At 38.0% G+C, this 72,089-nt stretch overlaps 2 protein-coding genes across 2 annotated transcripts; both read right to left on the bottom strand.

The window, feature by feature from the left end:
- Positions 1 to 36,592: 36,592 nt before the first annotated feature.
- LOC139127000 (uncharacterized) lies at positions 36,593 to 41,613 on the bottom strand. Its single transcript, XM_070692926.1, has 4 exons — positions 41,417 to 41,613; positions 40,392 to 40,529; positions 39,489 to 39,668; positions 36,593 to 39,010 (listed from the first exon to the last, which is right to left on the bottom strand). The coding sequence occupies exons 1-4, from the start codon at positions 41,489 to 41,491 to the stop codon at positions 37,757 to 37,759; spliced, it is 1,647 nt and encodes a 548-aa protein (XP_070549027.1). The 5' UTR covers positions 41,492 to 41,613; the 3' UTR covers positions 36,593 to 37,756.
- Positions 41,614 to 41,667: 54 nt separating this feature from the next.
- LOC139126965 (uncharacterized) lies at positions 41,668 to 62,685 on the bottom strand. Its single transcript, XM_070692883.1, has 7 exons — positions 62,448 to 62,685; positions 60,762 to 60,862; positions 60,383 to 60,533; positions 59,780 to 60,010; positions 59,272 to 59,378; positions 44,670 to 44,762; positions 41,668 to 42,105 (listed from the first exon to the last, which is right to left on the bottom strand). Exons 2-7 carry the CDS (start codon positions 60,846 to 60,848, stop codon positions 41,668 to 41,670), a joined length of 1,107 nt encoding a protein of 368 aa, XP_070548984.1. The 5' UTR covers positions 60,849 to 60,862; positions 62,448 to 62,685.
- Between the last annotated feature and the right edge of the window lie 9,404 nt (positions 62,686 to 72,089).

Genomic DNA, 72,089 nt, shown 5'->3' with positions numbered 1-72,089 from the left:
CAAATTCGATCGCATTGTGAAACAAATCGACGTGCATCTGTATGGGGTTGGGTACTATTCTTGTGCAAAGTTTGAAAGAAATTGACCAGGGCATGTCTGAGATATCTGCGTGAACGGACGGACGGATGGACTGACATGACCAAATCTATAACTCCCCCAGGACTTCGTCCGTGGGCACTAAAAACAACGCAACAGTTATTACACTGCACAGCTACACCGGCGGTAGGTTCATATCCAGAGCCCCGTACGGTCTGCCGCCGTCGCTTGAAAACAATCTCATAAACCTGGCAACTGTGTATGGGCAGCTGGATACTTGACTTCCCGGAGAAGGCGAGCTGTCACGTTCAAGCTCAGGATTATTTGTCGATCAAATTTCAGTAAATTTACCTAATACCTAGATGAAATTTTGTCTATAGGCTGAAATTTCGCCGAAGTTTGACAAAATTGCATAGATTTTTCAGGTTCATATCCGACATTTTTGAGTTTAGAGTGCAGACAGAAATAAGTTTTGAGGCAACATGGCTGCGACCCCATGTTGACCCTAGCCCTGCGTACGATGCATGTTCTACAGCTAACACACAGCATCGTACGCAGGGCTAGCGAGAGAGTTGCCGACATCGACGGTTATTTACGAGAAGTGAATAAAAGACTGTCTTTTTGGAAGCGATCGAGTAGCTGAGGTAGGCTGGGATACGACTTGGGCCCAAGAACGCTGAATTTAGGCAGTAATTTGGCTTTTTACGTCAAGTCCCAAAATGGATTTGAAGTCACCGACCCTACGTACGGGTCACGGTCTTTGCAGGGCTGTGGTGAGCGGGCGATTAGCTGGCGGAACACACAGCATCGTACGCAGGGCTAGTTGACCCCAAGTGAAAATGTGTTCCCGATCAAATCTTCCTATATTTTTTTCAGAATTTTCGACAAAATCATTGCTTCTTAAATCTTTTGTAAAATATAAAATACTAAAATAAAACTGCGATGTGCCATGTCTCCAGATTTCTAAAATATCGTTCGTTGACCGTTCGACGGAATACTCATTTCGCAAACTTGTGACGCAGTTGAAATTCAATACTGACCGCCAAATAATCTTAATGAGACGAGATCATTCTAAACATCCTCCAAATTATCCAACCATTCGCGTTAGAGTTCAGCTCTCTTAGAGTATCATAACATTCTTCGGCCTTCGTTTAGATCGACCCTAAGCTCTCCCATTTAGGAAATAAATACACAAGCTACCTTGACAAAACTTCGTGCACCATCAAGGACCAAACGCACTACAAATCTGTCTTGACGTCATTATCTCCTTACATGGTAATCGGCATGCCGTATTTTTTAGCAAAGGAGACACAGAATACGTCGTAGTATTCAGTTTCAAAACGTATTACATTGTGTGATGTTGTCAAAAAAAGGTAATGTTACTGCAGTGGTATAAATTACAAAACACAAAAGTTCAAATCAGTTTATTTTGGACTGGCTTTACCCAACATTTCATATTGTTTCTTATGCCAGATTTGACCACGTGCTTACTGGCGACCCCTTTACATGCAAATTTTGTGTCAAATGGTGTGTTCTCCTGGAAAAACAAACGTACGATTTCTATATGAAGGAGGCGAAATTTGCCCTCAAAACTCGAAATCACTCCTTTGTGGGGTGTACCTAGCTATTTTGAACGAGCTTCTCGAATCTGCAGCTCTATTTCGAAATGATGGTCTGGTTTTCTCAGCTCAAGGATAAGTGTTCTCCATCGCTGTGGGCATTACTATTCTCAACTGGGGGTGACAGTTTCCAGTCGTAATGTTTTTCATAGTGTCCGGGATATAAAACCTTTCCGTTTTACACTTTTGCTTTGATTAACACTGGTCCATATCTTGTCAGCGATTAAACATTTTTCAAGTTTAAATGTTAAATTCTGGTCTCGAGCCCTCTTGTTCGACCAAACTGAAATTTCCCCTCCCACTTTGGCTCGTCCAGTGGGTGTAGCAAGGGTCGTGCCATCGCCTAGGAAACGGAGGGTGCATTAATTGTTGCATTTCGATGCACATTTTGATTATATTCAGAAGATTTTGTGGCAAAAACTCAGATAGAGAAGCATTAATATTCACATCTCACTTATTCAAGACTGGCTGAGAGCAGCACTTCCATTCAGTTAACATCATTACGCCATTATTTATGCCAAGAAAGATGAAGTCAAGACATTTTGCCCTCCCTGGTCTCAGCCAGAAATGGTTATACCTTACAGAGTTTTTTCCCACGGAATGAAAACAAATGTACTTGGGCTGAGGCCCAAGTACAATAATAATATTGGGTTCTTGTATAGCGCACATATCCACAAGTACATGTGCTCAAGGCTCAAAAAGCAAATTGACCTCAGTTAAGATATAAAAGGTGCAATCTGACGAGAAATGCCACCGAGAAAGAATAAAGTCACCTGACCTGTCAGACGTCAAGACAAAGAAGCAGATCACAATCACGCAAAAGTAAACTAACAAATAAAATCTTAGTCTAAAGGAAACCTTTTAATGAAATTGAAGTTAATCTAAGGTTACCGAAGAAAGGAGCTGCCTACAATATGTTTGTTTCTGCCTGTACTTTATACTAAAGAACATTTCCTTTAGTTTTTCAAAACCATTTCCCTAAATATACTCCATATTTTCACGATCTGTCTGACGGGGTAATAAGTTCTACCGAATTAGGGCTCTGGTCTGAGTCTTATTTTAAGATTTGGTTTCTATGTGATCGTTTCTTTGCGTTTTAATGCGTCTAAATGTTTCTAATTTCCCTTGCATTAACTTAGTTGTAAGATGAGGGCAGTCCTTATTTCCTATTACATATTCTCCCAGAAAAGCATTATGTAAGTCGTTTCTTATTTAACGATGCGAAAATTAAACGATTCTGGTCGGTTGCTGTCTCTCTTGTTCTGTAGCTAGACTAATTTATTCTAGGTATATCAGGCATTCAATCTCTATAAGTACTTTTAAAGCAAATATTATGCGTTTCTTTATTTATACATGTATTATATATTACTTTCATTCAATTCGGCTCATACTATTTTAAAAATAGTATTTTAGCTTAAGTTTGATTTTAAGGTTTGTTAATATTGTAGCTGTGATAGATGATTAAGATTGGTCGCAAATTGTTGTGCAGATAGTTTAGCTGGTTTTTCAGATGAATATCATGATCACTAGAAGGACACACTTGCCGAGGCAGAAACCTACCATTACAGACCATGGTACTACCAAATATTCCGGATACGTAGGAAAGATTGTTATGCTCATGTGTTCATTGAAATAGTAGTTAAGAGTACTTCATACTTGTGATTTCTGAAATAAATAAAAAGCGAGCAGCGCATTTGCCTCTTTTACTCTAAACAATTGCTACAAAGTCTTCATGATCTACAAGTTTAAACTTGTCCATTGGAACATAACATATATTTAATTTGAAACCAAATTAACTAATTGACAAATGAGTTAACGAATCTGATGACCGCCTTGCCGAGTGGCATTTATAATCAAAAATACATCTTTAATTTGTGCAACAATTTCAAGTGGATGATACTCGACAACATTAAACGATAAATATGCACACCAATGTTTTAGATATATAATCTTTGATCACCTGATACACTATTAACCTTCCGACAGCCTCAAGATGATTGGGAATGTCGACTTAGAGTAAAACGCCATGCCAGGAGTAACAGAAAGATACCTCAGCAAGAGAGCGAGGAGGATAATGAAGAACCGGATGTAAGCATTATATATTTCATGAAACGCTTATTTAAGGTAATGTTCGGGCATAAAAAATGGTTTTAATTCACACCAGTTTTTCCATGTACATATATCATGCAGTGGGTTTCCATTAATATATGTGTTACAGTCGACATTAGTCTTGAGTTGATCAGTATGTCTGTTTGTTGTCTGTCTTTCTGTCTTTCTGTCTGTCTGTCGGTCTGTTTGTCCATAGTTCTTCTTGTCTGTTGTCTATTGGTTCTGTTGGGTGTGTCTGTATATATGTATGTGTGTATGTATCGTATGTATGTATGTATGTATGTATGTATGTATGTATGTATGTAGGTAGGTAGGTAGGTATGTATGTAGGTGGTAGTGTAGGTAGGTAGGTAGGTATGTATGTATGTATGTATGTATGTATGTATTCATGTATGTATGTATGTATGTATGTATGTATGTATGAATAGTACGTATGTATGTATGTATGTATGTATGTATGTATGTAAGTCTGTATGTGTGTATGTATAAATGTGTGTGCACGTATGTATGAGTGTCTCATACACGATATGCCATATAGTTATTTTCCTGTTGATTAAAGAGTACTAATATCAATCTGTATTTTAACATCACTGTTACCTGAACAAATACCAGCTACGCGAACGAGTAAAAGACAGAATTTTTGTCTCGACCACTTGTTGGATGTGGGACTCTTACATTTGCAAACGGACGATCCCAAACCAAAAGAGGCGAAAATTAAGGGAACCTGTAAAGGGCCATGGAGCCTTCATTTAGAAATAAAATATAAGCTCTTTTTATAAAAGGCGACTTAAACTGGAAAATTAAAGCTCTAAATCCGGTAAAAACTGATCTTTGATCTTGATCACCTTGTGAAACGAGAGCATAGTTTCGTTGGTTTTAAGCCTTAGACGCATTTGAGCGGATGGGTGCAATAAGTCTTCATTTTAGGTATTGAGCCCTCAGCACCCATTGTTGCATTTGGCGCGCAAATTGCACATAAATTATTTTTCAGATAAATATCATGATCACTACAAGGACACACTTGCTGAGGCAGAAACCTACCATTACAGACCATGGTACTACCAAATATTCCGGATACGTAGGAAAGATTGTTATGCTCATGTGTTCATTGAAATAGTAGTTAAGAGTACTTCATACTTGTGATTTCTGAAAAAAATAAACAGCGAGAAGTGCATTTGCCTCTTTTACTCTCAATAATTTCTACAAAGTTTTCATGATCTACAAGTTTAAACTTGTCCATTGGAACATAACAAACATTAAATTTGAAACTAAATTAACTAATTGGAAAATGAGTTTACCAATCTGATAACCGTTGCCGAGTGGCATTTATAATCAAAGGTGCGTCTTTAATTTGTGCAACAATTTTAAGTGGATGATACTCGACAACATTAAACGCAAAATATGCACAGAATTTTTTTTTTATTTCTAATCCTTGATCGCCTGATACACTAATAACCTTCCGACAGCCTCAAGGTGATTGGGAATATCGACTTAGAGTAGAAGGCACTGCCAGGAATAATAGAAGTATACCTCAGCAAGAGAGCGAGGAGAATATTGGAGAAATGGATGTAAGCATTATATATTTTATGAAACGCTTATTTAAGGTAATATTCTGACATGAAAAATGGTTTTGACAACAGGTTTTCCATGGAAATATATCACGCAGTGGGTTTCCATCAATACATGTGTTACAGTCGACATCTGTCTTGAGTTGATCAGTCTGTCTGTCTGTCTGTCTGTCTGTATGTCTGTCTGTCTGTCTGTCTGTCTGTCCATAGTTCTTCTTGTCTGTTGTCTATTGGTTCTGTTGTGTGGTCTGTATATATGTATGTGTGTATGTAGTATGTATGTATGTATGTATGTATGTATGTATGTATGTATGTATGTATGTATGTGTATGTATGTATGTATGTATGTATGTATGTCTGTCTGTCTGTCTGTCTGTCTGTCTGTCTGTCTGTCTGTCTGTCTGTCTGTCTGTCTGTCTGTATGTATGTATGTATGTATGTATGTATGTATGTATGTATGTATGTATGTATGTATATATGTATGTATGTACGTACGTATGTATGTATGTATGTATGTATGTATGTATGTATGTATGTATGTATGTATGTATGTATGTATGTATATAGTGTATGTATGTATGTATGTATGTGCACGAATGTATTAGTGTCTCGTCACGATATGCCGTATGTCATTTTCCAGTTGTTTAAAGAGTACTAATACCAATCTGTATTTTGACATCACTGCAACTAGAACAAGTACCAGCTACGCGAACGAGTAATATACAGAATGTTTGTTCTCGACCACTAGTAGGATGTGGGACTATTACATTTGCAAAAGGACACTTCCACCCCTAAAAGGCGAAAATAAAGGAACTTGTAAAGGGCCATGGAGCCTTATTTACCAATTAAATATAAGCTCTATTTAGTAAAGGCGACTTAAATTGGAAAATGGAAGCTCCATATCCCGTAAAAACAGATGTTTTTATGACCACTTTGTGAGAAGAGAGCATAGTTTCAGTGATTTGAAGCCCCAGACCCATATGAGTGGATGGATGCAATAAGTCTTGATTTGACGTATTGAGTCCTCAGCACCCATTGTTGCATTTTCGCCCAAATTGCACAAAAAACTAACAATTTGCCCCCTTGCAGCATGCCTTGTTGTTTCTAACTAACATCCGGTGCTGAGAGGTATTCGAAAAATGCGCAGCAATAATGAATGGCTTAAATTAACCTTTTTGTAAATCTCAAAGACACAAATAATCGTGCATAACCTTGCTATGTGTGTGGTAAGGGGTTTGACAAAGCGGTTTCTTTCTGAGGAGGCTATGGTTACAAAAATGAGGTGTTGCAACAGTGGCAAAGAGATTACAGAGATCTTGGTAGGAACTAAAGTATATTTGAAAAGGAATACACCTTACTTGCGGAAATGGAATGGCCTTTTATGTAAGATTAGGCTCTTAGAGAGAACTGCCCACCAGATATTGGATATGCATTTAGAGAGTAGCAGCAAAGGGAGTGACCATCAGCAAAGGGGTAACCTACTTATCACTTAGAGGAACCACCCAGCAGGTCTTAAGCAACCATTGAGAGAGTAGCAGCAAAGGTGATACTCACTCATTTCTCAGAGGAACCACCAAGCAAGTGTTGAACAATCATCTAGGCAGTAGTATCAAAGGGGTTACCACTCACCAGGATTAACCTCCCAAAGCCCATGCCTCAACGACCTCTCCCAAATGAAAATGGTATTAATGCAGATGACCTCACCTACTTTCGTACACATTATATCATTAAGACTTACCTGTTGAGCTTGAGGGGGTGTTGCCCAAGCGCATTGTCTCCGATCTGACCCCAAGCTTTCTTTGATGTCGTATGATCCCCAGATAAGACTGAGACTCACCAAAGATATTGTGGACCATGGCAGCCTAAACTTCCAGTAAGCGATGAGGGTTCAACTTAGGCTTGACAAAACAGATGATTTCCCGGATTTCCAACAGTCCATGTTATGCCACAAGAAAGTGGTACTCTTAAGGCCAGTGAGATTGATGAGATGCAAGACGTGATCATCCTCCACCTCTTGGAAGTATTGGAAAAGTGGACACAGTGGGGCTTGGGCTGGGTGATTGCAGAGCCAGTGGGCTAGCCCTGGGGCCCTCCCTGACCAGATCAAACTGGGTATATATATATATATATATATATATATATATATATATATATATATATATATATATATATATATATATATATATATATATATATATATATATATATATATATATATATATATATATGAGGCCGTTCGGTCGTGCTGGTGCTTCTCACGCCTTAGAGCCCAGACTTTGCAACCTTGCACTGCTATTGGGTAACAAAAGACCTGGTCATGATCCTGCAGGACACATGCTTGGCCTTCTAGGAGAAGGCCCGCAGTATAACTATCACTACCTCTACTGGCTCCAAGCAAGCAATGAAACCCAGATGCACCTCGTGATACGCAAGAGCAAGGCCTTCCGCAACAGAGAAGGGAAAGAGAACCACTGGAACCTCTCCGTATCTCAGAAACCCTTAGCATTGTGAGACCCTGCATATATGTTTAGATCATTTTGAGCCTCACCGGGATAAGCCATGCAGCTATAAATGAAGTTGAAAGAGCGAATATTTAAATAATAACACATGAGAGCGAGAGCAAGATCACAATTATTGCCTGCCCAAGGGATGGTGGTCATGGCTCGGGCATCATCAGTATTTCGATCATGACCACCAGCCCGAGGGCAGGCAGTAAATCATGATCTTGCCCAAGCTCTCATGTGTTATATTGTTATTACACCGAACAAGCAAACATGCAAAGAAACAGAAAACACAAATACTTCGTCGAGTACAGTTCGCCTTCTGAGTCCGGACCTCAGCGTAAAATGTTGTCAGTGCCGAGTCTAGGGTTGCCGCTAAAGTTTGCCTATCTCCTCGGTGGCGTATCCAAATTTGTTGCTTGCATAGTCGCTGAACACAGAAATTGCATTCCTTGTTGCCATTTTCGTTCGTTTGCTGTTTACTTGCATCAAAATATCGTCTGACTGTGCCGGTGACAGCTCTGCATGACGTTTCGCAGCCATAAGTTGCCAACTGCAAAGTACAACAAGCGAACGACAATTTGTTTTGCGCAGAAAGGATGCGCAGTAAGTAAAATGACGTCATCCATGTAATATAAAATGCAGAGGGCATCATCAAGTCACAGAGGGCATCATCACATTTGCAGAGGGCATCATCACGTTCTTTTACATGTCACGTGAGTCGTGTTTAACCAATGGCAGTGCACGCTGAATGAGTGAGGTGTAATATTATTCTTTTTTACCTTAGGTGGAGCAAAAAATGTTACTAGAGCGCTATAAAAGTCAGGACAGCTCAAGTTTCGACAACCTTGCTTAGGGACAACAAGTTCTGCCACAGAAACCACTCGCCTTTAAACCCCCATCATCATTTAGCCCCTTTGGTCCTGATCCTTCCCATGCATCAAGGTTCCAAGGGTATTCCCGATGTCGCAGTCATACTCGTGGTACTAGCCTTGTTTCTCAAGAAGCGGCAGAGCAGTATTATCATTGTCGTCATCAGCAGTCAAAATGACTACAACAGCAACAGGGGAGATTGTAGTTGTGGCTCATCTTGATCGCATTTGATGTCAGTGAGCGAAAAATTCAGTGGTGACTACATGCCAGCATCTATTTATGGAGACAGAAACTTCTAGTTTGTTAGTTCAACCATGGCACCACACATCCGTATTAGATTTATACCCTTCCGAGACATATCTGGTAAGGTGAAGGGCAGAGTTGAGTGCAAGTGGACACTTTTTGGATCTGTCCTTACTTGCAGCCAGAGTTTTAGGGATGAGTATTGTTGCATTCACCAGGCCAAATTGCAGAAGGATGGTGGCAAGATGGCATGCATAGGTTGTGGGGTTGAAGTACCTCATAAGCTTTCTCTGTGTAGGGGATGCGGGTATAAAGGGGAAAAAACAAAGTCTGGTATAGGAACTGGAGCGAGATGCAAGGGAGAGAAAACAGCATATGAATACCTTGAAGAACGAGTTGCCCTTTTATATAGCCTATACAGTTCGGATATAGCCTATACAGTTCGGATATTATATATTGTATATATATATATATATATATATAGCACCTGCAATCGATCCATCTCTAACCATAGAGGAGCACGCATATCCCCCCGAGTTTTTATATATGAAAAAAATCACTGAGAGATATTCTACTGGTAAGGATATAATTACTACTAGAAGGTACTCACCCGACAACATATTGTTTGCAAATGACTTTACCAGAAAGCTCAAGGAAATTATCGGCTAGTATATATACTTTTGCACTTACTCGATGAACCTATCCTAAAATACAGTGTAAGCTGTTTCTCTCAGATCCCCCAACAAGAGAGGCTCCCGGTGTACGAGAGGGTTTTTGACAGGTAATACGAATATGAATATGCCTTTTGGGTTGGTGACGAACTTTTCTGTCCTGGTCAAGTAGACATCGAGCCCGTCAGTAGCGCCTTGAGATCACCCACAGGTGCTCATCACCCCTCAACTTCCGTCTTGACCACTGGGTCTTTCAGCATATTTTCTTCTGGGCTATCACTGTCTACTATTTTAAACAAGCTGGCTCATGAGGCGCCTTCTTTGTCCAATGGTACGTCCCCTTATTTTCTGGTTCATGAATATTAATTAGGTATAATGGCGCGCTCACTAATGGTGCAGCGAAAGCAAAACTGACTCCAATTATGTTAAGTGTATAAAAAATTTAAGTCTTGTAAGTATATTTACATTGATACTTTGAAGAGTTTGTTAACTGTATGTACTTTCCCCCTGATAAATCTGGCAATCTTCGATTCAGCACATTGCCAAATGTCACTATTTCTCACCTCTGCATTGGTTACTAGGCAAGCCCTAACTTCATAGGCAATCTCTCAAGTTCTGGTTGTTCAGAAGTGAATGTGATGGGCCTATTTGAATCTTCTGTCCGTAGAAGACGTGTCATTGACATAGGCGTTACCATCGGCCTAAATTGGATACATCAGCTACCTCCAATTGCCATGACAAATTTCATGAACTGCTTCTTTTATTGCAGAAGCCTTTAGGTCTCCATCACATTCGTACTTCATTATTTGCTCTTTCCATCAAGGACTTGAGAAGGTTGCATGTCTATGCATTGGGATTGTCTTTGACAGATCCGAACAAACAACCGTACAGACTGGTCAGTATTATTGCTGACATTGCACTATACAGACTATACAAGCCTGTTCGCGCTGAACCTATGACTGAGGATCATCGTCATTTCATACATCTTCCATTTACTAACAAATGAATTGATGCATTAATATCAGCAATATAATTCAAAACAAAAAGGTTACATCAACTATACCTGAATACTTTAAGAACCATATTCTGTCATATCAATACACCAAGACAATCTCCAATAAAATATTCAATTACAATAAGGCATTGCGGCACTTAAAAATTGATGAATTCCTTCAAACACCAGCATCCTGTGACTGCTCTACATCTCCCTTCAAATATACTCCAGTTGGCCATGTCATCACTGGTGATCTGAACTTGGTTGAACATCACCACCTTTGTAAGATATTATCTTGTGGACCAAAGTTCAGAGAACCTCGCAGGATCAACTGGAACCATAATTTAAAGATCATTATGGACTCTGTTGAAGAATATTAAAGGGAGGATGTAGACACACTGTCAGAATGGGTCAAATCTGTGAAGAAAATAGTGCTTGACCGTATTGGTCGACTTTGATCACATGTTTGCAGAAGACCCTATTCTGAATTTAAAGATCCTGATGCTGTATAGTGTTTGAATGATATTCATGACAAATATGTTGTCGTCGCTGCTGATAAAGCTGCCAATAACATTGCATTTATCTTTAAGAAGTATTATTTTGAATGTCTTATAGACGAACTTGGTGTAACTAAGACCTCCACCAACTCCACTTACAGACAATCAATGTTCAACAAATCTGACATTTTGGCAAATCGTAAGTCATTCATGGATAATTTTAATATTACGACAAAGGATGACCATAATAATTGCCTAGCTTATACTGGATACCAAAGCTCCACAAAACACCTTACAAAGCTAGGTTTATCGCAGGATCTTCAAAATGTTCAACAACAGAGTTATCGAAGATACTGACTTCTGTTCTTTGTACTGTTAACCGGAGACTTCAAGCATACTGTGATGTTGTCTTTTCTCGGAGTGGTATAAATCAAATGTGGATATTAAAAAATTCGAAGGAACTCTTGGAAAATTTGAAATTAAGATCTGTTTCAAAAATAACATCTATTAAAACTTTCGATTTTTCCACATTGTATACCACAATACCACAAGATAAATTGAAAGAACGCTTGAAAAACATCATCAACCAAGCATTTTTCTACAAAACGGTTCACGCCGTTACAAATATGTGGTATTAGGGTATAATTCTACATATTTTGTTAAAAATATTACTAACGCTAAAGTGTTTTATACCGAGAAAGACATTATCAGTATGCTTGATTTCCTCATTGACAACATATATTTGTTTTTGAATTTGGAGGACACATTTTCCAACAGTGTATAGGAATTCCCATGGGCACTAACTGTGCTCCCTTACTTGCCGACTTATTTCTGTTCTCATACGAGGCAGAATTTATCCAGAACCTTATCAAGCAGAAAAAGGTCTCTGTAGCTCGTACTTTCAACCTAACATTTAGATACATAGACGATGTTATTTCATTGAAAACTCTGAATCAGTAAATATCTCGCTATGATTTATCCTCCAGAATTGGAGATTAAAGAAACTACAGAAACGGCCTCTTCTGCTTCATATCTGGACATTTTACTTGAATTTGACTCTAATGGTCACCTTTCTACTAGGCTATATGACAAGAGAGATGATTTCAACTTTAGTATAATAATTTTCCACACCTCATCAGTAATATTCCACTCTCACCTGCTTATGGGGTATACATTTCCCAGCTTATTCGATATGCAAGAGCATGCAGTTCATATGGTGATTTTGTAGAGAGACATGGCCATCTCTCTTACAAACTGTTAAATCAAGGTTACACCAGAGCAAGACTTGCCTCTACATTCAAACGCTTTTTTGGCAGGTATCGCAAGCTGGTAGATAAATACAATATCTCTCTTCGACAAATGATCACTGATGGCATCGGTGACATGGGGCCTTAGTTAGTGACCACTACCTATCTGACTTACAGATTGATATATGGCGGGTGCCACATGTGGGGCAGGATGCGCTTACTATTTTCGAAACACCTGACATCACTTCTTGGTCTTTTGGCCAGAGGTCCATATATCTTTCTTTCATGAATTTGACTTTGTTTGTACCGTCTATTTACTGTCTGTTCTGTGCTGTTTTGTGTCTATGTTTACAACTATTGTCTTACAAATTTTGACCTAGTGTTATTAGATTATGGATTGGTATGATTGCGATTATTTTCATAGAAACAAACCACCTTTTCCAGAAAATCGTGTCTACTTGAAGTTTTATGTCCATGATTCAATACTTTAAACGTCATTATTAGTAATTTCTGAGTGTTAAACTATTAATTTCACTATTTATTATAACTCTTGTCGGAATTAAGCCAGGCTGAATCGCCGTATCCACCTTGCATGTCAACGAGTATTGCTACTTCATGACCACGATGGCAGTTTACAAATCGATTTTACCAACAGGAGAGAAGATTGTTGTTTTTATATCGTTATTGTCGAAATTCAAAATTCTGAAACCAACAATTGATTATAATTCCCAAATGAAATCAAGAGCACTTTAATATTACCGTTAGAAAAACCTGAAAGAATGTCCATATCTTGCTTTCGCTCGATTCGATAATGGCAACGCGTACGGACCATTAGCGTGTGTCGCCATGTGTCCCTTGGAAAATAAACTATGTTAATGGCAGCGATTATGGCTGTTGACACAAGTGAAGGGACTCTTTTTTTCCGGCCCATACCTAACACTCATATCGATGAACTGTTTGAAACATGCAGTTTGTTTGAGTTTGAGTTCAGCCTGTGGGTGCGGGGAATATACCTCTGGCACCAAGAGGGGTATGAAAAACTTAGAGATGAAAGTGTAAAACTCTTTTCATATCGCTGTTAAATATCATTCTTGAAATTTGTATATAAAGTATGCTATTTTTTCAATGTATGTATGTAATACTATGTATGTATGTATGTATGTATGTATGGATGGATGTACATACGTACGTATGTACGTATGTATGTATGTATGTATGTATGTATGTATGTATGTATGTATGTATGCATGCATGCATGCATGCATGCATGCATGCATGCATGTATGCATGCATGCATGCATGCATGCATGCATGCATGCATGCATGTATGTATGTATGTATGTATGTATGTAATACTATGTATGTAATACTATGTATGTATGTATGTATGTATGTATGTATGTATGTATGTATGTATGTATGTATGTATGTATGTATGTATGTATGTATCTATGTATGCATGTATGTATGTATGTATGTATGTATGTATGTATGTATGTATGTATGTATGTATGTATGTATGTATGTATGTATGTATGTATGTATGTATGTATGTATGTATTGTCTATTCCATTACAATATATAATTTGTCAAGAACATGCCATTGCCGTACATAATATTACTGTTGTGATTTAATTTGTAGGATGATCCACTGAATATATCACCATTGAGGTAAGCATTCATACATAACATCTACAAATTACGTGTATATCAATAGCTTAAGCAAACAGCATGCCACAAAAGATGAGAAAAAGTAATTATGACATTGGGCGATGGGCAGTAGAACCAAAAAGATCAAAGCAGATAGCTGGGGAGGAAGAAGACCATAAACTACTTGCAGGTCAGCGTATTTGGAGGGGGAAAGAAGAGAACAGTGCTTTACTATTAGTAAGGTCAGTTAGTAAGGTTGAAATCAGGCAAATGGAATCCTGAAAAAAGCCTGAGATCGAAGAGGAGAACAACCACATCAGAGAGAAACAAAAGAAATTAGAAATAGGGAAGGAAGCAGTTAAGGACACTCAGAGATAAACAGAGAAAAGTAAGTCAGTAAGCAGAAAGCGTCAGTCAGTAAGATAATTCACTCTCACTCTTTCTCTCTCTCTCTCAAATATATATATATATATATATATATATATATATTATATATATATATATATATATATATATATATATATATATATATATATATATATATAACGGTTCTGCAGTGTTTATATAATTATATATATATATAAATATATATATTATATATATATATATGTGTGTGTGTGTGTGTGTGTGTGTGTGTGTGTGTGTGTTTGTGTGTTTGTGTGTTACCTCTGACTGTTATTTGACTTTGCTCATCTTCACATCTTACAGATCTCATTGCGTAATCCTGTGACGACCTTCAAAAGAGCAGTCAAGTGAGTCCCACTAACACTGATTGTCTAACTGTACCTTTTAGTCTTCAACATGTCCGCCAACCAGAGAAAATTCTTGCAGCTACAGCTATACACCAACCGTCAGCAAAGCCTAACTGCCAAATAGCATTATTTGTATCTCAAAACCCAACAGCCAGCAAATAAGGGGCTGTTGGTCATTCTTATTAATTTTGCTTAGCCTAATCAGATTGAAAAGTACCTCTAATGTTCAGATAAATTCAAAGAAATAATTATGCCATCACTGCTACGAAAATCTGCGTCAAAATTTGAAGAAAGTGATAATAATCTCACCTGAAGCATCAATGTTTTGTACAGAAAAATAGGGGTATTAGCGAAACGTAAATACAATGCCATAAGAAATAGTCAGCTTTACTCAGTTTCCAGATTAAAACAACCCGAAAGAGTGTTATAATTGCATGCAGGTAGCAAAATACCAAGATTGCTACCGTATAATAAAGTCGTCAGTTATGTTCGCAAACTTGATATAGGTGACCTCCACCCTGTAATTAATAATGGAAAGGTTGTTGGCATGAAAAGGGATATAGAGCAGATGCTCTTAAAATTGCCAACCTGTATTAACAAAATGTAAACACCAACCTCATATTTTGAATTGGTATGGCAAGCCAGAGCGGAGTTTTCAAATTGTCATTGGTGCTAATGGGGCACCATTTGGTAAGTATCGCCAAGCAACCGCTTGGCTAATCAGCTTTGCGAATGTTGGTCACAGACTGGCCTGCCCTTCTCGAAGCTAACCTAAAGGAGGAAAACCCTCTATAAATAGAGTATGCTGGCACTTTAGTATGCTGGCTCCTTAGCAAAAGAACATAGTCAGCCTGCTAGTCCTCAAATTCGAAGGCAAGATCCTGCTCATTTTGTTGCAATATCACAGGATCGAGATGTACAGAGATCTTTAATGACATAAGAAAGACAGAAAGAATATGACCGTTTATGGCTTCTGAGTCCCAAACCAGATAAGGCTGAGAAGCAGAGCTGGCGATGCCAAATCGAAGAGAATGAGGACAATGCTTATATGGCGTTTATCAGAAATAGCATGAAATCAAGATCTGGCACCCACTCATGAGTGGCCATGGCGCTGCCATCCCCAGCCGCGCAACAGATAGTCTCTGAGGACGCCACTGATTAAGGATACTCACTGATGCATAAATTTTCATATGTAGTACGAAATGATCAAATACAAAAGCTTGGCCCAAAACGTCACTACTGGCTACTCTAACAGTGGCAAGAGCTTCTTGTACAAGCATGTCCACCATTTTTGCATGATTTCTTTCCCAGAAAGCAACTTTATCATTAATGAGAATGTCGAGGTCCGTCGCCGAAGTATGAAAGGGTTGTTCATCCTGTCCACAAAGGCGCAGGCCTAAGCCTGGCAAGTCAGCGAGACGAACATGTATCCAGACCTTGATAGCGTTATTTTGACAATCGAAGGGACTGTGACCGAAGTTTATGCCCAGCAAATCCCCAACCCCACCCCAGGCATTTCTGGAGAGAGGCCCCTGATACTTTGCAGAAGGTGTTGAATACCAGGACCTATTTCTTTGTGAGATCAATTTCCATAAGAACCCCAAGTTCTGCCTGTTCATGGACTAGAGAAACTTCATGCATGAAATGTTCCATGGCAACGGTCTGAAAGTGATGAACATGAAGGATTGGGTGCAGCTGGAAATCTGTTGAAAAAACAAAGGTATGGCTGCTTGTGAAAGTCTATGTGCAGGCCGACCAGCAGGTTTCATTGAAACAAAACCATCTCAGCTGTATCATTTTATAAGTAAAGACCTGCGCAGCTTGTTGCAGACAGAAGATGGATGGACGTTTGTTTGTTGGTTTAGCCGCCCTTCAATATGATTATAACAGGGCTCAACTATTGCAGCAAGACAGAGTACCTGATGAGCCTGCTCACGGCCCTATTGTCAGAAGTTTGAGTACATCGTTTTCTTGTACCCTACTTATTTGAAAAACAAAGCCTACGACAAGAGTTTCCTTTTCACAGACGATGACATCGTAACCCTCCTGGACTTCTGCACAGGTCTGAATGAGTGGCTAAATACTGCACACAAAGTATACACAAGAACACAGATGCTGATTGTCTTAGATTACTTTGCCATGTCAAAAGACGTGAAGAAGCAGAGCGATGAACTAATCAACTTGGGGTTCAGCGCCCAGCACAGCATTCTCAGTGTGTGGATCCTGACACTGAAATACACCAGCTAGCAATGTGTTTTCAGAAAAGATTGCGATGCTTTTCTACACTCCAAGCAACACAGAAAATGAGACTTTCATCAGAAATACGGGATTGAGCTGGACAAAAAAGAAGTGAAGCGACTGCTCTGCTGGCTGAAAAAGAAGGAACTCGGAAAGCCAGTCTTCTCGCTGAGGAATCCTTACAAGATCATTTTGGGCTGAAGATCCATGCTTGCAGCGGCTTCCTTTTTTGATACAGCAGAACCCTCTCCATTTGGTCATAAGAGATCTCGCTTTGGCACTGCTTGGCCTCAAGTGCTGCCTCTGCATGGCTCTAGGCCAGGCTTTAGGCCAGGCTTTAGCTAGGCCATGCTTCAGCTAGCTGGCAGAGTACGCTTACCCATTCCTGACACCTGGTACCACCACTATTTCGTGGTTCAAGATGACCTTTGTCATTTTCGATATATTCCTTGGACCTGGTAAATTTCATAGTTACCTTGAATGATAATGATTATTGGACCTGATTTGATGTCTATTAACAATTATAGACACAAGGTGCAAGGGAAATCATTGAATCCTGATCTGTAATCCCTAGCTTGATACTGCTTAGATTGTACCCTGCTTGAGTGGCATTGTGAGGGGGTTGCTAATATCATAGACCACTTTTTCACTGATCTCTTTGGTGTCCTTCGGGGACAATTTTCCGATAATCTTTTAGAAAGGTGCTGGTTTCTTCCCATAGCCCTGCAGTGGAGGTCAGCCTTGCTGCATAATTGTTCGCCTTATATACTGTATCGCAGGGGACCACGTACTCTTCGACATTGACAAAGTCCTCCCTCCTGTGGCTCTCTCTGCTTTTGTCCAAAATCATCTTTTTGAAACCAACTTGCAGTGCAAAGCTCATGTCGATGTTAAAGTCGATCTTCCATTATTTGGCCAGATTTCAGTACACTTTGCCTGTTGGCTATATCTTTCCGAAGATGATCTTGTCTGGCAGCCATTGCCCTTTGCTTAGGGTGTCGATGTTGTAGTTTTAATTTGCAGTTTTAATCTTTTTCTCTTTCCGAGTTTAAATGCGATAGGTGATGGTGTTGTTCTCTTTTGTAACATCGTACCAAGAGTTGTACAGCATGCAGTGCTGCAGCCGTGTGCTGATGAAGCCAGAAGTGCCGATAGCCGCCCAATTTTATCATACATGCTATGCCTGTATGTACATTCTCCTGTTTATAGGATACTACCGTAAAAATTATTTTAACATGTTGAAATATGAATCATATTTTCAGTGCAACCAGAACTACTTACAGCTACGCGTATACGTTTTTAAGTTCATATACTGCATACATAGAAAAGCTGAGCAAACACAATTTTTTCATTCCAAAATGTCATTTAAAATATTACAGTGAAAATTGTAATGTTATATATACTTTCTTTCAGTTTTTGGCACTGTATTTCAGTACAATCACAGTGTTCTTAAAAAGACTAACGGACGCATCTGAAATTTGTATGCATGACGGCCAGCATCTCAACACCTTTAATCATTCACAGTCTGGCCCATAGGGTCTTAAGGGGGCATTCGTTTTTTAGGGGAGGGGGGCGGGTCAATGGAACTTGAGCAACAAATGAAATTTAAAAAGCGACCCTCCTCCTCAAATCAAATTTCTAAAATTTGACCCCCCCCCCAAAGTCATGAATCGCCATCAGATTTGCTTCTTTAACCCTTCGCACCCTATGGCCCTGGGCTGAAAAATTTGGCCCTTCAAAGTGTTTGCAAGAAAGAGTTACCCACCCCAATTTTCATGCTCATAGGGTCTGGCGACCCTATGAGATGTCACAGTCCGTATCAATAATTTCCCGTTTGACCTTTGAACTTTTAAAGAATCCTTATTGAACTTTACAAATAATCACTGGGTGAAATGCCAATATCATATTGGTTATTCAGATCTACTCTTTCAAATATAATATTCTCGTCACTTACATTTATATCAATTGTCAAACCTTTTTAAAGCACAGATTTTAATAGCTAGTTTTGTATTGTAAAAAATATTCAAAGTTTCCTCACATACCAGAATGTATAGAGAATCAACATTTTTGGTAAAATTCCAAAATCAAATTTCTTGCACACATATGAACTTGTAATCGCCCTAGTTTAATCAAGTACACTGTAATGGCTGATGGCTGATGTGTGAAGCCACTTTCCCTTTATTACATTCGCCATGGCTTATTTTAAAACTAACGACTCGTTTGTTAATCTTCACACTAACAGCGAAAACACAACTCAGACACTAAACACACCAAAGCACATACAAGACGAGATGGCTGATGTGTGAAGCCACTTGCCCTTATTACATTACATAATCAAGAGTACATAAATACATAGATTTACCTAGTTTTGCATTGGAAAAATATATTCATAGTTTCTTCATAGACCTACATGTATAGTAAATCAACAACTCGGTGAAATTCCAAAATCTAATTTTTTGCACAAACATCCACTTGTTACCACCCTTGTCTGATCAAGTACGTTAATATCAATAATCAAGCGTACATAAATACACAGATTTAGCTAGTTTTGTATTGGAAAACAAATTATTCATAGCTACCTCATCGACAAGATAGTGAATCAACATTTCGGTCAAATTCCAAAATCAAATTTCTTGCTTATTCATACACAGGTAACTACCCTAGTCTGATCAAGTGTATTAATATCAATAATCAAGGGTCTACAAATACACAGATTTAGCTAGTTGTGTATTTAAAAGACGTTATTCTTTGCTTCTTATAGACTACTCATAGATTATGTATGGAGGACCAAGCAACATTTCAGTGAAATTCCAAAGTCAATTCTTTTTCCAAAACTCCATGCAAACCTCTGTAAAATTTGACCCCCTTCCAATCATTGATTGTAAATTTGTCCCCCCTAAAAGCGGTTTCGTAAAAGTCACCCCCCCCCTGATTTCCACCGACCCTCCCCCTCCCCGCAAAAAAGCGAATGCTTCCTAACATGTCTACACTGCTGCAGATGATGGTCCTGGTGGACTGCATCTTGACATAACTGCTATACAACAAGTATTTTGCTGGTGGTGAATTATATTGAGTATAGGCATAAATTAGCAATGAAAATCCGACTAGACCATTGATAAGACACAACAGAGAAGGCGCAAACACCATGGTTTACGACTCATACATAATAAACTGAACACAGAGTGACAAAACAAGGTCCTGATCCTGTTCCATTTACGTTTCTGATACAAAGCATAAGGTGCTCCACTGAGGAAAGTCAAATTTTCATATAGGTCGTTAAAAAAAGATTAGTTATATTGAGACAAGCCAGTAACTATAATGTACGACCAGATGATGTAAACATATAAATTCTTTGAAATTAATTTTTGTACATTAATATTGCAACAAAATGTGCATTACATTAAACGATTACGGAGTTACGTACTCAACCAAGTTTTCCTTGATTCTCTCACAAATTCCTCTAAGAAGATAAATGTTGCAATCGGTCGTCTTAAGGACGTGAATAATTCTTAGAGATAAACTGACTAGTACGAGTGCTGTATATACACAAGATAGATACAGTAGAGCTGCCCGCTCCATGCGCTGCACGGCCAGCCACGGCGATCACTGTCTTGGACAGTTGGGTGGTGCTGGCACGAGTTCTATTTTTACCCAATTGGTGATGGGCCACAGAACTTCTGCGAAGGGCTTAGGTTAGTTTTTCACGATACGAAAACTTAGTACATACCTTACTCACTTCAGCCAGTATTTTACATCTGAGGTCGTATTAAACTTAAACATCGCCGCCTTTAATAGTGTGAAACCTGTTTCAATATATTGATGTTCAATTACTTCGCTCTGAAAGTGAAGAGCAGCCCGTCATTGAAGAGGAATGGCAAAACAGTGCAATAATATCAGCAAGTGATACGGTTGCCATCACTACTCAGCAACCAACGTTCTATGAGTACAGCAAGGAGCAAGCAAGGTCGACTTCTATCGATCTCGTCCGCGGGAAAAAAGTCACAATCACAGTATGCATGTATGATAAATGGGTTATTACAAGGAGTTTGGTTGATATCGCGGCGAATTTGAGTGATGTGTCCGCATATTTACTCTTTGCTGCGCAAATTGTCAACATACGGACACATCTCTCGAATAGGATGCAATATCGACCAAACTTCGTCTACCTCTAAATATTTATTACATTCTAGCAAATATTGCACAACATTCAGCATGTCTTCTCATTATCAATGAAGAACATATTTTTCTCCTTCACACAGGAATAAAGGGCATCCGAATGTGTGCCCAAAACACGATTCGAATTAATTTTGGATAAATTGATAGTGAACTAATGTGGGTTAATGCTGCAAATGTAAGCGCATATGCTTTCCCTTTAAGCAATGCACTTGGTTTTATGAGTTATTTGTAATATTGCAAAAGTCAGCTACAGGATACCCAATATTTTTGGGAAATTTAAAAATTATAAAGATCCAAGTATCCAAAATCAGTTCCAATCGTGTTCCAATCCACTCGTTCATAATACACAGAAATTGAGAACATAGTTAATGACTCGTTCATGACGACTGGCTTACATAATTCAAGCCAGTTTGTCATTTTCAGAGGTGTAAGACCCTGTTGCACATCCGCGGGATCTCTGCTTGTCTTCTGACAGCTGACGAGCATCTCATCATTCTCTTTGCAAAACTGCTTTCCAGTTTTCGATTGACATCTTGACCATCTAAAACAGCTAAATGCCCTTCTCACTACTGGCCAAATTAATGTGAAACCTACTTTGCTTTGTCTTTTTAGACAATTATCACTTGTATAATATTATATATATATATATATATATATATATATATATATATATATATATATATATATATATATACTTGATACTAAGCAGAGCATTATATATATATATATATATTATATATATATATATATATATATATTGTTTCATTTATATTTTATCAACAGGACAGCCATTAAAATCGATGAAGAACAACATGTCGAAGAATGAGACACTGCAACTTGACTGACATGAATGAAACATCATATATCTGGATTCGCTCGTTCACTTACATAGAATTCAATATTGATACTCATGATAAGTTTGCTACGGGATATCATGTGTTACTGATTTTAGAATTTAAATACATATTTTTAAAATAGGTATTTGATTGATTCGTATAGTACTGAACATAATGACAGTTCAAATATTGTATTTTAATAATGTGCTAATCTCCTAAAATATTAAATCGGTTAACAAAAGTAGTAGTGATATAAGAAAAAATATTGACTATACAAGTCTTTGAATATATTATAAGAACATTTTTTTCTTCTGGGATGGACAGATTTCTTCGGTTGAAGGCAGGCATCAACTCTTCATAATAAAAGAACGACGACGACAACCACAACAACAACAATAACAATAACTACAGCTGAAAAAAAATAAAGTACTCCACTAATGTCGTATGCTTAAAAAGTCAAAATTGATGGCAGTGGTACAAGACACGGTGACCCTTGTCATGTTAATTTTTAGTGCCGTCACTTCTTCTTAACCAGCTAAGAAAACATAACAAATTAATGATATTATATTCTGTAGTTCGTTGTTAGAGCCTATGAGAGATATTTCTTAGAAAACAATCCTATGAGAGATATTTCTTAGAAAACAATCAATGTTACAAAGATGTTTATTCAAAATATTTGTATTAACATAAAAACATGTACTACTTACATACCTCTGAAATATTTGTCTTATTAGTTTGCACTGTAGTCCTAAACGACTTTATTTGTTCTTTAGTGTGTTTTACACCATTTCATATTCGATTACGATTTACCTGAAATGAGTGATCGGCGCAAATTGACATACGCCTGTTTTTTTCTTGAACAAATTACTTTCGATTACTGCCTGCTTAGCTTTATTTCAAACTGCGTAATTTAAGCAGCTCAATTAAATGTTTGGCCTGGGATTTATGTGACCTTCATCTTGACTTTTGAGGGGAGTCGTCGATAGTTCAAAAGTAAAATCAACGTTTATGGACACAAAAATAGGCGAAAATACACCGGACTGTTGAATAATGCCTCCTTCTTTTTTTCCTGTGGTTTTTTTCTATGTGCTTTATAAAAAGTTTACGTTTCCTCCTCCTATTTGTAAATTTTTAGTGTAAACGGCGTTGAGACTATTTCATTACAAAGCGCTATGAAATTAAGATTAATATATTTAGTCAGCGCAAAATGCATGAATGAATCAGCAAATGACATTATTAGCTGAGAAGTGTTTATACTTATTTTGACAAAATCATCACAAAAGCTAAACGTAATATAGTTTGTATATTGTAGGGGTACTTCAGGAGAGCTTAATTAAAAATGGTTATGTTTATGTTTTTTGTATCATTATACTTGATGAAAGAATAACCAAGTATATACAAAATTCAGGTGAAATACAATGTTAATAAATTAAGTTTACCTTAAATTTTAGGGCACATGGATAACAATTTAAAAAGCACATATCTTCAGTGATCTCCGCAAAATTGTGTTCTTCTGATACTGTATTAAGTGGATCGATCATCCTATAACTAAAATGGGTTATTTTTACGTATTTTGTATGTATTATGTAACTGTATACATTTATTAACAGGATATTTTACAGCAACAGTAGAACTAAAAATGAGGTTGAGTGAAAAGTCGTAGGCTGGCTTTTGCTGTTAATTTTGTTTTCAAAATGACTCGAGAAATTAATTATGTTATCAATTGCTTATTACCTGGTACCATCACTATTTTGTGGTTCAAGATGACCCCACTGCCTTTGTCATTCTTAATGTGTTCCTTGGACCTGGTAACTTTCTTAGTTACCTTGAATGATAACGATTATTGGACCTGATTTGATGTATATTCCCATACTTAAAATTTCCTTATTTGAATTGGATAAAAATGTCCACTCTTCTTTCATTAATGAGCTTTTGCATTATTATGGTTGCCCTATGATTAGTATGTTATTTGTGTAACAAAATCAATTATCATGGCGCCAAAAACTCCTGAAATACGAAGAAAATGAATCTATAAACGCGTTTTGAAATAAGAGAGATTAACATTGCTTTCGTCGTGGGAACGCACCGCAGAGTGATTTATGCCTTATTATATCATACCAGTATATTGATGGCGCAAATACAGCGATCTGATTGGTCGAGATGCGAAAATAACCGTTGTATATTGGCGATATACCGCGGCTGGCATACGCGCCAGCTCTCAGCTTGAGCAAAAATCCGTTTATGACATTCCAAGCCAGAATTTCAATATACTGTTATGATATAATAGCAGTAAATAACATCAAGCGACGGTATACCACTCGATTTTGACCAGTTCACTTCATATATGCACTCGCTATCGCTCGTGCATATATGTCCTGCACTGGTCAAAATCTTATGGTATACCATCGCCGGGTGTGCTTTATTGCTTACATAAATTACGTAATGCTTGGCAAAGATTACGTGAAAGACGTATTGATTTAACATGGCCGTCACACCATTAAATTGACTGAAAAGTATCGAATTTAGATCGTTTGGGACAATATTATGTAAATGCCAAATTCTGGAACTTCAATTTTGATTAAGACTAGTCGTACAATGTCGTTGGTCGCTGTCAAACTTCAATGATGATTTCTCGAGTCTGAATTCAATCTATAGCATATATGCGACGTTTACCATCGTGTGGCCCTTCCACTGCGGGAGGCATAATTGGTTTTGTTCAGTGTATGACGTCCTTTTATCACCTAAAGTATATCAACATCTGACAGAAAGAAAAGATAAATATTTGAAATTTTCAAAACTATATGGAATGAGAGCTCTAAAAATAAAACAAGCAACAAGCGGCAGCAGAAATAGTTCTCGGAAACGATATTCGAGAAAGATAAATAGTTCTCGGAAACGGTATACGAGAAAGATAACAATTTCATCATGTTTAAAAGAATGCGGAACAACAAGAGAAAGCTTGGTATCAAAACGTAATGAGAGCGCAAAATGTAATGAAGTATTTCCATTTGCTGTTCTCTTGGGCATATATGAATCACTCTTACGGACAACCTTGAAATATGAAGGAACGGTATGCAACGTCAATATAAAAAAGACTTGATGTAATTTTGTGACTGATAAATTATTACCCATATCTTACTCGGAATAAAAATCTGATACTGCACAGAAATCATCTGTCCTTTCTCGTGTTCTTTGTGTGTGTGTGGGGGGGGAGTGGGGGGTGTAAACGACGGGGGAACAGATTGAACTCACTTCAGGATACAACATGCATGCGAGCTATGCATCTAAATGGAAGCTTAAAGTTAGCATCGACAAAACTAAAGTCATGGTATTTAGAAAAGCAGGTCATTTAAGAAAATATGAAAATTGGTTTTATATCGAGGTTAAGCTTGACGTTGTCTCAAAGTTTAGTTACCTTGGTGTCATGTATTCTAGTAGTGGTCTTTGGGGTGTTGCCCAAAAAACAATATCAGAACGTGCCTTTAAAGCAACGTTTGCCTTAAAAAGAGCGTTAGCAAAGTTTACGTCCGTAAATCCGATCATTATGATGAAAGTATTCGATTGTAAAATTTTGCCTATACTTATGTACGGGAGTGAAATTTGGGGTTTTCACATTGCAGATTGTGTGGAAAAAGTCCATCGTAAATTTTGCAGATATGCGTTTAGTTTATCAATGTTATCTTTGCCAGTTTAGAGAAGCTGAAAACGGTCGTAAATGTTGGGCATTACAGGTAAAGCAATTATTATTTTCATATGGTTTTGGTTTTGTTTGGTTAAACCAAGGTGTTGAAGATGAGTATGCATTTATTAACATTCTAAATAAGAGAATATATGATGTTTATTTTCAGTCATGGAAGGCTGATATTATGAAATATTCTAAGTTGGATAAGTATACTGATTTTAAGATAAATTTCAAGTGTGAATCATATCTCTCAATTATTGAGGATAGAAACTTAAGAATTTCTCTTTGTAGATTGAGAACATCTTCACATCAGTTAAGAGTTGAATGTGATCTCAAACATCGAGTGCCGATACACGAGAGGCTATGTGTGTATTGTAATCTTTGCTCAGTAGAAGATGAGTTTCATTTTTCTTTAGTTTGTCCATATTATGATGATTTAAGCAAAAAAAAATACTTACCTCTCTATTTTTATAGAAATCATACATATCAGAAATTTGTTCAACTGATGCAAGAAGAAAATCGCAACACAGTGCAGTTTGCAGGATTTCTTTATTATGCGTTCAAACGTAGAGACCGATGTATTTTGGTTGACTGAAAATTTTAAGTCCAGATTGTAGTGATGTAGTGGGGATTCGTAAAGTAGATTAGGATACCCTCTGTGTTCTGACGCAAATGTATATGGCTTGATGTATTGTTGTTCTATAGGCCGGTGGCCAAAGTACATTGTGATTAAATAAATTATTATTATTATAATTCCCTCGACTAAAAAAGGTCAGAAAAACATTCTCTTTATTAGAACTGAGCCAAAATGAACCACATAAAAGTTGCCATTGGCATGGTCACCATTATTCCGGTTACCCGACTTCATCGATCATAAGCTCTGTTTAAAATTTAAAGTATAAGCCTACTAAAAATCTGCAACTGTCTCAGCTATTGATGGTTGACTGACTGGTTTTATGGTGGGCTTTCAAGGGAACGTTTTGCTTTTGATCAATTTCCATAAGATCGGTTACAGTGGCCAGTTGTCAAAATTCGTAATCCAAAAGAAGGGCTGTCTGAAAAAAAGGTTTATATTTTTCCTGTGGGACATTGTCACCAAAGCAACAGGCCTCAGTTGAACTTTACCATATACAACCCTGGACAACAGATACATAAACACATACGCAGATCTCTCTAATATCTGATCATCTTCAGTGCGCTCATTTATTATATACACTGATTAGTAATACAAACACTGGTAATGCAAATGAGATACCAATAATTGTCCAACGCCATCAAACCCACAGCTCATACATTATCCCTTACTTATTGCGATTTTGCATGTGAGCCAAAAAAAATGTAAACAAGTCTTCATTATGCAAGATACAATAAACCAGAAACACGTGACGTAGATCCGTCCATTGCTATATTAGATCGCAGAAAGTGAAGGAAAAGGTCCATTAGAATGCAACGTTTAAGCTACGGGTATAAGGAAAAATATTTTTATAAGCGTTTCTGAAAAGTAGGCAAGAGATACTAAAAACTACAAGATGTCTTCGTCTCAAAGTCTTTTTGGCGGTATTTTTCAGCTAGGAAAACTGCTGGCTTGGGTTGACGTATCCGCCATGCATTACAAAGCCAAAGATGGCAGGCAGGAGAATCACGTATGGCATGACAATGCCTTCTCGATATAATCAGTCGAATAAAGCAAGGGTTTACCAGACTTGTAGGAGATGAACTATCAATCACGTACCTGGACAGATTAAAGAGTTCATATAATTACGCTTTTATGAACTATCACAATATTGAAGGCAAGTGTTCATCTTTTGGTGCATCGACCCGGAGCGATGGTTTTTCTAAGTGAATCATAATCATACTGGTTCTAAAATATGTAAATACAGTTTATCTTTAAAAAAACGGACCACAACCGCTTGACCTGTCTAACCAGAAGATTGCAACTCCATGTGCCATATCTTAGACTTTGATACCGTATCTATCGGACAGGAGAATGTTAAGAAATGTTGTGGTGACATAGCTACTTTTTAATTCGTTGACAATGAAGACAGTTTGCCATCTTTTCAGTTTTTCCCTAATATGCAGTGTTTACACATGTTTATAATTCTATCTGACATCATTCATCCCTAACCAATCGAAGTCAAACGAACGCCTCTTCTTTCCAGCTATACAACACTGTGAACGGATATCTCATGGTGTCTGCGTATCCTTAGAGCGCATCGCTCACTATGACACTTATCAACCCACTGATACACTACATTATTATACATCTACCATCGAGAACAATAGAATTTTGCGTGCGCTAAAAAAGCCCTACAGAACGCCCGTTCCGTAACACGTACGGTTTCAAGGCGCCCCATCCCCTGCGGCTGTATCTGGACTCATTGGACGAGTGCCAGAACATGTCTCGTGAGCGCTCTGTACGTAATGTGTGTAGTGCACAGTGTGGGCTCCAGACAATGATGCCAGGCCACAGATAGCAAAGGTTATAGAGAGAAACAACAGTGAGCTCAACATCCACTGGTTAGTTGGCAGTTACAATGGTACTTGGAAGGAGGCCTATCATGGCATTGCAACCTACAGAACGCCATGGACGGACACTATTCCAGTTGAGTCGTGTATACTTTGGGATTTCACCCTTACAAAGAAGGGATGTCTGAAAAAAGCAACAGCTGATGAACTGAAGAAAAAGTACTCAGAACTTGATGCTTCCGGATGAGGGTTTTTTTAATTTAAACAGTTTTAATTTTGCATATTATTTGAACACACCTGATTTTAAATTGCTAATAAAGAGTGCAACAAAAATTTGTGAATAGCACAATAGATGAAAGGGCATTTTGGAACATTATTTCACTCAACAGCTGTAGTATCACTAGTGTGTATATTTTCACTAAGAACTGTGACTTTGTACATTCTATGACAGAACTTCATGACCTCTGCGCGCGCTCTGTGACGTACAGAAGTTATTTCCAAGAGTGAAGCGGCCATGTTCTGCGGCGGTATTTTCACGAGCGCAGCGAGTGAAAATACAGCAGAACAGGCCGCGTAACGAGTGAAAATAACTTCTGTACGTAACAGAGCTAGCAGAGGTCATGAAGTTCTGTTATTTTTGCATATGTCCTCTCAAATTTGACGAAAATGGAATAATCGGCCATGGCGTACGGATATTTGATACGGTGAAGAGGCATTGATGACGCAACTGTGAGACGCTCTCTGATTGGCCCAGCCACGCACAAAGTGAGGTCATGTTAGGTCAGTTCGTCAGTCCTTTGGTAAGCTTCGCTAGATCGCGCTGGCAAATACAACGAATATTTGATGGAAGCAAGTAAATTTTTGGTAAAATTGGAGGCTCCTGAATATATATCTGCGATTACTATTTTGTTTTTGAGAGAGCAGATTGGAAGGATATTTGAATTACGTGCCCAATTATTCAATAATCGCCGAGTTTCATCGATCGTAACATTGTAGGCAATGTTTACAAAAACAAAGCAGTTCCGGGTATTGCTCATTTGCATAATTTGCCGTGAAATAATTTCTTAAACATGGTTTTCTATGTAAACATTATTGCATGGACACGTGACCTGTTTAGAAACGGGTTGTCGTCCCCAAAATGCCATGAAACGTTTGCTGGTGGCAAAATGTTTCACAAAAACGTACAACTGGCTGAATCGAGTCCTCAGCACAATGAAAAGTTTCATATATCATAATTTTTTTTCGGATATGTCAAATATCAACAGGGACTATTTTATCTCATTTGCATAATTTGCCGTGAAAATACCAGTTTTATTTTACTGGCAACAGCTACGTAATCGGCAGTACATATGCAATAATAAGCATTACAAAACTGTTCAGTTAATTGTGGCAACAAGTTTTCAGTGTACACAGCAAAAAAAAATTCGCACCTGTAACAGGCCTGCACAGCTCCTGACACAACCCTGTGGCACAGGTCTGTGTCAGCAAAGACGTCCCATTGCTGTGCCAGGGGCTGAATTACAGGTCTGTGGCCAGTGCTATGAGAACATGACTTGCACAGTGCTGTACACACAGACCTGTGACAGGGTCTGAAATTTCTGCCTGTCACAGCACCTGTATTTCAGGACTGTACACAGTGCTGTGAACACAGGCCTGTGGCAGGGTCTGAATTTTTTCGAAGTTCACACAGTAATGCTTCTGTTCGCTTCTGTGATCAAAATTGACCCATCTTACAAAAATTAACACCCTGAAATCATGCGAATTTTCAGACCTGTATCAGGCCCTGTAAATTCAACACTGACACAGTGCTGTACAACAACCGGTCCAGATCTCCCTGAATGTCAAATGTTCCACCCCTTAGCTCTTTCCTTTTACAGTTGTTTTAACATGATTTCAGATCAAAGGTAACTGAAGCCAAAGTTCTTCTCAAAGTGTGGCCACAGAAAATTTTCAAATGTTGGTAAAGAACACACAATTAGGGTTTTTGACAACAAAATACTTTTGACTTGTAAGCCAAATATGGCTGCCGTCAGTGAGAACACATAATTATGCACTTGAATTTTATAGACCAAATCTGTTGCAAAGGAATGATAAAGTAAAATGTTAGATATAATATGACTTATTGACATGAATGCAAAACTGCCTTCAAAAGTTGGATGATATTCTGTAAAACGGAATACATTAGCTGTATTTGAGGATTATTTGACATAGCAGCCAATATTTCTAATTTGAGCTTCACTGAAACTGCTGTCAGAAAAGAAGACCTTTGTGCTCGGTGTCTGGTGTTATGCAGTCCACAGTACTAGAAATATCCCATGATTCATTCTGATTTGTACAATCAGAGATTCCCCAGCCAAGCCAGACGTAGCTCACATGTGTAGAGGCAACTGTAGACTACTAATGTAAATTTTGAAAACGTACTTTGTAGGATACTCTCATTGTCAATTAACATATGAAATTTTTTTGAAAATCATGCAAGTTTGAGAGAGGAGATTTCCAAGCAATTGCATAACCACCCATACAGAAAAGTTTGAAGTAAAATGGGGGTACTTGAAGCACCTGTTTAGTCAAACTAAAAGATATTGATTTTTTCTATTGATAGGACAAAGGAAATTTACATGTTAACTTTCAACAGAGACTGGCCACCTCAGTTAGTCATTTGCTTTTTCGTCCAAAGTGTGATATTTGCAGTACATACAGACTGTGATTTCTATGGCATTTAAATTTTGATTTTGCAATTTTCACTCTTATTCCTCAACGTACTTTACTCAGATAAATTTAAATAATTTTATGTACACTTTGTATCATTGTTAGTAGGTAAAACAGAAAAAGTTATTAGAATGGCAACCTTCATTGGTACAAATCATGGAGAATTGTGGGTACTATTTTGTACTGTGCTGTGTACGTCTTCCAGACCATTCACGTCTATAGTAGCTTCAGAGACAATTGTCTCTATTTTTTAAAGATTTGTTATTGATGAACCAAAGATTGCTGGGTAACCTCCCCCCTTCAATACTCCTTTCCATAAAAAAATTCAATTATCCACTCAGTGCCAAAATCAAACCTACTGGCTAGTGCTGTTATATTGTAACTCATTATTTAACAAATGTGTTTGTGTTTTATTTTACAGGTCAGACTCTGATGACTGCACATAAAATTTACTTCTACTTTGGTGGTAGTCAAACTAAATCAACTGGAAACCGTTGGTCAGATAGGGTTGAAACTTGTTGTGCACGTTCCTTTAGGTATTCTAAAGCAGATGTGTAAAATTTAGGATGAAATTTGCATGTTTCTATTTTTCAGGTAATTTTTTCAGTTTTTAGTCAAAAAAATTTTAACTCTGAAACCACTCATCTGATTGCTCTGAAAGTTGGTATACATGTTCCTCAGGATGACATCAGTCAAGTGTATACAAATTGAATTGACATTTTTATATTTGTAATTTTTGTTATTTTTGGTCAAAAAATCGTAAAAAAATATTTTCATTTTAAAGCCCCTGGACAGACGGCTTTTACATTTGGTGTACAGATGTCCAGGGATGACAATAGTAAGATATATGGAAATTGTCCTGAAATATACCAATTTGTATTTTTAAGACAATTTTGTCATATTTGGTAAAGAAAACTTGTTCTCAAAATTACTTGTCTGATAGCTTTGTAATTTGGTACAAAAGTCCCGAGGGATGTTATTAGATAAATTTTCTGCTCAAAGTGTTGGGAAACCCCCAAATAGTTATATTTTAGGTAATTTTCTTTTGTGACCTTAAATGACCTACACCAACCAAGGATTTGTTGTGAGACAGTTTCGAAGGCTGTGAACATAATTTTGTCTTGTTTAATATCAATTTGTAGTAAAATTTGATCCTGAAAACAGAGCTGAGGTAAATTTTTTCATTGCGAACCAATTTTTGCAACTTTTGCATGTAAGAACACTAAGAACTGATGAGAAATTTGGATCCAGGATAATTCCAGATGTCATAATCCCCCCACAGTGGAAGGAATTTCACTATCTGTAACTGATTTAAGTGCTGTTTACATTGAATAATAGCACTCATAGCATAATTAAAACATCCCCAAAGTTGTAAATATACTGCCAGCTGGTCTTATGTAAACATGGTCAACCAAGGGCTGGAACATTTGATATACAGGAGGGGTAGGGGATAGAAGATTGATGAGGTAGCATTCCTTTTTAAAAGATCCCTTTATATTTTTCCTACTCTTCTCCCCCCCTCTCCCACCTTTTCTTTTGTCAAGCTTGCTCTGGCTAATTTTTTCTTAACATTTGCTTATGTATGTAGGATCTGCTTGTCCTAATGCTATAGAAGTTGATATGCATGTTCCTAAAGATGACCTCCAGTACCTAAGTTGCAGTCCTTACTTGCTTTTGTCATTCTTATTTTTCTGGTTGATCTTTGGTATGTACCAGTTCTGATAAAATGTGAGCGACACCGTATAATTGCGGTATTTTTTAGTTTACTCATCAAATATGTGCATATGAAGCTTTCAAGGTACAGATATAGTAATTTCAACCCATCTTAAAATGAGAGTGACACACTGTTATTGTTAAATTTTAGACACGTAATTTTTGTGAATAATATTGACGGTATTTTTAAACTTCAGTAAATTTTTATGAATAAACATTTGAAATAATTGCTGTTAACAAATTACATGTTTGTGTCACTTCTGTTAATTACTTTGTATACTAACAATTTGATTGATGTTTATACTTTATTAACATTCTTCACAGTTCGTGAATATGAAGTGAACGTACAATTAGGAAAACCGCTTTTGCCTTCAGTTCCTTTTTTTCGGATGGGACATGGACAAAACATTTCCTGCTATGGAAGGGACATACCCATCCATGCAAGAAACTTCCTGAATGGGTGGGTGTGTCCCTTGCAAGAAATTTCTTGCATGGATAGGTGTGTCCTTTGCAAGAAATTTCTTGCATGGATGGATGTGTCCCTTGCTAGAAATTTCTTGCACAGGTGGGTGTGTCCCTTGCAAGAAATTTCTTGCATGAGTGGGTGTGCCCCTTGTAAGACATTTCGTGCATGGGTGGGTGTGTCCCTTGCTAGAAATTTCTTGCATGGGTGGGTGTGTCCCTGCAAGAAATTTCTTGCATGGATGGGTGTGTCCATTGCTAGCAATTTCTTGCACAGGTGGGTGTGTCCCTTGCAAGAAATGTCTTGCATGAGTGGGTGTGCCCCTTGTAAGACATTTCGTGCATGGGTGGGTGTGTCCCTTGCTAGAAATTTCTTGCATGGGTGGGTGTGTCCCTGCAAGAAATTTCTTGCATGGATGGGTGTGTCCTTGCAAGAAATTTCTTGCATGGGTGGGTGTGTCCCTTGTAAGAAATTTCGTGCATGGGTGGGTGTGTCCCTTGCTAGAAATTTCTTGCATGGGTGGGTGTGTCCCTTGCTAGAAATTTCTTGCATGGGTGGGTGTGTTCCCTGCAAGAAATTTCTTGCATAGATTGGTGTGTTCCTTGCAAGAAATTTCTTGCATGGGTGGGTGTGTCCCTTGTAAGAAATTTCGTACATGGGTGGGTGTGTCCCTTGCTAGAAATTTCTTGCATGGGTGGGTGTGTCCCTTGCTAGAAATTTCTTGCATGGGTGGGTGTGTTCCTTGCAAGAAATTTCTTGCATGGGTGGGTGTGTCCCTTGCAAGAAATTTCTTGCATGGGTGGGTGTGTCCCTTGCTAGAAATTTCTTGCATGGGTGGGTGTGTCCCTTGCTAGAAATTTCTTGCATGGGTGGGTGTGTCCCTGCAAGAAATTTCTTGCATAGATGGGTGTGTTCCTTGCAAGAAATTTCTTGCATGGGTGGGTGTGTCCCTGCAAGAAATTTCTTGCATAGATGGGTGTGTCCCTTGCTAGAAATTTCTTGCATGGGTGGGTGTGTCCCTTGCTAGAAAACTTGCATGGATGGGTGTGTCCCTTGCTAGAAATTTCTTGCATGGATAGGTGTGTCCCTTGCAGGAAATTTCTTGCATCGATAGGTGTGTCCCTTGTAAGAAATTTATTGCATGGGATAGGTGTGTCCTTTGCAAGAAATTTCTTGCGATTGACACACCCACCCATGCAAGAAATTTCTTGCAATTGACACACCCATCCATGCAAGAAATTTCTTGCAACGGACATGGCTCACAGTTGCAGGAAATTTCTTGCAAGGGTGGGTGTGTCCTTTGCAAGAAATTTCTTGCGATGGACACACCCATCCATGCAAAAAATTTCTTGCGATGGACACACCCACCCATGCAAGAAATTTCTTGCAATTGACACACCCATCCTTGCAAGAAATTTCCTGCAACTGACAAGTTGACATGGGTAAGAACCCAACAGATAGATATTTCACAAAGAATGAACTTGTGGCAATGAAATAATGACTGTAATTTGACTTGAAAAATAACGAAATGGCTTTTGCTTGCATATTTGCACATATTTCCATGGAAAATCATATTAAAGGATATATTATATATTAATTTAGTTATTTCCATAAAAATATCTTAAACTATCAAGAAAGTTCAACCACTTTTGATCAAATCAGAAATTCATGGTGAAATTATCAAGTACAGCAGAACTGAATTTTATAACCAGTTATTTAAGTGGAAATATTTGAAAAAAGTGTGGTTTTCGTTAATTGGGAAATTGTTTTCGTGCTGTTACACACACTATCCAGATCTTCTTGAAGCGCATCCGAGATAGCGTTCCACAATTGCGCTATAAATCGGAAGGAAAACTTGTTGACATTGCACGAAAACGGTCATTACTCTGACAATTTAATGTCCTAGTCACAAATGTAAGATGAATAATATAAATGTTATAACGAAAATACCACAAAGGATGCATTCGGATATTGGCGCCCCGCATCGCCCTCCGCGCCAATGTCCTCGTGCATCCTTCGCGGTATTTTCGTAATAACCTCATATTACTGTAACAGTAGTACAACGTAGTTTTAGCGATAATGTTTCGGAAATAGAGCCACGGCCTCTGTGCTCATCACTTGAACTCAACGTCATGTACTTTCTTTACAAATAATTCAACACAGTACCTAGCTACGCACCCACCCACACAGATATACACACACTTACGCTCGCGCCTGTTCTGTAAAGCCATATTATGGAGGGAGAAGGGTATGCTACGTCAATGCACTGACTACAGAGTATTAGAATCGACGACTATACGGAGTCAAGTTTGCTCAATGAATTGACGAGAGAGAGAAAACGAAAACAAAAACAAAAACAAAAACCAATCACTACATGTGTTACCACTGTTTTCTCACGGGAATTCTTGCGAGTAGAATACCAGAGACCAAGCAGAGAATAGACTTGGGGATTATTATAAAATGCTTTTAAATTATTTCTGTGATAAGTATTCTTAGAGAAGGGTTCGTAGGTGATAAACGGCCAATTTTCCGAAACAACCACTCGATTGTTATTGTTCCTAATTAACACATAATTGATGTAACTACGTCGCCGCTGACACCTGACGCCCCTGCCCCTTGTCTTTGGTTGTGATAGATCGAGGTTTTCCGTTACTTTTTGAGTTTTCTCCGTAACAAATTAAAGTTGTAATCTTGGACTCTATGTTATTCCATTATGCAGTGTTATGAATATTTCGTTGAAAATAAATGACAAGGCTCAACTCCGTCAAGTAAATATATGTTGTATAACGAGCACAGTACGTTAACTTTGCTATAGCGAACAATGTATAGAAAGGAAAAAACGATATTTTGAATGCAGTAACAAAAGTCTTCCTTAATTACATTTTGTGGAAAAGTTCGGTACACTCAAGAACACACCAGTATGTATTTCAATAGACAAGTACAATATAAATTCATTCATCGGTTATTCAGCCAGCTATAGAAAGCAAGACGTGTACACGTAGATTGCGCGGGTAGCATGGTCCATGGGATCTTACGAGCGTGATGATATTATCAATATTAGCGTTCTCGGTCACGCGATCAACATAGATTTGTAAACAAAAGCGCGTGCCATTGCAACTTTTGTTGCTACAAGAGTATAAAATTAACTTACTTCATCGCCGAACAACAGTAGACAAAAATGTATTTGAAAACAGGTACTTTCGAATGAAAAGCGTAAAAGGATTGCAAGGGTTCTAAGTATACTTTATAAGATCGTGCATAATACTTCTGCCTGCACTATGTGCCTGTAAATTCACAATAAGCGTCACACTTAGGTATCAATACTTGCGTCGACACTGACAAAAAAGAGATATAGCTAACTGATAATAAAATACTGATGTGTAAAGCAAGTAATTGAATAGTTTGGTACCACAATATTGAAGCCTGATCTATAGTACAGAAAACAAAATCTTGTGGCGTTTAAATCCCTGCCTTAGAAACAGAAAACAAGCTAAACATTGATAATAATTCACCAGTTACAAGTGTAACCCATATTCCTTCTGCCTGCACTTTGTCAACAAAGAAACCATGTAAATTCACAATAAGCGCCACACTCAGGTATCAACACTTGCGTCAACACTGACAAATAAGAGATATAGCAAATTGATAATAAAATACTGATGTGTAAAGCCAGTAATTGCTGACAAAGTTAAATTCAGAAAACGCTTTAGACGTGTTAATATGTAAGTATACCATGAATTTGTTATATTGTTTTAAATGTTGCAGTTTAGCAATCAAAAAAATGAATAGTTTGGTACGATAATATTGAAGCCTGATCGATTGTACAGTAAAAAAATCTTGTTGCATTAAAATCCCTGCCTTAGAAACAGAAAACAAGCTAAACATTGATATTAATTCACCATTTGCAAGTGTAACCTCGTTATCAACCAATTTTTTAAATGATTAATAAATAAACATACCAATCTAACTTTCTTCATCCCCGAACAACAGTCGACAAAAATGTATATGGAAACAGGTACTTCCAAATGAAAAGTTTAAAAGTAACTATTGTAAGGATTCTTAATATAGTTTATGGGATCGTGCATAATCCTTCTGCCTGCATCTTGTCAAAAAATATAAATATTCGAATAAGCGCCCTACTTACAAGTTCACCTAAACGAATGTTGCTGTCTTCCATACTTTTAGTATGATATACGCGCAAGCATTAACGTTGCTACACTTCTCCCTTTGTCTGCTGAAGTACCAGTTTAGATGCATCATACTTTCAGTACCTGAAGCTGCAGACACAACACTTGTCGGTTATAAGCAACACTTAAGATTAGTGTTACAAATCAGCACGACAATAACCCAAATTCAAACCCTCCACCCAAAGTGCTATTTCAATAGTTTCAAAATCTACGAATATATAATGACTAACTTGGCTTTACATAAATTCACATGATTTCAAATATATTAAAGTATAGAAGATATTGCCAAAATAAAGGAGTCGATGAACTTTCAAATTGAATCTGGAATCAGCATCAGCCTTCTGTCATTTCCAATAACCATGTCATTTGTTAAAATAACAAATCACTTAACCCAAGACAGATGGTTACTTTAGGATGTGAAGCGTAAGCAAGCTTAATGAATCATGGTAAAGTTTGTATGTCGTAATCGTAACTATCGACGTAGTTGATTAGAAACCATAGGGAGGGAATGGAGGAAAGCGTTACACTACATGTTTGGTGTTGGTTCACCAGATCCTGATGATCGATGACTTGTACACTGACTTTCGCACTGCCATAGAGAATCATATGCTGAATCTCGTGCGATATCAGAATTCCCAATGTCATTTTGGTATACTGTTCCATTATTGGATTGGAGGTGTTTTTGCTCAATTGCATCCGTGGAATATTCCAGTGCCTCTTCAGAGAAGACACGTCCCGCACAGGCGTGTGGTTTCCGTGTAGGCGATAGCGCTTTTTCGTGTTTGTTGAGACAAACACAAAAGGATGATCCGTTCATGGGTTGACAAGCATGAGATGGATGCAATATCTTGCGACTCGGTGCATCCATATCTTTTCTACATATACTTCCCTCGACGAGAATTTCATCCCGTTCTTCTTTAGGATTATCTGAACATGTGGAGGTACGCATCCTATCATTTGTGGCGTTTGGCAGATGATTGGTCAAGATGGACAAATTTGTGACAAAATCACCACTGCTTAGTTGAGGATCACGTTTCATATTCTCATTTACATCTATACCATGCTGTTCATCATGTTCATGGCTTACGTCCTGTAGATAGTCAATATCAAGCAATCTTGTCCTTGTCTCTTTAACTACTTCGGTTTTGACATGTTGGTGCATAGTACCTGCATGTGCATTTGAGTGGCTGTCGAGTTCACCCTGGCAATTCTGGTTTATGCCTTTTGCAGCAGCTTCACCCTCCATTTCGTTTGATGACGCTCCGTTTTCGCTCTCGAGTTGCAAAGGCTGCTGATTGCGCTCTTGATCATTGGAGTGGCAACAGCGGGCAATACTGTCAACAGTGTAGAAATGTTTATTACACATTTGGGAATGCACAGGTGGTCGTATTCCAGCATCCGCAGCTGCTATGCCCTCTGATTTGCAAAGACATGAAAAAGCTTCAAGCAGTTCAACCACATCGGTCCTATCTATACATGTGAACAACTCCTTCAGCTCTTCTAGGTAACGAAGACTAAAGCCTTTTCTAAAAGACTGCCATATGCTTAGTAATTGGTATGTTGGGCTACGGAACGGTAAGAGTTCCATCAGAAGTTGTCGGTCACAACAATTAAGAGATTTACCATTGACGGTCACTTTATCTGCCAGAAGTCGCCAGTCACGCCCGCACGGATTGCTCGGATCCATCAGCTGACATATAGCAACGCAGAGACCTTCGGGTATTGTTGGTAATTCACGCTGCTGTGTATCCACCTTTCTGGAAATTTGCACTGGCCTCGCCTACAAAAACAAGAAAATAGATTAGTATAAGAATACACCATGGCAACATAACAAGAGTTTTAAGTGGAAAATGTCAGACCAGAAAGATACATCTTGGACAAGAACAAGTAACTGAATACCCTAAATAGCAGAAATCGATGATGAAGGCAAATCAAGTTTAGCATGACGTCCAATATGCAGTCAGTATTTCATATCTTAAGCAAACACAAAGTAATCTCGCACAGCATAAAACATAACTTTGTTCATTTAGAAAGCGGAAAGTAGAGAACACTTGGGCCTATAGGAAACAATCCTTCAAATTCTCACCAAGCGCAAGTCTTTGGGAAGTTGGAGTTTTCATATATTGTTGAACATTTCTGTTAGAAAGTGCAGCACCTAATTAATTGACCACAGTATTTTGAATAGCAATTATAAAATAACGCAAACGTAACTCCTTGAGAAACATAGCTCCTAGGAAAAACATTTTGCTTGCGCCTACCGGTTGTTCTTGTTTTATCTTTCTAGATATTCGAAACGACGCATGGTCAGATTGATGTGACTTCGGTTGTGATACGTGCAAGTCCACGCGGACGCGTTCAGCTGCGTCATTGACTTTAGTCATAATGACATCTTCGTGGAATGGACCACAATTTGCGACAATCCGGCTCAATGTCATATTCTGAAGGAAGTCAAGCAATATGAGATCATGCAAACGATGAAAACATGCACAACACTCAATCATTTGTTTCAGGAAAAATAAACACATTCACATTTGTCCATATCTATGAAAAATTGTCCAGTCTATTACCACATAGCTGTCATTAGTACATTGACAAAGTGCATACCTGAAATATGAAAGATTTCACAAGTTTCACTTGAAGAGTTGAAATTTAGAAATTCCGCCAAGGGAAAGTATTGCCAATTTTTTCAATATCTTCAGCATCTTAGGCACTTGGAACAAACACATTACACAGTAATGTTGAAAGACCGTAATATGTCTTCAAAGTTAAATGCAAAATATATTCAGAGTTAACAGATAAACAAATACGGCTGCTGGCACTTGAAGGCCTGGATGTGCCCATGTATAAACATCTTTCGACTGTTTTCGTGATGCCCATCCACTTTCTTCCTTTCTACGTTATTACCATGCCATGCTTTTTCTAAACCTCATTCTTATGCCAGGAGAAGCGAAAGGCTGTTTCAAATTTCAACGCAGGAAGAAAGCCATTACATGGGTTACAAAGAGCTTGAGCTTGTAATTAATATTGAATCAAATGAATGATATACTGCATTTCTCAAAATCTTTACATGATATCTTTGAAGGCTGACGTTGTGTATGCAATAATATGATCACAGTGTTAGGCGAATGTGAGTGAAGGTACAATAGAAAAGAGATGCATACCAATACTTCTATGGGAACCTCCCAGTTACGGTCACACTGCAAGTGCACTTCAACATCACCGCCCGACGTATCAACGACGAACGGATTTGGGGGACAAACTTCTGTTCCTCCCAACCGGGTTTCATTATCAAGTACTTCCTACAGAAGAAAATCCCCCAAAAGAACATGTCTCAATATTCTACCTGAATTATTACCAAATCATGTAATATGTTTCCGTCTTTTTTACATTAGGCAATTGAACTATACAGAGTCTGACATTTGAAAAAATAATTTTGCGAATGACTCTCACTGCACAATCTAAAAATGATGGTCGAGTTGTGAACGAATTCTGCAACAATGACTGTGTAACCCTCGGCGTAAAGGAAGAGTGGAATAGTTGACGATTTAAGCATATTTATTTGGAGACATTGAAATGGAATAATTGCAATGAATATAGTTTTTGATGTGATAAAAACAGACATAGGATGCTCTGACAGTATAGAGAAGCAAAGAATAGTCATACAGTGCATATTCGGAAAGGATGACAGAAGTTCCCAAAGTATATATATATATCACATATTCCGCACAACAATCACAGCTACTTTTAGTGATTTCTAAAGAAATGTTATATTCTTTGTCATGATTTTGACAAAGAAATATTTACAGTGCAGAGTACAAACATTTTAGAACACTTCAAATTGTATGTCAAACCATACATAAGCAGCACAAATTTGAGCAGAAATCAAACTTGTCAAGCTACCATCGGAGCGTATGCATAGATACGGACATAGATACATACATAGATACATACATAGATACATAGATACATACATACATACATACATACATACATACATACATACATACATACATACATACATACATACATACATGCATACATGCATGCATGCATGCATGCATGCATGTGGTGTACATGAGTACTTACATATGCATGTAAACACGGTATTATGTTTGTATAAAACAAGTTTAGTTTGACAAACACTGGAGACATGCCATATGTAAATACCGCAGTTAGAGATATTTACCTGTTGACAATCAGGATGAAGGAGCCACACTCGTAAAGTGATCTCTACGTCATCTTGCAGGTCGGCAAAAATCATGAGTTTTGTATGCTTTGCTGACACTCTCCCTTCCTTCACAGTATAGTTAGTAAAGTGGTTCACAAGCAAAATACAGCGACCATCAGTTGTAATGCAAACGCCATCGTTAGCATTTGACAGGCTTTCATAGCAAGCTGATTGACCCCCGCTTGCAATTGGTAGTGAAATTAGTGGGGTTAATTTAAAGTCGTACCACACACAAAGAGGGGGAAACTGAGAACCACAGCTACTTTGAAATTTAGGCCGCTAGGCTTACACATTACAACAGGACTGACAAGACATTCGCCTTGTCCGAGAGCTGGAGCATTTTGGGGTCTGCGGTCAAGTTGAATACTAACTTCCTGCTGCTTTCCCTGTTCGATTGCTCCTGGTGGAATAAACAGTTCAACACCAGTATCTTGGATGAACAGGAAACCTCCTCTGGAGTCGAATATTCCAGTTGTGTGAGTTCCAACGGAATAATTCATCGGCCAGTCATCTGTCAAGTGCATGCTCGTTATACTAGCGCCATCGTATGTTGGCATCGGGTATGCAGGGATTGGAGGAAGTTTTTTCTTCTTTCTCATATTCACCATTTCGTTGATGAAAGACGAGTTTTCAAATGACTCCTCAGCCTGAATGTTAAACAAATGAACCGCAAAACATCAGGACATTGTTGTACTCCCACACACACGGTTGATTAAAGAGGCACTCCCACTTGGTAACATTTTTAAAACACATTTTTTAATGCCAACGGTCGATATTTGACGTGGCGACTGCGCGCGGATCGCGAGATATCGATAAAAACATGTCATTTCCCGAGCGTATTTTTCACATCCCGAAGTTTTACGATCGTTTCTGATTATGACCGGAAATCCCCCGAAGGTTTGTTGTTGTGCTGATTGACGATATTCTAGGAAGTCCATAATAAGTTCGAACAACGCAATTTTACCTCCCACTGCGAAGACTTTATATACAGCATTATGCCTTCACTTCAGGTAAGTTTTTTAATTCTCCTTAGTTTCTGTCGTTTCATTATTCTCGGTCAGTTCTTTTATATTTTTAACCATTACCACATGGATATCAGTTTTTACGTGTTAAGTATTAGCCGCCTCTGATGAATACATTTTGTCGTCTGCCACACAGTTACGCGTGGTTCGATACACAGCGGCCGCCGCGACGAGTGGTATGCGTGCATACCACACGGTGGTATCAACTGCACGTATCAGAGCTAGTCACCTTTGCGAATTCTGGTGGGATCAGCAAACGTTGTTTTCCGTTTTTTTTTTTCTCCGAGTCAGTAAGACTCGGCTTCCCCCCCCCCGGGCATGACCGACCCCGACGCGAGTGGTACTGTGGCGTACAGCAGTGTTAGCGTAGACTCGTACTCCATAGCTTAGTTGACAATGGCCCCAGTGCCGAACGTTCGACGTTCGGAAGCTGAATTTAGGTGGGCCACCGGATTCAAACGTTTACGTTTTTGAGGACATGTTTTTATCGATATCTCGTGATCCGCGTGCAGTCGCCACGTCAAATATCGACCGTTTGCATTTAAATAATGTGTTTTTAAAATGTTACCAAGTTTGATGGCCACTTTAGTATTACTGGAATTAAGCAACTCACTCGAAGTATACCTTCTATTCATGAACACAGAGAAACGTGGAACTTCATTTAGTCATTTGTACTTCGAATAATACAATCTATCATGATCGATTTCGAAATCAACAGAAGGGTTGCAGTCAAAACGATGCAAGTGTTCAATTTTATCTAGGCCAGTTTTCATGACAGATGGTCCCTAAAACTTGGCGACAGATTGTGGTGATATCATTGGATCGTTCGGGTAATTTGTTATAAAATTTCAGATTTCCGCAGTTCCAGGGATACAATGCACCGATTAATCAAGACAAATATTAAGGCCCTTCCCGTAAAAAACACAAAACATTATATACATATGCAGGTCAATAAGTAAACAGTGTTGCGTAATAGTGATAAAGTCTTTAAAACGCAATTTTGCACCGATTTTTTCCACTTCGAAGAGAAACATTGTGTTATTTAGACGGACACTTTCCTTAAAGATAATAGAAGCAGATTTCTTCTGGTATCTATGTGGTAGCTTTACAAAAACGTGTCTGTACGCAAGTGGATAGCACTCCACCAGTGCCTTTTACATTTAAGATCGTCTCCAGCTGTTTTGTGAAGGGGCACTGCACTCAACACAGCGTATTTTGCTCAAGAATCACTTTTTATAAATACTCATTCAGTCATAATTAATTTGCTAATCCAAAATTAAAATACTGGCCGGGTTCACCTTTTTTGATTGCCAAGCAGATAAGAGACGTAGATTTCTTCTGGTATCTATGTGGTAGCGTTGCAAAAACGTGTCTATACGCAAGTGGATAACACTCCATCAGTGCCTTTTACATTTAAGATGGTCTCCAGCCGTTTTGTGAAGGGGCACTGCACTCAACACAGCGTATTTTGCTCAAGAATCACTTTTTATAAATACTCATTCAATTTCAATTAATTTGTCAATCCAAGATTGAAATACTGGCCGGGTTCACTGTTTTGATTGCCAAGCAATCGTAAATTGCGTGATAAAGAAGTGTTAATTTGTGCAAATATATGCAAATCACCGATTTTCTGGCTTCTCTTTCCTCCAAATTTCAAGATATCCAACGAATGTAACTCCATTCTGTATGGGTCAAATTTTCTGAAATTTTTACATTATGTTCTTTAAATATTACATCATATAACAAAATGTTATTTTGTTTGGCAAAAATTTTAATTAAGAGGTAATTTAATTTTCCTAATCATGATTTTAATCATTTTGAGTGTAATTATTTCAACCAATGCCATTTTAGAATGAGGATAGATAATACAAATAGTCTTCTTTCTACATATACTCTTCTTCCAAGTGAAAGTTTTTGACTTAAGCTTAATTTTTATCATTATACCAAATTTTTACCCCCGATATACACGCATTTCATCTTTCGAGTAAACTATTGCTACTATACTAAACTTTAGAGTCACTGCGTTTTGAAAATATATGGTATGAGGGGGTTTCCTTGTCATCTTTGATGAGATACATTGCTTTGAAAAACACTGTGCGCAACATGCAGCTCCACCTTAAATATACTTACCCCGATTCAATATGAATTTAACAGATAGGGAATGTTTTGCAATGATACAAGGTACTTACTTGTGGTATTGAAACCTGTACCGAAACATCAGACAGATGTACTCCTGTATGCACGCTATCGTACTTCCTCTTCGGCCTGGGGTGGTATCTTTTCTATAAAACAAGGTAGATGATAATCACTAAATGATTTTTTTAGATAAACGTTTGGTGATAACTCTTTTGGTAAAATGACTGATGAAAAGGCGTCATGACAATGTATTGAGAATTCATAACGTTTCTAAATATGATCCTGTTTGCAAGAAAATGATGATAGATATCACAAACTCGCCCCCCCCCCTCCAAATAATAATAATGATAATAATAATAATAATAATAATAGCTGCCAAATTGGGGTGCGCTCAGCTAGCACACAGCTAGCATAGCAGGATGCCGTTAGTGTAAGTGAAAACCATCTTCTGTCCATATAAATATGTCATGCGATTATGGACTAAAAGTTGGCTTAAACCCAAAGGTAAATGAAATCAAAAATGTAAAAGTTAATAAGGGCAAAAAGAGTGGCTGGAAAAATAACAGAGATTACATATTATGATACAAAAAACATAAGGACAAATATTTTGCCTAAATGCAGTTGGTATTACACAGTACAAACATCTTCTCCACATTGCAGACTGATTGATATTATTTCATCCAAAATGATCGGTCATCCACGCAATACCAACCCAGAGGATGTGTATGTTTATTTCCATGATGTTGTTACCGATGCTCTCGATACAGTCGCCCCTGTCAAAAGCAAATCAGTCTTAAATAAGTGCGTGCACCATGGTTCACTGAGGATCTACTGACTTTTAGAAGAGAGGTTCGTCGACTAGAAATAAATTGGCGTAAATCACAGTTAGAAATCGATCGTCAAATGTTCGTATTAAAGCGCGTGGAATATTCACGCCGCTGTGATGCAGTAAAATCAGCCTATCATCGGACTAGAATTGAAGACGCAGATAACAAGAAATTGTTTGCCATTGTTGCAGAGCTATCGGATTCGAGAACAGCTTCATCCAACGCCATGCCAAACAACATCCCAATGAAAGAGATTCCTTCAGCATTCATGAGTTATTTTGAAACCAAGGTGTCGCAACTTCGTGACAGGATTGGTCTACAACCGCACAGCTGTGAGATTAATGATGTAATGCCGAGCCATACTTTAGCTGAATTTGACCCGGTGTCACCTGGGGATATAATTGCGTTAGTGAAACAGTCATCACCGAAATCTTGTGAACTCGACATTCTACCGCATGGAGTGTTGAAGAAATGTGTACACATCTTGGCACCTTTCCTTGCGGATCTATTCAACAATTCGTTCACAACTGGCATCGTTCCGAGTCATTTCACGTCAGCGATAATTCGTCCATTGTTAAAGAAAGTAGATCTTGATCAGAACATTCTGAAGAACTACAGGCCGGTTTCAAATCTCCCTTTCTTATCGAAAGTCCTCGAACGGGCTGTTGTTCAGCAATTGAACCATCACCTTACTAAATTTAGTCTTTTCACAAAGTTTCAAAGCGCTTACCGGGCTAACCATAGCACAGAAACTGCTCTCCTCCGTGTTCACAACGACATAATGCTTGCCTTGAATAACAAACATGATGTGATTCTCATCATGTTAGATCTATCAGCGGCGTTCGATACAATTGATCATGAAATTATGCTTCAGAGACTACAATTTCGTTTCGGTATAACAGGCAAATGTCTATCTTGGTTCGTTCGTACCTCGTTGATCGCCAGCAACGCGTCAAGGTTGGATCTGCATCATCCCCATTTTCTCGCATGAAATACGGTGTTCCGCAAGGATCTGTTCTCGGCCCTCTCTTGTTTACACTCTACACTGCACCTCTGGAAGACATCTTCGTACACCATGGGATTGATTGCATGATATACGCGGACGATACGCAAATCTATGTCATCTGCAATAGACCTGACGATATCCGGAATAACATTGAACTCTGTGTTGACGACGTCCGCAGCTGGATGAAATCTAACATGCTTGCACTAAATGACAACAAAACTGAAGTTATTCACTTCTCATCAAGTCTAAAATCTGATGTGACAAAGCTACACAGTCTGAGAATTGGTCAATAGCGACATAATCCCTTCAGTTTCAGTCAGAAATCTTGGCATTACTTTAAGTCAGGACGGTAGCATGTCTGACCATATCAATATGTTGTGCAGAAATGGTTTCTTCTCTTTGCATAGAATAGCTAAAATTCGTAAACTTCTTGACAGATCTACAACTGAAAAACTAGTCCATGCATTTGTGACGTCCCACTTAGACTATTGTAACAGTCTTTTGTTTGGTATCCCTAGAGGACAACTTGCACGACTACAGTGTCTGCAGAATGCCGCGGCGAGGTTAGTTTCTCGTACGCGCAAATTCGATCATGTCACACCCGTTCTCAAAGATTTACATTGGTTACCGGTAGAGGCTCGCATCAGATTTAAAATTTTGTTGCTAACATTCAAAATTATCCATGGAAATGCACCTATTTATCTGAGAGATTTATTAGATTTATATGTACCAGCTAGAGACCTGCGATCACGTGACAAATTATGTTTAACCAAGCCCCGTGGCAATTTTAACAAGACATATGGACAGAGAGCGTTTTCAGTATGTGCACCCTTACTATGGAATGATTTGCCATTTGAAATTAAGACTGCCAGAAGTGTAGATAGTTTTAAGCGCAATTTGAAAACCCATCTTTTTACTCAGTTTTATGTGTAATTTTCTGTTTTAATTTTCTTGTGTGGTTGTACTTTTAAATTATTTTATCCAGCTATGTACAATGCACTGAGACGTACGTGTAGTGCATTTTAAACAATTTTTAATAATAATAATAATACATATATTTCTGCAAGAAGATGTAAACTCAGCCAGCCCACCACTTAAACGTAATATATACTATTTTAATGTGGGATTAAATGATACATACTTTATGCTTTTGCCATAGGCGAAGTGGTTGCCCTTTCAGGCGTAAACGGAAATGTCAGTGCCGCGAGCTGGGTCAGATAAAATATTTTTGCTGAGTGAAGAGCAAAATTGAGTCCGATAGTGGTACTATTTCAGAGTATGATACGTAGATTATTGCCAGTGGAATGGCAGAGTCAATCTTTGTATATATTGAGGCTATTCCGAGGAGTCTGGGTTCAACAGAGTCCGTGACAAAGACCCGGACAATGTTGGTGGATGACAGCGTCAGCCCTCCCTAGGGTCCGTAGCCTGAGCATGCATGAAACTGGCTTGATTGTTACTTAAGTGACTTTGTTAGTCTGCCAGCTCTGCTTTGTCTATCAGGCATAGCTGTAATTATTTTTACATCTTGCATCTGATCGGGGATCCCCATGAATTTTCGATTTTCTAGAGTTGACCGTATATGAATGTTTATACTCATGCGGTATGTACAAAATTAGCATTTAACTTCAGGGTGGTCCTGGTTCAAGCGCTGTGGGCGACTTTAAAGATCCAACTCGCATAACCTGCCTATGGGTGTTGGGCTGTAGTCTTCCTTTTGTATATGCTGGGTGACTATCTGCCTTGGATTTACCTTATTTTTCTCATTCTAGTAGACATTCTATCCGTATCTTCTTCAGGTTGGGAATGCAGTACTTGTCACGGATGCCAGGAGTCAGCTTGCTAGTGTCCAATATAGGCTGTAAACTCTGTGGCACCGGAATTGGTCAATCAGACATTTGCGCATAATGTGTTCTGCATAAATGGTAATTCATATACGATGCTATGTCTGTGTCCATATAGCACAGCTATGGTGTTGAGGTTGTAGTGACCTCGCCAGACACACTCCTAATGTTGGCATTGGTTCGTGAATTTAGCTTACATCAAGACTGGATATGGCAGTGAACTCCTCATCGTTGTGTTAATACATCAGCAATTTAGAAAGTTTAAGTACTGTCGTCCCGCAGCAAATGGGCCCATATACTTGTTTATTTTACTTGTTTATACTTGTTTATTTAATCAACAGCCATCGGATGTCACTGTTAGGTGGTATTCTGGACTGGGACCTCTGCACTGTTGATCGTTTGAGTGTCAACGTTGGTTCTAGTCATGTCGCTAAGTATGCAATTATCCTTGATCTGGTAATCGTAGCTTCAGAACTTCAACTTACCTGGACAAACTTGAAGTGATGATGCTTATTGACATCTTCAATGGTCTTGTCGTACATGCTAGTGTTCATCAGCTTTTTGAAGTCCCCCTTGACTATGTTTCTTGTCTTAGCAAGAGTCTCCATGTTGAGAAAAATGTAAGGTTCCAGTTCTCACTCCCATTTTCTGTGATCTATGAATGCCAGCTAGATATTATTGAGATGTGGTTCCCCAGTCCTCTAGACCATATGTCATGTATGGCTTGATAAGTTTTTTATGAATTGAAACAAGAATATGCTGTGATTTGTATAGTCTAAATTTGTTAAGACTGCCAATTTTTTCCCTGACAGTGGATTTTACCATTTCAACATGTTGAGAATATGTGAGATGCCTGTTTAATATAGTATCAACAAACGATGTACCTTCAACTTTTCAATAAGGGTTCTATCAATGTGGAGTGACCCCACTATCAATACGAAAAGAAAGTGCAGATATTCCTCATGAAGTTTCAGGACGCCGATCATATTAGAACAGAGTGCCCTTTGAGGCGGAATACAATGCTTTAATTGCTGTTATATGGAACGTCACCGCACAAGACATCACTGCCTCGGACACCAGGGAGTCCCTAACGGGGCCTTTGTGGTCGGTGTTGTTGACGTTGATATGCGCGTAGAAAGGTTCAAGCCTGCTCCCGAAAGAGTTGTAAAAAAGAGGGCAGTGAGACTACTGTCCCAAGCTGCACATGCAGCATTGGCCCTAAGTCTCTTTTATGGGACATGGTCATAAAATAAAAACATTGCACGGCCACCTCAACCAAGCTCCCAGTCAAGCAGGCACTTCAGGTCCCGTAATCGCTAAATAAATTTTGTGACTGAGGAACCAAAAGATTTATGAGAAATATAATGATTCTGACCTGCATATCACCCAGGCAGCGTTACATGATATGGTGAACAGTAGGTGGTATGAGACGAAATTTGGTAAACTTTTTGAGCAGTTCCTTAAAAACAGATATAAAATCAGATAATAAAATCAACCTTAATTAAAACGGCTAATGCTATTTGCAGCTGTGCATTGGCTACATCAAAGTCAGAGAAAGGTTTTTCATGCTCCCCAGAAAACGTTTCACAGTTTTGTTGTTATTTTTGGTATGCAAGATTTTATATTTATTATTAGTACAAAGTTGTTTGCAGAAAGAAGAACATATTGATGCCAACTCCACCCCGCTGTGCGTCTCTCTGAAATTACTTGGCAAGACTCATTTATGTTTTCTTGCAATCTTGCAAATTATTCCATCAAAACTTTCATTATTAGTGTGTGGCATGGCAAATCCACAATGCATTTTTTGATAAAAGCACCAAATTTGAATTGGCTCACATGTGCCTTAATATGTGTTGAACAAATTCAGATACCGAGCCACTGAAAATCTGTTGAAGCGTTGCCATGGCAGCCATTTTTCAAAATGGCCGCCAGACAAGGTATTTCTCACCTAGTAAATGTCAACTGCACAACGCGTTGAGTATTTTTGGGTTGAATATTTTCAATAAGAAAATATGGGAAGAGTAATTTACAATTTTTTTCCACTTTTCTTAATCGTCTGACTTGTTAAACGGGTAAATACCGACAAAAACACAATTCTTATGCATAAAATGCACGGTATTAGATCCTATCAAAGGACGACACTATGTCAGCAGTCAAGAAATATTATTCCGTAGGCTAGAGGGGTCTACATGCACCTCTAGGATATCAAAGCTGTATTATAGAAGCCATGGGATCCCTAGAATACAAAATAAAATTTTAACAGGAAAAAAGGGATGCATTAACTCTTACGGTTGTTTTTGAAGAGTACCGCAAAATGACTATTTTATTTGTCTTGTAGTACTAGTACTTGTAAGTCATTTGCTAAGCGTTTTTAACATTAACCTGACTTGTTGTATCATTAGAATGGAACTTTATTCGTCTTTAAAATGACATATGAAATAGCAATATGTTCATAGATTTTTTTATGAAAAGAACCAAAACTTACCCGATACCCCAAAGTTTGCCATGCAAATTGTAGCTAATATCAAATTATACCAATTTTTACCTTGGCATAATACAAAAAGGCAATGCTTTGTATGATATCTGTTTATTTGCTACATGGACATGTTTATCATGTGAAATAGACTTTAACAGAAAAAAAGATTGGAATGTTATAGCTCTACCGGTCATATTTTGATGGGTACCGCAAAATCACAGTATTGCTAACGGTAATGCGTTTTCGTTAACCTGTCTTCTTGTAGGTCATCTGCTGAGCTCAATTTTTAACATAACATGGCTTATAGGGTAACATTGGAAAGTAATTGTATTCTTCTTTCAGATGACATATTGTAATATGCAATATCTCCCACAGTTTTTATAAAATATGTCCAAAACTTACCCCATACCCCAAACTTTACATTGCAAATTACTGTCACTGCTTATCTAAAATTCTACCGATTTGTACCTAGACATTTTACGAAGGGCAATGCTTTGCATGAAATATGTTTTATTTGCTACAGGAATATCAGACATTTTACGAAGGGCAATGCTTTGCATGAAATATCTTTTATTTGCTACAGGAATATGTCAAAATATGATATAGACTTTTAACAATACAACTATTGGGATGCAATGGCTGTTACGGTCATGTTTAAAGGGTACCTTAAAGTCAAAGTATTGCGAATCGCATCTTTTTTTGTTAAGCGTGTCTCCTTGCAAGTCATCTGCTTAGCTTATATTTTAACATAACATGATTTATGGGGTAACATTGGAAAGTAATTTTATTCTTCTTTCAGATGACAAATTGTAATATGCAATATCTCCAACTGTTTTTATAAAATATGACCAAAACTTACCCATACTACAAACTTTATTGAAAATTAATGTTACTGCTTATCTCAAATTCTACAACCCTTTTACCTAGAATATAATAATAGGCACTGCCTTGTATGAAATCTCTTTTTTTTACTACCGGGACGCGTCATAAATATGAAATAGACTTGAAACATATTGGAATGCAATAGCTGTTACAGTCATGTTTTGAAGGGTATTGTAAAATCATGATTTTGACAATCTTGTCAAACCAGTCTTCGTTTAAGTCATCTGCTGAGCCAAATCTCTGAGGTTTATGTTTCAATCTTGACTGGAGTGTCACTATTTGCATAAGAAGGAATACATAACATTTGATCAGATAATTGGCCACCAAACACTACCTTCCTTAGGTCTTGGGTGTACGTGTAAAGTGGATAACCAAAATATGATTGGCAATTGCCTAAGATTGTCGTTTAGGCCTAAACTTGTTTGTCTCAGCCTATGTAAACACCATGGAAAGGAATAAAATATTCGCCGGTTGACTAGCCATGCAAAAGCAAGCACGGGTCCGGGGAGTGCCAAGTAGGGACATCACTGACAAAAGTGCAGGATTGTGTTTGAGATTTGCTTTCCCTATCTTTCATGTTTGTTAAAACGAAAGAAAATTGAGTAATACAATTTAATGACTATGGTACCGTGTTTTTGCATTTGAATAAAAATTTTGTACTGTCAAGATTAGGACAAAAATACACGATGTTTAAAATATGATCATTCCAGCCCCGCGCCCACACAAAAATTGACCAGTTTGGGATTATGGCCCATGGACTAGTTTTATTGTTCCAATGTTTTTCCTCAAATATTGGGTAAGTCCGGTGTACTTGGCACTTTTCGGGAAACTTGTCCCTGGTTGGTCTAAAGGGCTCTTCCAATAATTTTGTATGGCCCTTGTACTTGTGAGGTGTTAAACTTCCTTTTGCCAGTAACAAAGTCTCAGCACACAAACAACATGAAATTCATCAAGAACCTATCATCGCTCAAACTAACAACACCGAAATAATAGCGGTAGGCAAAGACCTAAAATACATTCCGACACCAACAAAACCAAACATAATAAAACTACTTAGGATTTCAACAAATATAGTCGTAAAATGTGACTACGCCACATCATGAGACACAAACAATCGCAACAACACCAATTCGAAGAAAAGTCAAATTGGATTCCATGAACAACAGAGAACACAAAACTTGAAGGTTTTCTGGAAGCTACTTCGTCTGAACTTGAACTTCTAGAGAAATCCTTTCAAACAAGGAAACAAAACATGTCGCGTACCCAAAGAATCGCTATAAACAGGCTTGCAAACAATAGACACATTACCATTAAACCCAGACAAGGGTCGGGGCATCGTCATTGTCAACACAAAAGATTACGTACGCGAATGCGAAAGGCAGTTACGCAACACTCAGTTTTATTCACGATTACTAGACAGTGACGACTCAAAACAAATAGAAAACTAAGAGAAGAATCTACACTGCGACTGATGAGAAACCACGCGGGTTTCGAAACGCAAGCATCAAAGGGCCACTCAACAAACTTTGAAACACCATAGGTCCAGCTGCGGCTCGCCACAATCTTTCTGCACACAAACAAAACATTACCGTACACACTAATCCAAACTTCCCAACATATATCCGAAGCGAAACAAACATTTTATTAACACAAAAAATCGGATAAGAATGTAGGAACACATATCCGAAACGAATCAAGGACAAACTCTACACAAATTAAACATTTTGGAAAGTAAGGTGGGGAGCCTCTCACATTTTTTTACATACTACAGTGGCACTGTTTGTAAATTCTAGTCGGGGTGGAAACCGTATAACTTGAACAGCCGATCGTTTGCTAAGATGATCAAAAGGTGCTAAGCGCATTTTCCATTAAAGTAGTAAAGTAAACTATGCATAACTAATAAACGGGGTGCAGAACGTCGTTTCAGGCCAGATCGACGGTTTACATCCCATCAAGTTCTGTGTGGGCGCAGGGCTGTCATGATGGGCATGAATCAATGTTCGTGCAATAGACCATTGACGTGACGTTGAAATAACTCTTAAACTAATTTGTAAATCATGAAATTTATATCAAGTTACACAAGATCATTATCTTAAATGATTATGAAAAGCAATGTATAAAACATAATATATATAGCCAAAAATAATATAAAATATGATCGTGTTCTCCACGTGGTCAAATTCTAAATGGCGCTACTAATTGTATACATGAAAAATGTCTAACATGGACAATTATTGGGACATATGAGAGATTTTCCCAAAAAATGTTATTGCTTTCAGCGTTCAAACTTAAAAATTGTTATACAGTAAATATTATTATGTTTTTTGTATGTAGACCTAGGTATGAATGTAGATGAACAAGAGTGAAGGATAGGGTTAAATTCCCGCCAAAATTTCCATGTTAGGCCTTATGAGCAAGAACGCCCTGCAAAACTCGTCATGGCCAATTATAAAGTTTAGAAACGATAATTAGAATGTCAAACTATTGCTCATATTCGATGTTTCCACTCAAGAACCCCAATCCATTGGCAGAACATGGGACACGCTGTTCTTACGCTCAAACTCTTCATACACTCCCCACCACCGCCGTGGGCCGATCTAGGCCAATAGTTTGCAAAATCTGGTGAGTGTGCCGTATTTTGATGCACACATACCAACTACAACCCTAAGAAATGGTTGAAACATGTGCATCAACGATTACAAAAAAATAAAAATAATAAACTCCGAACGGTACCTTCTGATAGTCTACTTACACAGGAAAGCTAACAGCTGCTCATTGTAAAAAAAGATTAAATTTAGCAATTTTGAATCTTCCACTTTGGCCTTGTGGCAGCAATATTGTCTAAAATTGTTTTTCTTAGAAATTGAAATAATGCAAAAATAAACAATGCAAAACGTAATCTTAATATGCATTTATTACGACAATACGTCCACTATTCACCACAGAATCATCCGTAGAACAGCACCTATGGGATTTTACAGTAATTGAAGATTGCTATGTTTCAAAATGGCCGCCACACCAGAACGAGGCTCTATGTTTATAAAAATATGCAAATAGTAATCCTAATGGGCATTTATGATGGAAATACATCCACTATTCCCCACAGAGTCATCGGTAGAGCAGCAAGTAGGTGATTTTATAGTGTCTGATTGTCGCCATATTTTAAAATGGCCCCCACAACAGAACGAGGCTCAACCTGTGGTGGCTCGGTATCCAAATTGATTTATATTATGATTATCTTCATTCATGCTAATTTAAAATTTCATGCTTTTATCACAAAATGCACAATTGTTATGAAAATTTTGCTTCTGCCGCGCCACTATATGGAGAGTCAAGTCGGGCAAAACCAGGAGAAACACTTTGTGTGTGATGTCCAAAATAGACAGTTGTGTTGCCCTCGTGCTCGATACCTTTGACGTGTTTTTTTTTACCTCCTAATAACTAGCCTTGAAAATAATGGCGTCAGTAATATGATAAAATCTACAGAGAGTTGCTCAAATTTGAGGAGATTTACTGTTTGATCTCACGATTTGTAATGTTACTGAATGCTACAGAGATGGAATTGATATGACCATAGATGGCCTGCAGTAAGAAGACACGCACAAAATAAGAAATGTGCTAAATGTGTCATCCAGAACAACCTTGGTGATAACTAAATGATCCTGGCATACAGCAGGAAATATACCATGCAACTACAGCATCTCTGAATAACTGGCAATGAACAATCTATCCAAGTGCACTGGACAGTCATGTTGATTGGGAAGTCAAACTGTCTTCCATAGATCAGTTGATTGTCAGTTAAACCCAATAGTGGTTGGCACCAGCTACCGGCTTACAAAACTCCTGATGGAATATGAAACCAATAAAATGAACATATTACAAAGAGTGTCTCAGTCACCTTTGTCAATGACAAAAGCGTCCAATGCGAGTATGTACAGCAATTTCAATGAGAATGTAAATGTTGTCAACCATGTATATGGGGATTGTACTTGTTTTTCACAAAGTATAAACAGCAAAAACAACTCAACAGTGCGTATTTTGTTTCATCAAGTGTCGATAGTGTAGGTGTAACATTAGAAGATATCGTAAATAAAGTCGATGCACTTAAGACTTATACCGTTCTACGTTTGGAGAGGAATGCATATACTTTGTGGAAGGGAGAGGTGCTTGTGTAATGGACTCTATGAGTCTGTCTTTCTGCTTAATCGGTTTTGTGACTATTCATCGATTGCGCATTTCTATGGACCATTTCCTCACCAACAAAAGTATGTATGTAAAATTGGACACTCATAAGTGGCAAAAACCCACCAAAGAGCTTGAAAATATGTAATGAGAAATACAGGGGGATACTTAGGATTTTACAACAGCGTATTCAAGGTCTGGCCAAAAAATGGCTAGTCCGGCTATCCAATAGTGCTTATGTTATGTTTTCTGCGTCCCCAGTGCCAAGGCAAGAGTTAGAAGTCGGACCTACAGTGGAATAGTCCTATCACCAAAAAAAAACGGTTTGTTGGGCTCCTTCGAAGGCTGCAGATGAAAAATTGTTATCAGACAAAGATCCCAAGATAAAATCACTGTAACAAGGTAGAACTACATCTGGCTATCATGCCTCAACTTTACCTGTTACTAAGCAGCATGATTATCATCGTTGGGCTACAAAAGTGAATTGGAATATACTTCCTCTGATAAAAATTATATTGCAATGATGATATTAAAACCTCACAGTTACGCAGAGTGGTTAATGAAAGGCAAGCTTCCGTAAGCGCTACGTAAAGCTCGGTCAGGACACTTACGTAAATACAAGAAAAGCAAAAACCTCTGGCATTGCAGATTACGCCAAGAGCAACCTAATCAAATACATGGGCTAGATGAGACAAGGTTGACTGTGGAAGCAGCTACATCAGCGGTCCTTGCAATAATATATACTATCTAATTATAAAATGAACGGAATACACTTTTTATGAATTGACTAAGGTTAATTTTCTGCGCAGAAATTCTCTTCAATCTACTGAAAACAGAAAGCGAGGCGATTTCATTAAATAATATTTTGACAGATGCAGGTATACAGGATGACAACCAATGCTAACGCTAGTGTGGATCCAGCTGGGAATTCAACTGGAGCCAGGAATGCTTTTAAGATAGAGGCTAAGTTGTGTTTTTGCTAGTGGTAAAAGCAAGAAACTGCTCATTAGAAAAAGTCAAAGTTACGATGACCAGCAACTTGATTGGGCCTTTAAGATATATGAGATGAGACTCTCTGATCTCATCAGGAACTGCATAACAAACGGGTGCCGTACTAGATCTATTAACTAAGGCTATGAGTATAGGACTCCAGTTTGACTCCCGGATCGAGCTGAGTATTGATCTATAGAATTATTCCTTCTAAATACTGAAAAACAAATACATGGTCGCATAGCCTATATATCGACAGATAGTTGACTTTTTAAGTTGTCTAATTGCTACATGCAAAAAGGGAGGGAATGGTTGTTTTAGCGCTAACATAGAAGGTGACTATTATGCTGGTCAATTATAAATGGAGACTAAGTCGTCACCAGCGATAGCTCTCCCAGGAGAACAGCTGTAAGTGACTACGCTGACTACAACCTCCAGATGACATTATAGAAACTGTTGCAGATGCAGCTAGCACGGATGCAAGTTGAACTACCGAAGACTACTTCAGTGACTCAGGGGCTACCTGTAACTTAACAAAGAATCCTTGAAACACGGGTTGAGAATCAAGAAAGACCATGATCTCGGGCCATGGATCGTTAACTAGCAGTTGCAGTTATTTACAAAAGCTGCTGTAGCAAAATCTTATCTCGCGCCGATTAGAAAAAAATATTATCACTGAAGAACACACATATATATAAAGGTGGGACCCTCGCAGTAATAGACGCTACAACGTTCATAGGAGTTGATTTCTCGGTCAAATTTTATATATTCAAGGTGAAGAAAAGGCTTAGGAAAGAGAAAGGCATGACCGAGCCTAAGAACATTTTACAGACACACTGAGAAGTATCGTGAGCAATAGAAAATGATTTATGACAAGAAGAGAAAAGATGCAATACATATAAGTGAGAGAGATTTCAGTGAATCAGATGACTACCTTGAACTATATACGGATACTGAGGAGGGTCGACTTGCATAACCAATTAGCGAACAATTGTATCAACAGTGGCGCAGTTGCAAGACCAGTAGTATAATAGCAAGTGTCTGTGAACTACAATACTTCTGAAGCTTTTGCAAGTAAATTTGGCCAACGCTTCGCAAATTATGTAGGCCAAACTAGAGTACTGGTATTTAGACTATTTATTGCAAAGAGACACGTAGCATCTCAATACAACAGATAAACTGCATTCAATAATATATGAATTTTATCTTTCTAATCGCATGCTATTCATGCAAATGTACCTGGCGCTAGTGACAAGATTTACCCGGTACCAGATAGTGGAAGTGAATTCAGCAGAACACTTGCGTCGGCAGTGAAATACTGAAAGATTACATTAAGAGTTTATAGTTTCGTTGTTGTCATTCTCCAACTGAATTTGACACAGGAAATTTGACTTTCCCTTTCAACATGTAATGTTTGCAGTTTTTGTCTTATATTAGGTCACCTTTGCCCCGTAAATTAACTTTCGTGTTATTGTAAACAGAACTTGAAATTCGTTTGTTTATACTGAAAACATTTTCTTCATTTTGAAAAATGATAATTGACCCTAAATGTGACCTCTGCTTCATCAGTGATTTGTGTAAGATTATAATAAGGTCTATCACTCTTGACCTACTTTAACCTCACTTATTATGCAAATGTAAAATTCTGGACTAGGGGGTAGGGCTACAGATTTTGTGATTATTTGACATCGACTAGTCTGAGACAAATTTGTTCTCAGATTAGAAGATGGGCCTTAAGGGCCAGTAACGCTAACTTTTGCTGATATTTTCTTTATTGTATTTTCTATCCACCGCAATTTCTTATTCTACTCCCCAAAGAATGTTGATACATCCACTAGTTTGCTTGTCAACTTAGCGTCTATGTATTTGTACAATGCACTGTTATTTGAATTCTAGTCCGGACTGGAAGTCACTTTCCAACAATAACAATACAGTTAACACACGTAGGAGTTGTGTTGACAGGCTGCACTGTGTACATCAACATGCTTTGGGGAGTAGAAAAAGGAGTTATGGTAGATATTCAAAAAAAACTAAACAATTATCAAAGTTAACATTACTGGCCCTTTAACGATCTTTGAGATTATTGCTCATTCACATATTTATTCATCGACTAACGAACGGTACAAGGGGTTTGGCTTAAATTTGAAATGAATCAGCATGCGACAATTTACTTTTCCACTCATTTAGGACATTTCATTGTGTACAACATGTGTAGATCTAATATTTGCTAAAATGTTTTTGCTATATTCAGCCAATGATTGTAAGCTCATGTAATATGTTTATTCAATTATTTATGAACTACCGCAGTTTAGGAATACCATACTACAGATAAAATATCTAGAGTAATCAACAAAAACTTGGGACCATCATCGAGAGCATAGTTTGGAAACTGTTACTCCGCATGAAAATATCCTTGGAAAGAATATTTTTATGAATTTGATAACCCACCTTGGAGGTCTGGAAGACGTCTGCAAAACTATACAATTCCAAAGTCCGAGCAGTGTCGGTAGGATACTGATCACAGAAATCTCCCAAATCAAGAGCTGCAGATTCCCCTGTTGAGTTGAACAGCATTTTTGTAAAATCTCTCGGACCAATTGTGCAGAAAAATGGATCAGAGAAGAACTGACACTGCTTTCCGCCTAAACTGCTAAAAAATTCTCATGACCGACCAACTAATGGATTTGTCTCACGTGTATTATTTTTCATACAATGATGACAAGTGAGTTTATTGTGATGTGTCGCATACATGATTCACTCTACAAAAAAATGAAATCCAGTCCTGGAAGGGTAAAAAAAGAACTGTTCAGCACACACCTTAAATTAACTACCTTGTTAGCTAGAGTCGGATAGAATTCAAAGCGTGGGCGAAATCCAGATTCCATTTTCGAATCTGACGAAAGATATTGGGACATTTTACCTTTTTCCGCTAAATATTTATATGTTTAGGGCTCACCAGTATTACGAATAGTCCTTTGAGCGTCCGCTAGGATTTCATAGAATGACTTGAATTTGTCTGGACGAACATTCACTTCTCTGCTGAGAATCTTCTCCGGCTTCAAGGATTGCTGTAACAGGTCGCAAACCATATCAAGATTGCGTAGAATTTCAAGTGTGCATTCCCCAAGGTGAGTGGTAACCGTCCCTGGCTTGTAGACGTTGATTTTCGTGCTTCCAGCAGGCAGCTCTAAATGTACAAAGGGAAATGTCTGTTAAGTAAACATGAAATATTGTGCGTGTATAAAAACATTTTAGAAAAGTGACAAATGGTTAGAGTGAGACACACTTCTTCCTTTTAATTCGTAGTAACCTGTTAATGTTACTGGAACAAGACACCTGTTCGCCATTTTATGTATTATATGTGCTATCGTATGAATAAATGTTCGAAATTGACCGTTTTCTATTTGTCTTCTTCAAGCATTGACTTAAATAAATAGTTTTCTGTTTGTTTGTTTGTTTGTTTGTTTGTTTGTTTGTTTGTTTGTTTGTTTGTTTGTGTGTGTGTGTGTGTTTGTGTGTTTGGTTTATATGTATTACATAGGGATGTGCCAGACATTACCTTTTGGAAGTCTTACGCTAAGGATATATTCATTCAGTCTTACACCTTCGGCTGTTGCAACACTCCCACTAGACGTAATGAATTTTACTATGTACTTTCTTGTGTCCCTCAGGAGGGCATCCAAAAATAATATGGTCAGTGTGTCATCCGACTACAGCAAAAGATAATTAGACGAAGATGTTATTTTTCTAGTAACGAAAAACTTACAAAACAAAATTCTAGTCTTCGGAGGCTACTAGAGTACGTATTTGATAAATAAGTACCTGCTCTGCATGCACAATATTTCTGCGTTTAGACCGTTTATCAACAAAAAAGACAATGAATGTTATTTTTTAGGTTTATCGTCACATGTTAAAACAATAGTGTATAAAGAACTAACCCCACAAAGTGTTTTGCGTGGATGTACAACCATTCCATGATTTTGCAGACTTTTGGGGATATTTATATTGTAATCCTTCTCTGCCATCTTGATCGCTTATTCTGAAACAGGAGAATGAGAGCCCACGTACAAATTATTATTTCAGGTAGTAGTAGGAAAATGTTTCTATACATTTGTTTTTAAACAAAAGTACTAAAATGTACTGTTTTGTATAATAACGAGAGTTCCTAAGGTCGAAACGTCAATACAGTAAAGAGATGCACAGCACTTCTCAAAATGCCGTAAATTGTGCAGAGGTGCTATTTAACATATCGGTACCGACCAATGTCTCCATTTTGCATTGAGTACCAAGCCAAGGACGACTTGCGTTGTTGAGTCAAATTCGTTGTAGTTGGACGTAAACATTTATTAAAACGCAACGCATGAAACTCGCGAAACTACTGCATGAAGCCAAAATATTATTCATACCTTGATTATGTGTTTACAAAAAAAACAACAGTGTGATCATAAGATCGACAAAAGCACTTGCACAAATGGTAATCAGATGGGTGTTGAAACACTCAGCTCAAATTCTTCGTACGACTCTTTGAACGTTTCATGAAATTCTATGGTGCATATATCAAACGGCAAAATGTCTTCTATACAATAAAATAACGAGCAAAAATGATTATACGTGTCTTAAGTTTCTTTTAGACTGACTTGTGTATGACATAAGTAGTTCAAGCCACTTGAATTTTTACTTTCGATCATTATTGATGGTTTTCAGCTTGTGTAAGGCACATTTTATATATGCAATTGGCATTAATCTTAAACAGCGTGAAATGCAAGGTACGCAAGTGCGAATTTTTCTTTTCGAATTAGGTAAACATTCTCTTAGTCTGGTTCCCTGCCCACTTTCTCTTCGTGAGTGTAGCGCAGCCAGCGGTAGAAAGGGGAGCGGCAGAAAGGGGGCAGGGAACCAGACTAACATTCTCTGTCATCATCACACCTTAGCTGCGCATGCGCAACCGCCTATTTGAGCCTTTTAAGTGCAACGTCCTCCAAGTGGAGTAAACATGGCGCTAGTGTAAACATTGTAAGGCAATTGCGATACAAAGCAAAACACTCAGACGATTAACAAGAATAATTTACCGAAAGTTATTACCCAAAGAACAGGCAGTATTGCTCTTATGAATTTTTGTGATGCTGTATTAACAACTCGTCGTTGTTGTTGAGTTGAGTCGCTTCAAATTTGTATGGCTGACTTCCTGTTGTTTATGATGTCTGACGTTCTCTAAATGAGTTAAATTTGTATTACTCAGTTGCTGTTGTTCATGTTTGATGATCTCTACACAAATTGATTACTTATTTAGCTATTCTGACTTTCTCCTGATTACTTAATCTGAACCAAAAGCGATGTTTATCGTTTTAAGCAAAAGTGAAATTTAACAGACAGATTTGGCTTGCCTTATACTATCCTAAAGTTTTGCCTCACTGTTATAATCGCCTCAGAAAGCCGGCCTTGCAGTTTGAAATACACATAGTTTAAAAGTTAGGCTGCAGTAGTTTATTTATTGACAACAAACTAGTATTGGCCGGTATAAATACTAACCTTTCGTTTGTAATTTGATACACCTATAAATTCCAATGCCGGTGTTTAGAGGAAATTTCTATGAAAATTACAGTTATACGTTACCGATCGCTTACCGTATGCACTGTGTAGCTTGGGGTACCTACTGCGGTCACCTGTTGGTCTTATCAGGCCATGAAACACCACACCTATCGAGGTATGAATTAAGGCTAAGACTTTCATCGATAGAGAGCTTTCATCCACGCTTCATTTTGATTTTCTTGGCTCAGTCGACGTTTGTTGCAGAGGTGTAAGCACTGCTTTCAATCCATTGCAAGAGTTCCGTGATGCCCGTTCTCTCGTCAGGGTATATATCCGGGTTCAAAACGGACGAGGTTATCTTGATTGTACGGCTTTCAAATTTGGTTTTTCCATTGCCACGCCCTCAAGAAATAGGGCAAGTTGAAAACCTTTCATTTCAGATTTTTATGTAGATGTTACTCATCACAATTAGGGTATTATATATATATATATATATATATATATATATATATATATATATATATATATATATATATATATATATATATATATATATATATTATAATATATATATATATATATATTATATATATATATATATATATATATATATATATATATATATATATATATTATATATATTCCGCCTCGATAAGGCGCAAGTTTCGTCAGTTTGGCTCGTCCAAGGTATCGAAGATACCCTGAAAAGTACACAGTAATATATATATATATATATATATATATATATATATATATATATATATATATATATATATATATATATATATATATATATATATATATATATATATATATATATATGCACTGGCATAAAAATGGAGACGGGGAAGGCCATGATTGTTCGAGCGTGAATTTTGAGACTTTCCCATACACCAAGTTTTTGAATAGAACCAGTGCAACCTTCTAATTCTGTCCAAGCCTTCAGAAAGCAACAAATTTAAACTCAGTATGCATCGAATTGGCCTTTATTTATAAGTTGAAACTAATTTGGCCTCTATGTGAATGGAATCGTCTATACTGTGTACTTTTCCACAGGTATCTTCGATACTCGGACGGAGCCAAACCGACGAAACTTGCGCCTTATCGAGCGGAATAGCCCAAAAAGCACAAACTATACAAATACCCGCATGAGGAATAATGAAACATTCCGATATTGCACCAACTCAACCTCGTTCCTACCCTAACAACTTCAGAATGTAGGCTGTTACAGAGTATGAATGTAAATCCTATGACCCTGTCAGGTCGTGAGATTGCCCCGACCCAGATACAAATAATGGTACCACGCCGCGCTGCGCAAATTGCACGTAAAGATTTTATCAACATATGGCTTACTGAAGTGGATTACTGTGAGCAAAGTCTGCCACCACGCCCTGCTGCAACGTACAGGTTCCATTTAGCCATTGCTCTTACACAAGTCGTAAATCCTACTAGGTTATAACATAAAGTTGGCGTTGGTTATTCTTATCGACCATGACATTCTGAAGGCTCAATGAAATGCACGACCAAGACATCTTAAACATGAGAGTATTCACGTGAAATAGGTTGATGAGAAAGACATGCCTTTTTCAGGAAAACGCTCTCGAGTACTAGCTCAGAGAAACGAAGTTGTAGTCAACTCTTTTAAGCTCGACAATGCGCCCTCTATCTCATCAGTCATACATGGTTTGACTGAACGAAGTTCATAGTATTTTGCAAGATATTTAGAGCTGTATCAAAATATCAAATGGCCCTAACTTTTTTAGTAAAAAAAGTTAGGGCCTGACTTTTTTATGTTGTTAAACATTGCCTTAGTCGAGCGAGTTCGAAACTTTTTTGTTTAAAACTGGCATCATATTTCCACTTGCAAAATAAGTTGTGCATATGCTTTTTTAGGAGTCAGGGAGTATATAGTGGACATTGTGCTGAGTTAAGAACCACTCATATCTGGTTTACGTCCCATCACAGTGACCCAAATCTGAAGCCAAGTCATGACAATACTTGACTCGTTTAACCGTAACTCTTGTATTATGTTCACACTCTAGCGGTTAAATACATAAAGCCTTGAGTGGATCGGTCTCATCACAGAGTGTACATTTAGTACAATTGAATTAATAGGGGAAGTACAAATAAACGTGTCGGAAATATCGAATTAACCAGAAGGGCCATGAATCCGAACAGAGTTGCTGATGAAAAAAACGTTGGTATCTTAAAATTCTAAGGATGTCGACCATATTTTCAATATGGTGGATTTCTAAAGGTAGAATAGTATTATCTGAGATAACAGAAGCCAAATTACAATCTTAGGTTATACGGTAAATTCATACCAGAAATGCTTTAAAAGTATAAAATATTCATACGTTCAGCAAGTTTCAAGAACAACATAATCTTTTGCCTCTAGAGTTATTATATCGATGTTAAGGTGAAGTACTACGAATTACGTCAAAATAAGTTGTGGTGTCATTTTCTTGAAGCTTTGCACAAATATTCTTGGAAGTTGTGCAAGTGCAAAAATGAAATAAAAAATGGGGGTCACCACGCTCGTTTCCATGGAAACGGACGTTAAAATGGCGTCGTTAGAAATAAATAAAAATGATATAATTCACTTAAACTAAAGAAAGCAATTATAAAACGCTTAGCAAATGAGTTAATTTTAATAAATACCAAGACTTAAGATCCATATTTATCGAATGTATAGTTTTCATGATGTTTGTGAAGAAATTTTAACATAAGTATCGATTACAAAATGACGATATCGAAATTATATCATTACATAATTTTCGAACTTTCTTCCTGTCGCTTTTAATGGTGTCATTTTGACCAAACTTGGCGCATAAACTCCTGACATAATACCATTTAGTTTACACTTTTAATAAAAGGGTGTCACCACGCTACTTTTTACAATATCTCCAGGTGAATGAGTAATTTGCGCCATATAAATGGAGAGAAATGTTAATTTTCGCTCATATTGAATAAAAACCAGCTTCCTAGGGGTCAAAATATGACAAGGTTATAGGTCACATGTACTTCTAAGAGACTGGGTCAAAAATTAGGTAAAGCGCAATTTCAACAATGACAGGTGATGTAAAATACATGCGCTACAAAATAACCCATTTGCGGCAGGCTGGAGTTAAATCTGCGCAGAAACGTTCTAAAGCGTGTGCGCGTCCGAATTCGTCGCCCTTTACCTTAAAGTACATATAAGTTCACTCTCTCAGTGGGCCAGTGGTGAGAAGTCGACTTTTTACCCACAATGCACTGCAATATTATGTAGTTTGTCCCCTAAGCAAAAGACTAAGATATGCCAGGTAGCAAAGTTTTAGAATTCTTGTCACACTGAATGACAATAATTGGCGTGTACGAGAGGATGCAATCGGTGTTTTTGGAATGTCGGAGAAGAGATATTCGCTGAAAATGATGGTACATAAGAACAGACGGAATACGAAGGCGTGCCCTATTGGCCATTATAGCTGCCTGATTAATTTACAATTTACACACTCTATGAAACTTTAATTGTAGTCCTAACATTACCCCCCCCCCTAGCACTAACAGACACGCCCATAAAAAACTTTAGAAGAAGACGCCTCAGTGAAATAACAAAGAACAAAATATGAAGACTCATTATGTTATTGGTAATTCTGAAAACTGCAAGTAATATAGATTTGTAAGGTGGAAAAATAAATCAGACCAGTGTTATGCCCAGTAAGTCGCCCACGCACAACTTTACCCATTGCCCAGGGGCACTGAAGCTGCAGCTATGTTCGAGTTTACCATAGCAACCTGATTAATTTACGATCTAAACATTCTGTAAAGAATTCTGTTTGACTTTACTCTTTAAATTTACCTATCAACCTATCAATTTACCTTGTACGAATCACCAATCGCAAGCCAATCATGACCATTCTATTACCACAGGACACCCAACCTTGAATGTTCCATGCATCGGGAAGAATACAACTTCATTCCGAAATTCTCAAAGGAGGTCGGCTCATGCCGCTTCGGTAATGCCGATGACAACAGTCCAAAGCATTACTTACAGAAAAAACATTTGTTGCTATGTCAATACGTTGTTGTGTAAAAATATTCAAAAATGGTTGACTGGGGCGCAAGTTAAGTGTGCATGTTTATGACAAATTCCCAAAGTTAAGACTGAGTAAAATGTGGTTAGTGCTTACGATTACTCCGAGGACCGAAAGAGAGTCAACTCTGACAATACATGTAATTGCAAAATTGACTTCAACGTTTCTACTGAGAAAAAAAAACTAAGTGATAAAAAATCCTCCGTTAGGGAGTATTCAGTAGCCAGTTGCGAACGACTCTGAGTCACGCCCACCACAGTGACTAAAATCTTGAACAGAATCAAGACAACAGCTGACCCGTCTAACAGTAGCTCCAGTAACTCTACATGTAAACGGCAATGGTTAAATACATGAAGTCCTGAGTACGATTCAGTGACGATAGGTTTAACTTCAAGGATAAACATTTGAAATAAAAAATATATATTGTATAGTAGGGGACGAGAGAATGTGACCGGCGTTTATGATATGTCAGAGAAGTGAATTTTTGCTGAGAATGACATCACGCATATGTAAGTAGAAAGAGTGGTAAAGAAGAACCGACGGAATCCCAGGGCAAGCGCCCAATGTTCGAGTTTTGATCCTAGTTACAACCTTGTTAACTTACGATTTAAACATTCTATGAAACATAAGTTGCTGCCTCTATACCACTGCTTGCACGAACAGACCTGACAAAGAAAAACTTTGGAAGAAGATACCCACTAAGTATCCAACACACGCCTTAAGCTTTTGTTTAAGTGTGATACAGATGACATTTTAGAGTAACCTGGGTGGCCTTATTCAAATCGCCAACACTTGTCAATTGATGACAATTTATTACGACACCGCAGACAGCCGTAAAATGGGTCACGCGATGGGACGACTACAAGTCATTTCGGTGACCGCCGATGACATTATATAGCACATTCAAATGTCACTTACAGCCTCATTTGTTACTATTTCAATCCGTCTTAACGCTCTAAATGATTTCATTCTATGAAAGCCCATAAGGGACAGAGACCCTAGATCAAATGAGAGACAATCGTAAGGACTAACCATTTATCATACTATGTTTGATCATAGACTTTGAAGTCTATGGTTTGATACAGTATCAACTGCAAATTGAATAGATTTGAGTATTAGTTGAATAGTTTTTTGTCGTGTTACTCGCCCACGCACACCTTTTGTATTTACTGGGTGTAATAAAGCAGCTCTGTCCTAAGTATCCCATGCGAAACCCTCGCCTTAAATTTTGATTTTTACAATAATTCTAACGACACCTTATTTACAGAATCTACACTATTTCAAGCACGACTAGGCATCGGATGAAACACTCTGGGTCGAAGACCGTCGATTAAATAAGGATGAGAGAATACCTTGTGACAGCAAACACTAAGAATCAAATACATTTGAATCGTAGTTTATACAGAAGATTAGTTTTAAGCCAGTTAATTACAATCCACAGGTTTGCCTACTGTCCAAGTGTGATAAAGCTGCTGTGTTTAAGTTTAACATGCCTGACGCATCTCCTTAAGTTTACCTATGAACAGCATGCTTGTTCAACATTCCGATCTCCAACCTTTAGCTGGTCTGTGACTTATTTCATCACCACAGCTTAGACATTCGCAAACTAAATTCTAAACTCTAAACTAAAGAGTATTGTCTCACTTCGCTTCGCTGATCGATGGTGACACTATATAGTAAGTCTAAATGCCACTTAAAGCTGAAAACTTGTTGCTATGTCAATCTATCATGACGCCCTAAAGAATTCCATTCATAGTCGACTGGAGCGCAAGTCACCAAGCGGGCATATTTATGACGATTTCGAAAAGTTAAGACTAATAAGACTACAAAAATGGCTGTGGTTAGTAAACGATGAGGTACATTGTCTGCATATAAAGTGAGATTACTACGAGGATCTCAATCGAACACGATTGGATCTAATTTGGGAGAGCCGCGTATTTTTGTAAATTTCTCAAAGGTGTTAGGTGCTCTATAGCTGATTGTCACGGTTGCGATATTACAAATTACTCATAAAAACAAGTGAATACCTTAAAAAGAAAAGCAGATAAGCCTACCGACATTACTTAACCATCAAATTATCCCAAATTAGTTCTAATCGTGTTATCTTCAAATCAAATGTCCTAATTGTAATTGCAAGACACGGGCCTGATTGGTATTGTAATTCCTTTTCCCTTTAGTGTTTTAAAATCGGGAAAAATTGGTGGAGTGGACTAACTATACTGTCAACAATAACTTTTTACGTCTTCCAAGCAAAGTTATGCAACAAAGTTACATTGAGTAGGTTTTTGTTTGACCGTCCCATGAGACTGTTTGTATATTACAATTGCCAGTCGTTCGTCGATTCCATTCATAAATACACGGGCCATGTACTAGGCCCAACACAACTAAATTCATCAGAACATGTCACAGGTCGTTCCGCTGACCGGATATCGTTAAATTGTAAACCTTCATGTCACCAACACACATATACCTGTTTGTTTGTCGTTTCGCAAAGATGTGTGACCTATCTTGTACTAGCAATAGGTATTGGTCGAAAGGATTCACGATTCACGATTCACTCGTTTTTGTCACGGCATTGGCGTGTCGTAATCGGCCAATGGTCATCATTCGATGAGAAGTATATAAGATGCTGGAGCTATCGAATAATGATATAGAGAACTTGAACCTGTTTATTGAATACGGAATCTTGGCTAGGCCCCACGGCCAAGCCACTTAAATATAAGAGAATCCCTGCTAAGAGAGACTGGGTCCCTAAGTCTGTCTATAAGTGAGTCTGGCGGGCCTGTGAGTGAATGAATATGCCCGTGAGTGACCGACTCGGCCAGAGTGGGTGTGTGCGAGTAAGTTTGCGCAGGTGTGAGTGTCCGTTTATACAGTATTTTAGCTATGTCGGATACCGACGCCATTATAGAAAAACCACAATAAGATGGCATACAATAGTTTGATTTCTACCGTCATCAGAAAAGATACAAAAGTACAAGTTATCACTTGTCCGTGCATGACATTGTTTTGAAACCACGCCGTGGATATATAAATTAAAACGATTTTAAAAAGCTCAACATGACAAGTGGTTGATGTACAGTGAAACATTTGGGTAGTTTGCAGAATACCTCCATGAGATGGAAAAGTTACTGGGTGAGTGTTTGAATGAGTAAGCGAGTTTGACCGTATTGTCGATTCTGTTATTTCGTGGCGCCAATATTGATGGGATTTATCGTCTATATGGAGGCTAATGTCGAGAGAGTGAAATATCAATTTTGCACCAATTTGGAAGATTATGACGTCAAATAATATTAAGAGAAAGAAGGAAGTGTATACTGTCAAAAATTCTTTGCACCGAGACGTCCAACTTTTACACAGTCTGTATAGTATTTACTTAGAAATCAATGAAACGTTGCCCGTTTTTGACCATTTTCATTTATACATCGCTAACGCGCTGCGACATGTACCTGGGCCTGTACAACTTTATTTTATCTCGTGGCTGATGTATGGCTGACGACTCTCACAAGAAAACGCCATAGGTCGTTCCGGTCACCGCCCGATGGAAATAAATCGTCCACCTACGCTTTAACAACACAGAAAACCTATTTATCGGCTATTCTGCAGAATATGTCCAGAGAATTCTGCACAAGGTCGACTGGAGTGCAAAGTTCAGTGGACTATTTTTTGACGAATTTCAAAAGTGTATGATACCGTATATTTCGATGGTAAAAAATTCCAGAAAACCCAGTAGGCCTATTCTCAAAGTGCAAACCATGGTAACACTATTACATGCAAGAGTGCCTGTCAATCTGCGATGTAACTTCGATGTAGCTGGTACAATCAGTTCCGGGCAATAACAATTCTTATCCTCCATTCCCATTTATTGGCTGTTATTCCTTTTAGACTATTGCAGTATCCGTCATACTCATTATTTAAGGGCAAAGTTGAGCTTTGTAGTGCAAATTAAGTACGATTTTTCAACGATATTGGTTAGATTGGACTATTGATTAGGACGCGTCTTAATTTAATTTATTTTTAGTTTGCTATAATGTTTTGTATTTTAGTTTATTGTGACTCTGTCGACCAGATTTTACGGAGGAGTAAAAATCAAAGGGATACAATCATCGGAATTGCGCTCAAATGCCTTATGCGACCCATACGACCAATGTTAATACTGTATCCCCGGTACGATGGTGATTGCTGAAAGTTAAAACATGTCTGTCATAATCTACATTATTAATGTTGCAGCTGTGATGATGAAATGCATCTAGATATCGTGCACGAAACACATTGCATATAAACAAGAGACTCGCACTGGCTCAGTTCCGACGACGGTTTCCCTTTAATCCTGAATTTCGTCGCGACTTCACTGGAACTGCCATTTTGATTTTGATCTCTCTATTATCGGCAATTAGCTGTACGACGATATCTAGAGTGTGATTTGCTGCGTGTCATGCAAACGATCACACGAGTAGGCAGAATACACAGTACAAGCAAATGTGTGAGTCTGTGTGTACTTAGACACTGTCTCAATTCATAGCCTTTGGCTTGGACTCACACACTGTCCATTGTAAGCGATCTGTCATGTGGAATTTATGGCGACTTGAGTCTGAAGTCACTGTCAGTCTGCGTTTACGCGTTTGTTACACCGAAGCATTTTCACATACCGAGGTTTACTTTCGCATTTTTGCTGCAACAATCATGATTAGCTCAAATGCGATTTAAAGTTTAATTTCATTGGAATCTTCTACTTTTTACCGGTTGACCAATGTTCCATTCACTACAGTTTTCTTGTGAAGATTTATTCCGGTTCTAATGAGCGACAATTTGTAATTTCTTACGTTGTTTTCCACTGCGCCACTTCTGTTTTCAGCCGATTGCTTTACACTAATAGTCATACATGCTTTAATCTTATTTTGTTCAGACGCTGGAGAAGGTCAGCCGCATTTGAGCCGCACATGGAAAGCGTCGATTCCTATCTGAAATATCAAGACAGCTGGATTATTTAGGTCACGTGTGCAACGGAAAATATAGAAAATATTAAAACTGGTCTGATATGACATGACAAATACATTTGCACTTTTATGAATATTACAAATTTCACGGTTCAGATTACTCACAACAATATCATATGCAAGTCTGTCAGACAGTTTGGATGCCCCTTGTCATTAATGTATTTTTATTTTATTTTATTATTTTTCATTTTATTTTATTACTCATCCAACAGGCGAACCCAGTTATAGGATGAGGTACATATAACCCACCATCCAATGGAGCAATGAGGAGTAAAGTGCCTTGATCAGGGGAACAACACCGTGCTGGAGTCTCAAACTCACCGTCCGTTGACAGTGAGTCCGTTACTCTGGACATACACGGTCTCGAACTCACAAGCCTCCGATAGTGAGTCCGGTACCCTAACCACTGCCCCACGGTGCCTCCTTAAGGTGCAAGGTCTTGCTTGTATTCAATCCCACACGGCAAATCACAAAAAAAATACGTAGCAAACACAACAATGAAAAAAAATGACGGCATTAGCAACGTTAATTATTACATGTTCTTGCAGAACTCAGCATGTCTACATGTTGCTTATCACTTGAAAAGGAAACATTTACAACAAGTTTTCCTTGATGTTAGATTATAGCGAATGTTACTTGCACTTTCTGCAATCAAGTTCAGGAT

The sequence above is a fragment of the Ptychodera flava genome, unplaced genomic scaffold (assembly GCF_041260155.1).
Source record: "Ptychodera flava strain L36383 unplaced genomic scaffold, AS_Pfla_20210202 Scaffold_28__1_contigs__length_4768798_pilon, whole genome shotgun sequence".
NCBI classification, from domain to species: Eukaryota; Metazoa; Hemichordata; class Enteropneusta; family Ptychoderidae; genus Ptychodera; species Ptychodera flava.
The sequence above is the reverse complement of the archived record's forward strand: the minus strand, read 5'-3'. Positions and strand labels throughout refer to the sequence as shown.

What these genes read in the sequence shown, in the direction of transcription:
- LOC139127000 (XM_070692926.1), bottom strand. Translation starts at nt 41,491, where the DNA reads ATGATTTTTGCCGACCTGCAAGATGACGTAGAGATCACTTTACGAGTG. An exon ending in AGGTTCCCATAGAAGTATTG is followed by an intron (nt 39,669 to 40,391) that starts GTATGCATCTCT and finishes GACTTCCTTCAG; the next exon opens with AATATGACATTGAGCCGGAT. An exon ending in AGATAAAACAAGAACAACCG is followed by an intron (nt 39,011 to 39,488) that starts GTAGGCGCAAGC and finishes TTGTTTTTGTAG; the next exon opens with GCGAGGCCAGTGCAAATTTC.
- LOC139126965 (XM_070692883.1), bottom strand. Translation starts at nt 60,848, where the DNA reads ATGGCAGAGAAGGATTACAATATAAATATCCCCAAAAGTCTGCAAAAT. An exon ending in CACGCAAAACACTTTGTGGG is followed by an intron (nt 60,534 to 60,761) that starts GTTAGTTCTTTA and finishes CTTTTGCTGTAG; the next exon opens with TCGGATGACACACTGACCAT. An exon ending in ACGTCTTCCAGACCTCCAAG is followed by an intron (nt 44,763 to 59,271) that starts GTGGGTTATCAA and finishes CTTGTTTTATAG; the next exon opens with AAAAGATACCACCCCAGGCC.